At 51.3% G+C, this 60,948-nt stretch overlaps 2 long non-coding RNA genes and 1 other non-coding gene across 4 annotated transcripts; 1 reads left to right on the top strand and 2 right to left on the bottom strand.

The window, feature by feature from the left end:
* Positions 1-1,965: 1,965 nt before the first annotated feature.
* Positions 1,966-10,930, bottom strand: LOC133257624 (uncharacterized). The gene is made up of 3 exons (XR_009739626.1): positions 3,564-10,930; positions 2,876-2,992; positions 1,966-2,247 (listed from the first exon to the last, which is right to left on the bottom strand). It is a non-coding gene; the product is annotated as an uncharacterized LOC133257624 (long non-coding RNA).
* An 8-nt stretch (positions 10,931-10,938) lies between these two features.
* On the bottom strand, positions 10,939-38,384 carry LOC133257622 (uncharacterized). Of its 2 annotated transcripts, none has more exons than XR_009739624.1 (3): positions 37,969-38,363; positions 28,976-29,113; positions 10,939-28,885 (listed from the first exon to the last, which is right to left on the bottom strand). It is a non-coding gene; the product is annotated as an uncharacterized LOC133257622 (long non-coding RNA). The 2 variants fall into 2 exon arrangements; XR_009739623.1 differs by having other exon boundaries at positions 10,940-28,885; positions 28,976-30,777; positions 37,969-38,384.
* TRNAG-UCC (transfer RNA glycine (anticodon UCC)) lies at positions 34,817-34,889 on the top strand. Its single transcript has one exon. It is a non-coding gene; the product is annotated as a tRNA-Gly (tRNA).
* Positions 38,385-60,948: the final 22,564 nt, after the last annotated feature.

Below are 60,948 nucleotides of genomic sequence, written 5' to 3'. Positions count from 1 at the left end.
CGTGGACTTCAGGAGAAGGCAATGGCACCCCACTCCAGTGCTCTTGCTGGAAAATCCCATGGACGGAGGAGCCTGGTGGGCTGCAGTCCATGGGGTCGCTGAGGGTCGGACACGACTGAGCGACTTCACTTTCATGCCTTGGCGAAGGAAATGGCAACCCACTCCAGTGTTCTTGCCTGGAGAATCCCAGGGACGGGGAGCCTGGTGGGCTGCCGTCTGTGGGGTTGCACAGGGTCGGACACGGCTGACTCCAACGCTTTGTTGTTGTTGTTCAGTCGCTAAGTCCTGACTCTTTGTGACCCCATGGACTGCAGCACGCCAGTATCCTCTGTCGTCCACTATCTCCCAGAGTTTGTTCAAATTTATGTCCATTGAGTAGGTGATGCTATCTAACCATCTCATGCTCTGCCGCCCACTTCTCTTCTTGCCTTCAATCTTTCCCAGCATTAGGGTCTTTTCCCATGAGTTGACTCTGCCTCATGAAGAATATTCAAAGGACTTCAACTTTGCTACCATGTTTTCTCTTTTCTTGCAATCCTTCTTAATTCCATCTTAGTTTCCTAGCGCCGCTATACCAAACTGCCACAGCTGGGTGACTTACAACAGAAATGTGTTCTCTCATAGCTCTGGAGGCCGGAAGTCTGAAGTCCAGGTGATGGCAGGGTTGGTTTCTTCTGGAAGCTCCGAGAGTGAATCTGTTCCTTGCCCCTCTCTTGGCTTATGGCATTCCTTGGCTTGTAGCTGCATCACTCCAATCTCTGCCTTCACCTTCACCCAGCCTCCTCCTGTTTCTTTCCTGTCTGTGTCTTCTCTCTCTTTATAAATAATTTTTATTATTTTTTGGCTGTACCGTGCAGCACGAGGGGTCTCTTCTTTCCCCAACCAGAGATCTAACGGGCACCCTTGCAGTAGAAGCCCGCGGTCTTAACCCCTGGACTGCCAGGAAAGTCCCCAGGCTTGCTTTTCACATCTTTCAGGGCTGCCCTGTGCTTTCTGCCTCCTTATTTGCAGAGCAGGTCTTTCCAGTAAAATGGCCACATGGTTTCCTGACGTCTTCCTCTGGTTCCTTTAGGAAACTGCTGTCAATTGCCTGATCTCCAGTGTTTCAGATGCCAGTTCCCTTCCATGCTCAGAAGTGGTTTTTCACAGTCCGTTGTGGTTGATGCTTTTGCCTCTGCATTGTCCCTCAAACACAGAAACATTCATCCATACTCCACAATTAGAAGTAGACAGGATGTGTAAATTGCCTCTGGCCTCGTCCTCTTACTACTTGTTTGATGGTTCCATCCCATTCTCAGTGTTTGGTCCAGGCAACAGTATCAAGTAGGCTTTGCTCAATCCGTGTCCCAGTTTCCAGCAGGCTCTGCCAACTGCAGCTCTGCTGAAAGAAGGCAGCCTTCACTGCAGCTTAGTTAAATGATTCTTGGATTTTCTGAACAGATGAAATAAGCAGAAGTCCCAGCATGCACTGCTACTGGGGAGTTCTCTATTTTTCTCCCTCCACCCAGCTCCCTACAATGATCATGTTTGCTTCCCAGAATACCTTGCACCACGAAAGCCCCCTGCCCTGCCCACTTTTTCTGAATGACCAGGGACATCAGTAGCATGTGGGAGAAGGACAACTGTCCAGTTTTCAGACTGGTGCAGATTCAGGTCTCTGAGTGGGAGCGACTGATGGAAAAGGTTCTGAGCACCTTCCTACCTTTGTCCCCAGTCTCTGTGTCTTCAGCTTTCTCTCCAACACTGCCCCCTGCTATTACCTTCAGCATGGCTCCTCCCAGATTCTGGCATGAGGTTGGCAGCTATTTCCCACAATGAAGGGAGGTTTCATCTTTCTCTCTACCTTCATGGGTATTTAGTGAAAGAATAAGAATGACTATCAGGGTTTCTAGCTATATGTTTTTTTAGATAGACTCCACAGGTTTTTAGTGCTTTTTTTTTTTTTTTTAAGCCTAAACTCACTCATTCATTCACGTTTATTTATTCCAAAAAAAACCCCCACCATACTGCATTCATGTCTTGGCTTCATAGTGGATGTCAGGGTAAATCAGTTAATAATCCAGGAGAGTTCTGTGGTGATGGAGGAACAGGGAAAAGGCCCAGACCCCCGCCCCTTCGTCCCTCTGCTGTGCAAAGCTGGCTTCTCCAGAAATCTCTCCATCTTGAAGGCCTTGTTCTTATGCTCCCAAATTAGCAGTCTGTGAAATCAGACACATTTCCTGAGAACCTACTTTTGCTCCAGGTAGCCTAGAGGAGAGGATGAAGAATCGTTAGAGGCCCTGCCCTCGCGGTGCATGGCTTCCCTCTCCCAGCTTTAGAGCCTGGTGCCTGTGTGTCTTCATGGTTTGTGATGATTATTTGATTAATCACCTGGCTAGATTCCTGTCAGACCGGTAGCTCTGTGAGGGCAGGGACAGGGTCTGCATCCTTGTTTGTTAGCAGAGCTAGGACTGTGTAGGGCTGCCTAAAGGAGAGGCCATCTGAGCTGGGCTCTGAAGGGGCAATAGGAGTTCAGTGTAGATAAGGCGGTCAATCCCTCTAAGCAAGAAAGAGGGCTGAAATCTCTATCTCTGGGATGTCCTCAGCCCAAACCCTCTTTGGCTTCGTTCTCACTGTGGTTTCTGCTGCTCCATGGAGAAAGATCCTCTCTGGATCTCTTTAGAGGCTGAACAGCCCCAGGTCTGGGCAGTGCTCAGAGAAGGATGAGGTCTGCAGGAAAGGCACGCCCAGGTCATCTAGGCCTAAAAGCTCAGGGGTGGGGATGCAAATAGACAGAAATGGGCGTCTGCCTCCTCTGGGCTCCTTCTCTTTAGCCTTTTTAAAAGCAGATATAAGCGATGCCTGTCCCACCGTGGCAGCCTCGGGTTGTCCTCACTTTCCAACAGGCACGTTCATGGCTAGGTCTCCTGGACCGAGCCCAAAAGCCATTTGCTTCGGAGGCAAGATTTGAATCAGGCCCAGCTGGGTCTTCCCATCCTTGATTTGCCCGATCCTATTAATAATTAACGGTACAGTAATGAGAACTGCTTTTAATAGAATCTGCTGCCATCAGTGCATTCTGCTCACTCTTCACCAAGGGTTTCCCCCAAAAGGATTCACAGTCACATGACTTTTCTTCCTGCCACAGCACAGGAAAGCCCCCTGCCATTGTCCTTCCCTCCTTTCTTCTGGGCCTGAGCCCCTCCCCGCTGACCCGGAAGCCCCTCTTGCTTCTCTTACCATTTCCGGTCCCCTCCCTGAAGCCCCGCCCACCATCACTTAAAGGTGCCCAGTGGACTGAGGCCACGCTATCCACCCGGCCAAGCTTCATCTGTCACCGGGGCAAACTGGTCCCACAGGGCAGGGACAGGGACATCTGGAAGCCGCTGTGTGCCCATCTTGGGACATTCATGAGACCCACCTCACACAAACAGGAGCTGACGCTGGACCAAAAACTCAAAGCAAAGGCCAATAGGATGGGTGTGGAAGAAAGGAAACCTGGCCAGGCTGGATTAAGCCCTGGCTTGGCCACTGTTTATGGGACCCTGGAGAGTATTGTCTGCCCCTAGCCTCAGTTTATTCACCTGCAGAATGGGGATGAAGATGGACCCTGCTGCTGCTGCTGCGTCTCTTCAGTCGTGTCTGATGCTGTGCAACCCCATAGACGGCAGCCCACTAGGCTCCTCTGTCCCTGGGACTCTCCCGGCAAGAACACTGGAGCGGTTTGCCATTTTCTTCTCCAATGCATGAAAGTGAAAAGTGAAAGTAAAGTCGCTCAGTCATATCCAACTCTTACCCCACCCCAGAATGTTCTGAGGAAGAAGGGGAGTGAAGCAGAATTAAGGAAATCTCCATAATACCTGCTCCTGGAAAATACCCACAGTGTGCCCAAGGTTTAGCTATCATGATGCTTTTCACTGTGGCCTTGTTTATGATGTCACAACTTGGAAACCACCTCCATGTTCAATAATAGGGGGTTGGCTCAGATAAGTGTAAGCGTATCCACAACTCGGGGCACTCAGCTGCCATTGGAAACCTTTGGGCCTCCTGGGATCCTGGGGAAATGCAGTTTCTGGGGCCCCTGGGCTGAGATCCTGTACTTCTTTTCTTTGCTTTTTTTTGGGGGGAGGGCATGCTGCATGGCTTGCAAGATCTGTTCTCTCACCGGGGATTGAACACGGGCCACAGGAGTGAAAGCCCAGAATCCTAACCACTAGGCCACCCGGGAACTTCCCTGAGACCCTGAACTTTTAACAGCTGCTGCTGGGGGTGGGGTGGGGAACTCTCTAGGTACCAGCAGGCAGAGGCCTTGGGCAGAGAAGTTTTGAGTTCTGCTGGTAAGAGGAAGAACTAGGTTGCCAACCAGAATGTTCTGTGAGCCCCTTTCTGGGCTCCAAGCAGATCCTGTACTACACACCTAATACAAAGAGTCTGGAGGCTGGAGGTTCAGGCACTCAAAGTTCTGTGGATGGGTGATGAATTATAGATCATTTAAAATTTTCTCTTTGGTTTATCTTAATTTCAAAATTATCCACAGTTTACATGTATTCCTTTTGTAAATGGGGGAAAATGTTATTTTCCTTAAAAAGAGAACAAATGTTCTCTTCCTTTCTCTACAACACAATCAGGGTAATATTCAGCCTGGAAAGACGGGGACTCTGAGGAGATGAGGATCAGCGTGGATTCTGGCCTCTTTCCAGAGCCTGCGTGTAGGGCTGTGGGCTGGCCCGAGCTGGCCATGAGGCTCTGGTGCCCGGTACATCCCCCACACTAGGCCAGCTCTTTGCACCCAGGGTCCCTGTCGCCCACACCCCCAGGGAAGGAACCACTAAGAGGCACTGGTATCAGTGCCAGTGTGCAGCTGAGGGATCCAGAAGCTCTGGGAAGTAGAAGACCCACCTAGGGTCACCCAGCTCCCATTGCAGGTGGGGAGGGGCCTGCCAGAAGGTCATCTTTTGGCTACTAGTCAGGACAGCCTCGGGGCTTCCCAGGTGGCACAGTGGTAAAGAATAGTCTGCCTGTCAATCCAGGAGACACAAGAGAGGTGGGTTCAGTCCCTGGGTCAGGAGGATCCCCTGGAGTAGGAAGTAGCAAGCCACTCCAGTATTCTTGCCTGGAAAATTCCATGGACAGAGGAACCTGGAGGTTCCTACAGTCCATGGGGTTGTGAGGAGTTGAACATGACTGAGCGTACACATACACACACACACTCACACACACACAGGGCAGCCTCACCAGAAAAGCACGTGATGAAGAGCTTTGAAAATTAGCTGGAGTTTTTATATCCTGGGGGAAGCAATGGAGAGCCATTGAGTGTTCTAAGTGAAGATGAAATGATCCAAGTTGTGGGCAGCCTGGAGCAGAGAGCTGTAGTGACAGGTGCCCCAGATCCAGGCCAGGAGGAGGTGATTACAACCAGCCTGCCTGGATAATACAGAACGAAGACAACAATATTAGTTAACGTATAGTGAACTCCTATGACGTCCAAGGATACGATTAACGCTGTTCACTTAATCCCTGCATCTACCCTGGGATGGTCGTGCAGTGGCTCTCTCCATCTCTGCGGATGGAGAACTGAGGCTCAGCGCCACGAGGAGGCGCAGGTCACGCGACTTCAATGTGGATGCCCGTAGCACAATGCCACCCCACCCAGAGAAGAGGGAAAGGAAGGAAAGGGAAAGGAAGATGGCTCCCAGGGGAGGGGTGGGGTGTGTGGATGGAGCTGGAGTGGAACGGGGTGGCATCAAGCCATCCTTCCACCAGTACAGGTGACCCCACCTCCCAAGCTGGAGGCAAGCTGGAGGTTTAGAGATAAACAAGATGCACAGCCCCTTCCTGCATGGCCTACTGTGGGTGACAGACACGTAGACAGACCACGGCATGGGCGTCAGGGGCACCTCCCTGGAGAAGAGGAAGCCTGGGCTGAGTCCTAAGGAATGAAAAGTTGGTCCGATGACCCAGGAGAAAATTCCAGTCCTCCGAACAGCGTGTACAAGGGCACAGAGGCTGGAAGAGAGCTGGTCTGTCTGGAGCAGAGGTGGGGGTGGGGAGCCGAAAGGCTGCAGGGGTGAGCAGGAACCAGGTCCCCAGAGTCTTCAAAGCCAAGGAGACGAGCCAATTTCGGGCCATCAGAGTTGCTGGGTCATGGTGAGCTGGCGTGACGCTTCACTAGACCCACAGGGGACTTTGTGGAGAGTGTGGGTCCCTGGGGCCATCCTGGACGGGTTCCTGGAAGAGGCTGGTGCGGCATTCTAGGCGGGAGATGAAGGAGGAGTGGAGGGGGAACGGCAGCTGGGAGGGTGGGCAGATGTCAGTTCCCTGGGGAGGCAAAGCGGCTGCAGACTGTGGGAGGCGAGAGGAAGGGGGGAAGCAGGATGGCTGGGTAAGACCCGTGGACGGTAGTTCCTGGAGACGGGATGAAGTCTGGGGGCTCACTGGCACTCGGCAGCATGGAGGGGCTGGTACAGAGGACCGCTCCCTGGATGTCCCACCCCCTAACTGTGGTCTTCTGATCAGGCTGCTGGGAAATTCTGGCCTCTGTTCCCATGACTCCAGGCCCCTGACTCCACTGGAGGGCTCTGGCTGGAATCTCTGATGGGGTAGAAGGTGCCAACCCAAAGGATGCTGGAGCTGCCCTGAGCTGAGGTGTGGGCAGCAGCGCATCGCATCCTCCCTCCAGCCTCTCTTGGCAGGAACATCGGTAGTAGTCTACAGAGCAAGGAAACTGAGGTCTGGTGTTGTGCACCCAAGGACCCACATGGAGGGTGATGGGGTCCATTGGAGAGGCTGCGAGACTGTGCCCTAAGCCCTTCGCTGGTCCAGGCCAGAGGAGGGGGAGTGCGTTGTGACCCCTGCTTTCTGGGAGCCAGCCCTCCCCTGCCAGCCTCTGCCCAGGGGCACCAGGTACAGGGGTGTGGCACCCTGGAGCCTTGGGGAGCTGGCCTTGGACCAGGAACGAGGGAGGGAGGGAGAAGCAGCCTGTGGAGGGGGCAGGGGAGGCAGCTTGAGCCGCGCCTTCCTTAGCAGCACTCTGGAAAGCAGACGGCCTGCTCTGCGCAGTGTCACACGGGCACTGCACCCAGGACACGCAGCCACAAGCTGCGGCACTGCCCACCGGCCCCGCTCAGCCAGCAGCCAGGACCACAAGCATTGAGGCCTTTGGGCTGGGAGGGCCTGGGTCTCCGTCTCTGCCCTCCATGGCTGTGACCCAGTTAATTCTCACTGAACCCTATAGGGTAGGTACTATTGTTTTTCAGTTGCCAAGTCGTGGCTGACTCTAAGACCCCACGGACTGCAGCACACCAGGCTTCCCTGTCCTCCATTATCTCCCAGAGTTTGCTCAAGCCTACGATGAGTGAAGTTAAAGTCGCTCAGTCGTGTCCGACTCTTTGCAACTCCATGGGCCATACAGTCCATGGAATTCTCCAGGCCAGAATACTGGAGTGGGTGGCCTTTCCCTTCTCCAGGTGATCTTCCCAACCCAGGGATTGAACCCAGGTCTCCCACATTGTGGGTGGATTCTTTACCAACTGAGCTCTCAGGGAAGCCTACGGTAGGTGCTGTATAAATGGTGGCCATTACTGGGGCTTCCATGGTGGTCCAGTAGCTGAGAATCCACCTGGCAGTGCAGGGAACCTGGGTTCCATCCCTGGTCTGGGAAGATTCCACATGCCTTGGGACAATTAAGCCTGTGGGCCATGACTCCTGAGTCCGCGGTCTAGAGCCTGTGTTCCTCCGCAAGAGAAGCCACCGAAGTGAGAAGCCCACGCACCACAACCAAGAATAGCCCCCGCTTCCCGCAACTAGAGAAAGCCCTCGCCGTAGCAAGAAGACCCAGCACCGCCAAAAATAAATATGTAAAATTATTTTTTAACATGGTGGCCATTGCTAGCCACTCAGGTCCTCTGCTGGCACGTGGCCCAGCCCTGGGAGAGGAGTATATGCACTCTGGCTCCCCGAGACCAGGCGCTCCTTCTCCAGACCACCCGGGAGGACCCTCAGAGGTTAGGGAGCCCAGCTCCCTTCATTTTATTGAGGCCCAGAGAGACAGCGGGCCTGACCCGAAGTCACACAGCTGGCTCTAGAACTGGATCCTGGGCCTCAGCTCCCCATCCTGGGCCTTGTCTGACACAGGGGTTCCTGAGTCTCATCCCTCTCGTGTCCTCCATGCCCCCGGAGCCCCCTGAGGTGCACATTACCCCACAGTCTGATCTGTGGCTCCATGGTGAGACCGGCTAGCTGTAGAGGGCACAGCCTGACCAAAGGTCCTCCTTGGTCCCCGTTCTCTGTACAGAAGGGATCAGCCAGGGAATGTGAACTGGGTGCCCATAACATACCAGGTGGGGATGTGAGACGCCCTGCCAGCCACTGTCAGCCACGCGGAAACCCCCAAACCTGCATTTGAGAAAAGATGGCGAGATGCTGTCGACTGCCCTGCCTGCGAGTGCAGAAGTGTGTGAGAGCCTGGGCCCTAGACACGTGGCTTGAATCCCAGCCGATCCTCTCAGTGGCTGGGGATCTTGGGTGTGTTGCTCTCCCAGTCTCACCGTCCCCATCTCTCAGCTGGGGGAGTAAGACCCCTTCCACCAGGGATGAGCTCCAGCGTGGAAAGCCAGGGGCCACGTGGGCCAATCTCCTCCTTCAAGATCTGCCAGCTCCGCCCACCACCTCTCCACCCTTTCTTCCTCTCAGTTCCCACTGGGTCCAGGTTCTAAACCCTCTTGGGGTATTCTGGGGGCTCAAGGAGTATAGAGTCTAGAATCTTCGAGAAGGGCAGAGAAATCCTTCCTGCAGAGGAAAAGTGGCTGGCCTGGGGGCCCATGGGCCACAGACACCAATGCCAGTCCACGCGGCAGTCACGGGATTCTCTCTCCCTGGGTCTGTGAGGATGAGTTTGTGTGTGTGTTTCATAGAGAGGTGTCTATGTGTACGTGTAGCGCCTGCCTTTTGTGCGGACCTGGGGACAGGGAGGGGGTGGCCCTCCAGCCTGGGAGAGCTCCACAAGCCAGGCCCATCCTGCCTCTGGAGCAACCACAGGACCCTGATTTGGGAGCATTGCTGCAGATTTGGGAGCATTGCTGCTGTAGCCGGATTAGAGCTGAGAGCTTCAAACACAGCCCGCCTGGCAACAGGCCTGGAGCCCAAGCTTAAAGGGGCCGCTGAAATTATAAATAGTCACGTTCCCAGTGACTCCTCAGTCCTTCCTGGAGCGGGGAATCATTCCACCAGTCCCTTCCCATCTTCCAGTCCAGCCAGCTTTGGGGAGGGAGGGCTGGGGCAAGAAGGAGCTGGTACTTGTCAGAAGGGCTGTTTCAAACAAACAGGAGTTCGCCTATTAAATGACACACGGGTTTTAGGTTGTAGGGAGCAGGGCGTGTGTACCAAGAGACCCTGCCAGCTAGGACCCTGAGGATACTACCTGAGGAGTCCTCCATGACTGGAGAACTCTTTGGCACTTGAGTGTCAGGCTCAGAAATGGCTTAAGGGGAGGGGTGGGAATCCACCTCTCGCATCTAGGCAACCGTGCCGCCAGCTGACTTCTCTGGAACTCAGCCTCCCCACACAAGGGGGAAAGGAGGGAGTCAGAGGGGAGACAGAAGGGGAGCAGGTAGGGAAAACCCAGGACTGGCTCTGGGTCAGGCCTCGAGCCAGGTGCTGTCAAGGGTAGGATCACCTCTGAGTCCAGTTCCCAGCTCATAAAAAGCATGCCGACGGAGGAAGTCAATTTTGCTGAGTTTGTTAAATGGCTGGTAACCCTGCCCCCAGGTTCCCCTCCCCTCCGAGGGCCTCCCTTTTCCATTTGTGAACTAAAGGATGGACAAAGGCAACGGAGGATCCGCCTGGAGGGTCGACCCTGCAGGTAGGGGCTGCCGCACAGATGGGAGATACCGGCCAGATGTGCACGGACTCAGCTCTGCAGGACCACGCTGCCAGGACAAGGCCCGTGAGGGTTCAGAACTCAGCTCCGTCTCATTCCACCGGGAGCTCTTAAACTCCCCGCGTTGTGCGTGCCTGTAAACTGATTGCCCCACCATTGGTTAACTGATTGATTAAGTGATCCACTTATTACCTGCCCGATCCCAGTGCCTTCCCCAAGCCACCCCTGGGGCGCCCCAACAAGCTTTTGGAAAAGGGCGTGGTCGGGGCGGGGCAGGGGCGGGGTTCTCGCGGCTTCCCGCCCCCGTCCGCCGCAGACTTCTTAATCTACAGCCGGTGAGGCTCTGCCCTACGCCCGCCGGTTGTCAGGGAAACGACCTCTCCCCCTCTGAGCCTTCCAAGGGTTCCCCACCCCCGCGGCCCCGCCCCAACTCATGCGGACCCGAACTGAGGTCCTAGGATGGGAGAGGCTGGGGAGACAGACGAGGTAGAGACACCCAGAGATGGAGACAGGGAGACAGAGACAGGGATGCACCCAGCCAGGGAGAGACTCAGGCCGCAGAGTTGGAGAAAAGAGAGACACGGGCGAGAAAACACATCCCCGCCCCACCCCAGTCACGGAGGCCGAGAAGGGGAGACAGAGACGGTCACGGCGCGCAGAGACAAGGAGAGAGGCCGTGGGAGAGACAGGGTCAGCAAAAAGTTGGGGGGCGGGGGGGGTGGAAATGGAGAAAGAACGAGGGCCAGCCAGGGAAAGAAGAGTCGGGAGGGGGCGAACTTGTGAAAATAAATATTTATAAATTGAGAGTTTCTAAATTCTTCCTGCATTTCCCGTAGTAAATTATTCATCTGTGTATCTCCTTCTCTCCTAACTGCTTAGGGAGCTGCGGGGGTGGGGGTGGGGGTGCCTTTCTGTGTTCCCCCCTCCCCGTCTTCTTCCCCCCACCCTCTTCCCTGCCCCTCCCCCACCTCGTTCCCTCCACCCCCTTCCCCTCCTCCCTAATCTTCTCCTTCCTGCCCCTTCCTTCCCCCCTCCTCCCTCTTCCCTCCTCTCCACTTCCTATTCCCTCTAACCCCTCTCTCGTCCCCCCCACCACCTTCCTCTCCCCCTCCCCACTCCCGCTTCCCATCTCCCCCCTCCCCTTTCCCGCTCAGGTTGGAGCTGAGCACCGGAGGCAGGCGGGGAGGGGCCGCCGCCCGGAGGTGACCGGCTGCCAGGCTCGCGCGTTTCTTCCCTGCCTTAAATAAGAATAATCATCTAAGTCAGCGGGGCTGGGATTAAAAAAACACTCGTCGCTGGCAGTCTGGCACCCCCAACCGGGACCACGGAAATCTTCCTCCAGAGGACTGGGGACACTGGAGATGGGGGGGGAAGGTAGAAACTGGGCCAAGAGGGAGTGCGGCCCCAGGAGCCTCCCCCCGACCCCACTCCCCAGCTGGAGCCTGAGGGCCCACTGTTTCCAGAGGACCTGGCTGAGCCTCAGTTTTTTCCTCTGTGGGATGGGGCCAAAGACTTAACTTCCTGTTCTCTGGGGCAAAAAAGTAAAAGTGTTAGTCACTCAGCGGTGCCCGACTCTTTGTGACCCCATGGACTGTAGCCCACCAGGCTCCTCTGTCCATGGAATTCTCCAGGCAAGAATACTGGAGTGGGTAGCCAGTCCCTTCTCCAGGGGAATCTACCCGACCCAGGGATGGAACCCAGGTCACCTGCATTGCAGGCAGATTTTTTTACCATCTGAGCCACCAGAGAAACCCCTCTCTAGGGCCCACTGGCTCTCAAATCTGAGAGTCTAGAAGTTTTCAAGGCCCCTCCAACCAATCCCCACAGCTGATCAGGCACAGAGGAGGAACAAGTCTTCAAGTTATGCTGTGAGTTCCTAAAATCAGCCCAGGAATGTGGAAGAGCAGCTCAGTCATAACGGACCACACCGCTCTCCGTCTGTGGCCTTAAGAGCCTCAGTTTCCTCATCTGCAGACTGGGCCAGTGATGTTCCCCTCCTCTTGATGGAGGACAAGATGCTCCCCCTGTGAACTGCTGCACTGCTGCACACGTCAGCAGTTCAGTGGCAGTTGCTCCCGGCTCTGGCTCCGCGCCCAGCCCTCCCGGATTCCCACCTCCACCTTCATCCTTCCCTCAGCCTCCAGGTCACCTGCACGGAACAGCAGCAGGAAAGGAAGGCAGGCACCTCTTCTCTCCCAGAAAGAAGCGGTCAGAGGAGCCAGGGTAGGTGACAGAGCAGAGCCTGCCCTGCCACGAAGACCACCAAGAAGCCACAGCAAACTTCTGGGGGTTCTTCAGAGATCTGCATCCTTTTTCTCCCTGCCATGCTGCAGGAAGAAGGTGTCCTTCTCTTTCTGGACCAGGAGGCCTGGGTATCAGGTCCTGAGTTTCATTCCTGACCCTGCTATTTTACCTTAGCCTTTGACCTTTTCCGTCTCTGGGGTAAGAGTTCCAAGTTTCCTTTCAGCCCCCACCTGCTTAGGATTTATTACTGCTCTTGACAGCGGTGAGCGTTACTGGTCTATGACTCCCCAGGTGCCAAGAGGAGTGCTCAGAGCTTCACGGCTCCTTTCATGTCCCCCTCAACCTTGCTCATCTGGGTCCAGTCACTGCTGCACCATTTTACAGATGAGGAAGCTGAGGCTCAGAGTGGGGACTTGCCCCAGGTTGAGTAGCTGGACAGTGACTGATGGAGATTCAGGCTCTGGCGACACAGAGTGGTGTCCTCACCCAGCTCCTTGTGCTACCCACAGGGACATCCTAAGCCAGGTCAGTGCTGCCCAGAGGGAAGGAGGCCCTTAGAGTCAGAGTTGCCCAGCCTGCCCCAGCCTAGTGACCTCAGGCCCGACAGGACCCTTGGAAACACTGGTCTCTGATCTGAAGCCTTCTCTTCCTTCTGTCATTTTCCATGAGCACAGTGAGAGATGCATTGGGAAAATGACCCCCTCTAGATAATTATCTGCCACCTCTACATCCTGTGACTGGTGACACCCTTGCTGGCCTAGAATGGTGGCTTTCAAGCCTTTCATTGACCTTACGGGGCATTGGGAGGAGGGGGCAAGGAGGGTCAGGGTGGGCTCCTCCTTCCAGTGTGGATCACTTGGGTAAGATTTATTTTGAGAGGGTCTAAGGCACAGCTCTAAATATTCACTGGAAGGACTGATGCTGATGCTAAAGCTCCAATACTTTGGCCACCTGATGCGAAGGTCTGACTCTTTGGAAAAGACTCTGATGCTGGGAAAGATTGAGGGCAGGAGGAGAAGGGGACGACAGAGGATGAGATGGCTGGATGGCATCACTGACTCAACGGACATGAGTTTGAACAAACTCTGGGAGATAGTGAAGGGCGGGGAAGCCTGGCGTGCTGCAGTCCATGGGGTCACAAAGAGTCAGACACAACTGAGCGACTGAACAACAAGGCACAAGGTTGAGACCTTGTGTAAGACGCATGTGAAACATCACTTTGAAACCCACTATCGTGAATAATTAGGAGCCATTTCATCTTTTTGAAACCCAGTTTCAAACCAATTTGAAACTAACTGTTGTGAATAATTAGGAGCCATTTGGGACAGAAAATTGCAGCTTCCTGAGGTTCCCCCACGCACACACTTACATATCTTGGCTCTCCCCTGGCTGCCACCCCAAGGGTGAGCAGATAAGCAAAACCACAACTAAGGAGGCCTCTCCCAGGATTCACGGGCCTGCCCAGAATCCTTTATGAGGTCATTGCATTCAGCCATTCAAACAGGCCACCATGTGGGTGGGCAAACTGAGTCTCAGAGACCTTCAGTCATTTGCCAAAGGTCACACAGCCAGCACCAGCCCAGCCAGGACACGTGGGCTTCTGACACCACTCGGCCTCCCCTGAAGAGGCAGCACCGTCACCCAGCACATGTCATTCATTGGCTCTTGGCCCCGTCGTGCTCATGGTCAATGTCAAGCCATCCCCAAGGGTTTCTTTGGGCACCAGAAGGACTCATGGATCCTCAGGAACAGATCTGAGGAGCTGCTGACAGAAAGAGCCGTGGCCCTGGGCAGAGCTGCCCCTGCTGTGGGCACTGCCAGGTCCTTCACATACCCTCCCCTCAGCTGCGCTCCCCGCCCCCTCACTGCTGTGGGTGACAGAGCACCAGAGTCCTTGTGCCTCCAGGAGGCCCCAGAGGAGGGCTGCCAGGCTTCCAGGAGCCCCTCTTCCTTCTAGCCCTCTCTCTGCCTCACATTTCTTCTGGGCTAGGTTCTGGGACTGCCACCACACTGCCCCCCATCGAGCCAGGTCCTAGTTAGTCCTGAGCTGTGGCCCCTTCCTCCCTAGGGATGGTCTGATGGAAGTAACCTGGGGCTGGCCCACCTTCCACCTTGCTGGACAGAGACCCAAACATGTGAGACCATCTGGGTCCAAGCTGGGTCCTGCTGTGAACTTAGGAAGACGCACTGTTTGGAAGGACTGATGCTGAAGCTGAGACGCCAATCCTTTGGCCCCCTGATGCGAAGAACTGAGTCACTGGAAAAGACCCTGGGAAAGATTGAAGGCAGGAGGAGGTGACAACAGAGCATGAGATGCTTGGAGGGCATCATCGACTGGATGGACATGAGTTTGAGTAAACTCTGGGAGTTGGTGATGGACAGGGAAGCCTGGTGTGCTGCAGTCCATGGGATCGCAAAAAGTCAGACACGACTGAGCGACTGAACTGAACTGACTGTTGCTGATGGAGATGGGGGGCAGGAGTGGGGGGCAGAAAACCAGGGCAGAGGGATCAACTGTCCTTCCCACCAGCTGAAGGTGCAGCAGGGCAAACTGGGCCGGATCTTGGCCTCTGGGGGTCTGGGAGGTGAGGGAATGAAATCCCTGCTCTCAGGTGTTGAGCAAGCAGAACTCTTTGGGGATAGGAAGTCATCAGCCCCTGCTTCGCTGGTACCAAACCCTGCAGGCTTTGCTCCCCGGAGCTGGAAAAGCAGCTTCCAAAGTGGAAGCAGAGCTGGGGGAGGGGAGTCCCAGGAGAGGCTGTGGGTGAAGGATGGGGGGCCAGGGAGGGGAGGGGAGACTAAAAGCGACTTTCAGTCCCACTCAGGTGACTCACACACCCCACCTTTAGCGAGAAAGGTAGAGATTTTCATTATCATTAGAAGGGGTGGTTAGAAATGCTTAGAGTCTACGGAAGTGGAAGGTCGTGCACGCGCACATTAACCAGAGTTAGTCATCGCTGGCTGATGCTTTTTACCTCCTTGCTTGTAGTTTTCCGTGTTGCTTGAATTTATTTATTTTACAAGAAGAGTGTTTGGGTTTTTTTCCAGAAACAACAGGGATGGTACTGCCCCCTCCCCGAAAAAAGAAAATTTAAAAATCAACAAGACTAAACTCTACATACCAAGATGCTCTTTCAAAACGATGCATCAGATATGAAAACAGCGAAGGGGGAAAGTGAGAGGCTGATGGTTCTACAACCTGAGCAACCAGAGAACTGGACCCGGTGAGTCCCAAGAAGGCGAAGATGAGTTTTAGCAACTCCCTTGGGGAGGGACTTCCCTGGTGGTCCAGTGGTTAAGAATTCACACGCCAGTGCAGGGGACACAGGTTTGACCCCTGGTCTGGGAAGATTCCACATGCCAAGGGGCAACTAAGCCTGTGCATTGCAGCTACGGAAGCCTGTGTACCTCTGCAACAAGAGAAGCCGCCGCAGTGAGAAGCCTTTGCACCGCAACTTGAGAGTAGCTTCCACTTACTGCAGCTAGAGAAGAGCCCTCACAGCAACAAAGACCCAGCACGGCCAAAAAAAAAAAGTTTTAAAAGAAAGCTCTTGGGGAAACATGAGTGCCTTTGAGAGGAGCCAGTATAGAAAGGATCCATGAGGTCTCCAGCAGGGAGCTGGGGTCTTGGAACCCAGGAGGACTCAGCCCAGTCTGGGACTGTGGCTCAAAGGATGCTCACTGGGCACCACCGGCAAGCGACTCATCCCTCTGGAACTTGGCATTTGCTCTCTGTAAGATGTGCGTGGCAGAGCACCAGCATTAAGACCGGCATGGCAGAGTCAAGATGGGAGGGGTACCACCCCCTCTTCCTGCCCCCTCTCCTGTGTCCCCTTTGGAAACCCCCTGGGATGGGAAACCCACTGGGCTCCATTAGCACCTGTTCTTAAAAGCCCCTCCTGACCCTGGAGGCAGCGCCTGCCGCCAGAGAGTTGTCAGATGGCTCCTTGCACCTGCCCTCTGACCAAGCAATTCCATTTTTAGGAATTTAAACCACAGAAACACTCACACGGGTGACAAGGGAAAATGCACAGGAAATTGATTGCATCACTGTTTATAACAGCAGAACTTTGGAAAACGCCTAGACACCCGTGGGCACGGGGTGGGGGTCGCTATTGCATAATGGGAAGGCGCTGCCCATTGGAAGAGCAAAAAGCTGTGACAAATACCTGCCTGCTCCTTCAAGGAGTGAAAAAGAGCAACACGCTCTCATCTGTATTTTAACAAGGGCACCTGGCACACACCTTGCTTGTCGACATGCAGAGTAGCCCTGGAAACTGCGGTTGCCCCGGGAAGGGAGCTGGGGGCTTGGGTAGGAGAGGAAGTGATTCTAGCCTTAAACCCTTTTCTCTTTGATCCAGTTAACTGTGCACATGGGCTGCCTGGGGAAGCCATCCGCTGGCCTTCCTCCCTCTCGGATACTGAGTAGATACTTCTGGTTATTACCTATCTTCAGTTCTCCTTCTCAGGACCCATCAACCTTGCCATGGAGTGAAGTCATGTGACCACTGCTGGCCAATGAGTTATGGGAAGAAGTGATGTGATGCTCCTTCCTGTCTCAGTGACCTAGACATGGAGGTGCCATGAGACAAAGGCAGCCTGGCCCACTGAGTTTGTATTTGTCTTTTTAATAATCTTGTTTATTTATTTTTGGCTGTGCTGGATCTTCACTGCTGGGAGGGCTTTCTTTAGTTGCGGCAAGTGGGGGCTGGCAGTGCATGGTCTCCTCGTTATAGGGGCTTCTCTCGTTGCAGCTCCTGGGTTCGAGGTACACAGGCTTAGTAGTCGTGGCACACAAGGCTTACTGGCTCTGCAGCATGGGGGATCTTCCTGGGATCAGGGATCAAATCCACGACTCCTACGTGGGCAGGTGGATTCTTTACCACTGAGCCATCAGGGAAGCCCCCACCCTGAGCTTTCACGTGGAGGGTGGTTGCCATGGACAATCCCCTGGACTCATGGCAGGCTTTTGTTGTGCAAAACAAACTTTCGCTGTGTTGAGACACTTCAATGCGGGGCTCATTTGTTACTGCAGCACAACCTAGCCTGGCTAACTGATACAGATTTGGAAAACCGCATTCTGGTTCAAGGGATATCAGAGACCTTGGACAGGTCCCTTGACTCCTCCAGGCCTCAGTTTCCCTATGTGTGTAGTGAGGCAAGTAGGCTTTTCTCCTGTGACTAGGTCCTGTGCTGCTCATTTCCCCAAACCCCAAAGGCCTGAGGAGTATCTGACTAAGTGCCGCTGGTCCAGAGTGCTCACTGGACACTGGCTGGGCCCCCTTGGGGGCATCACGGAATCCTCACGGTAGCCCCAGGAGGGAGGGACTATCTTTATCCCCATTTCCTAGGAAGGAAACTGAGGCTCAAGGAGGTGAGATCACTTGCCCAGAAGCACCAGCATCTATGATTCTTACCTGCTGTGATGACAATTACCATCTGATATTTTAATTTATCTCTTATAAACACAACTTAAAAGAAGCCCAGTATTGACCACTTGGGAGAGCTTAGAATAAGATTTTTTTTTTTAAATCTTAACCATTTGAAACTATACAGTTCAGTGGCATAAGTCCATTCATATACTTGGGCAACCATCACCACCATCCATCTCCCAAACTTATGTTTTTTTGGCCATGCCACATGGCATGCAGGATCTTAGTTGCCCGACCAGAGACGGAACCCATGCCCCCTTCAGTGGAAGTTCGGATTCTTAACCACTGGACTGCCAGGGAATTCCCAGAACTCTTTTTACCTTGCCAAACTCTGTACCTATTAGACATTAATTAACTCCCTATTTCCCTCTCTCCCCAGGCCTTGGCACCCACCACTCCCTGTGAACTTACCCATTCTAGGAACCTAATATAAGTGCAGTCATACAATATTTGTCTTCTGGTGTCTGGCTTATTTCACTTAGCATAATGTCCTCCAGGTTCACCTAAAGTGAAGTGAGTGTCAGAATGGCCTTCCTTTCCAAGGCTGAACGATGTTCCATTATATGTATGCACCACATTTGGTTCATCTGTTCATCTGTTGACGGACACTTGGCTTGTTTCCACCTCTTGGCTGTTGTGACTACTGCTGCAGTGACCACGGAATATATACCTGTTGGAGACCTTGATTCAATTCTTTGGGTTATATACCCAAAAATGGAATTGCTAGATCATATGGTAATTCTATTTTTAATTTTTTGAGGAGCCATCATACTTTTTTCCATAGTGGCTGGACCATTTTACCAACAGTATACAAGCTTCCAATTTCTCCACATCCTCACCCACACCTGTTATTTTCTGAGTTTTGATAGTAGCCATTCCAGTAGGTGTTAGGTGGGGTGGTATCTCATTGTGCTTTTGATTTACATTTCCCTGATGGTCACCGAGGGAATAGGATTTTTTAAATATTTATGTATTTGGCTCTTCTGGGTCTTAGTTACAGCACGTAGGATTTTCATTGCAGCATTTGGCATCTTTAGTTGAGGCTTGCAAACTCTTAGTTGAGGCATGTGGGATCTAGCCCCCCGAACAGGGATCGAACCGGAGCCCCCTGAATCAGGAGCGTGGAGTCTTGGCCACTGGACCAGTAGGGAAGTCCTGGGAATAGGATTTTTTTAAATGCCACAGGTGCAATCCCCTGGACCTGCTTCCAGAGGAGGAAGCAGGGGGCAGAGATGCTGCTCTGGTCCTGGGGATACTTTGTGCTCTGCTGTGCTTAGTCGCTCAGTTGTGTCTGACTCTTTGCAACCCCATGGACTGTAGCCTGCCAGGCTCCTCTGTCCATGGGTATTCTCTAGGCAAAGAATACTGGAGTAGGTTGCCATGCCCCCTTCCAGGGGAATCTTCCCAACCCAGGGATCAAACCCAGGTCTCCCGCATTGCAGGTGGATTCTTTACCATCTGAGCCACCAGGGAAGCCCGGGAATGCTCTAGCCGTATCTCAAAGTCCTTGAATCCCAAACAGATGAGTGGGGCTGTGGTCTCCTGGGACTTGCGCCCCAATGACCTGTCCACCCACGCTGGGGTCCCAACTTCTCCAGAAGCTCAGCCTCTGATGTTGCAACCTCTACTTCCCTACTGGGCCTGAGCAGGGACTGAGCTGGGCCTTTCCAGCCCTGGCTGACCTGGTGACACAGAGTCCCCACCCACGCCTGGGACACAGCAGAGAGGAGGCAGTGGCTGAGAGGTTGGGGGTAGGGGGCGGTCATCTGCATGTCCCTTGTCCTTCTGTGTCCAAACTAGGGCAGCTTTGTGTTGGGGACAAGGGTAGAGACTCTGGAGCCAGCATACTCAGAGTTCCATCTTTGCTATTCGCCAGCCATGTGACCTCAGATAAACCACTTCCCTCCCCAACCTTCACTTTTCTCGTCTGTAGAATGGCTGAAATGGTGCTTGCACGCACGCGTGAGTACTTAAGTCTCTCAGTTGTGTCTGACTCTGCAACTTCATGGACTGTAGCCAGGCTCCTCTGTCCATGGGCTGCTTCCAGGCAAGAACACTGGAAAGGGTAGCCAGTGCTTGGCACATAGTAAGTGCTCACTAAACACTTCCCTTAATAACCAACATTGTCATCATCCTCATTATTATCCACATCCAGAAGGACGATCAGGTCCCGCCTGTGCCAAACAGTCCCTGGCTCCCCACTGCCAGCAGGAGAATATCCACCACCTTCTCATGGACTGGTGGGCACTGCCTGCACCGGCCCCTGCCGACCTCTCCCACCTCCTCTTCCCCTCGCTCAGCACACTGAGTCACCTGGGCTGCCTCCTGTCCCTCAAACACCCGGCCCTCCTTTCTGCCACTGGCTCTTTGCACATACTATTCCTCTTGCCTAAAATGTACTTCCTCGCTCCAGTCCACTCCCATCCCTCCCACAGCAAACGCCCAAAGAGCTCAGTCTCAGGTCAAACTTTCTTTCCTCAAAGATGTCTTCCTGGGACTTCCCTGGTGGTCCAGTGGATAAGAATCTGCCTGCCAAGGCAGAGGACACGGGTTCGATCCCGGGTCTGGGAAGTTTCCACAGGCAGCGGAGCCGTTAAGCCCGGTGCCCTGCAGCTACTGAAGCCTGCCTGCCCTGGAGCTTGTGCTCTGCAATGAGAAGCCCCTGCAATGAGAAGCTCACGCACCAAGACCAACAGCAGCCTGTGCTCACCGCAACTAGAGACAGGCCTCAGCGACAAAGACCCACTGCAGCCAAAAATAAACAAATAATTTAAAAAGATGTCTTCCCGGACATCCCCACCTGCGGTCCACATGGGAACGGTTGGCCTTCATGGCCCCGTACGCTCCCCCACCCCCATACCACTTCTCTTGGTCCTAAAATGTGAAATTATTTAAGGAATGTCAGCCTCCCCACGTGAGCTCTGTGAGGCCAGAATCACCCCTGTTTTGCTCCCCATTATTGCCCAAGCACCAAGGACAGGGTTGACCCAGGGCCCCCCCCCCACCCCAGATATTCGTCAAATTGAAGTATCAGCTTCCAGAATCTCCCTGATTTGGGAACCTCAGAGGCTTTTCAACAAGACAATGCATTATAGGTTTCGTACCTTTGTTAAGACTTTCGCACTCATCGAATGAACAAATCTGAGAAAACCCTCTGCTACATCCTGTGTCCTAATTTTTCAGCTCAGAAAAATATGGTCATTGCACTCAGAGCAGCTGCTCACAATTCCTGCTGTGCCTCCTCGGAGCCCAGCCTCCGGCCACCCCTTCCTCAGAACATGCGGGAGGCCTGCGGCTGCTCCGAGGGTCACCCCTTGCTTGGGGATAAATGCCAACGATGAGTAATGGCGGGTTGCTGAGGGAGGTGCAGACGCGAATTCAGCCCAGTCAGCAAGATCGGCAGGAGCCAAGGTGGCCCCTTGCCTGGGGTTAGGGCCTGATTCAGCCGGTCCACACACAGCAGCTTTCCCCCTCCAACCCCGCCCAACCAGCTGGGGAATAAGAGTGTGGACCCCAAGGGGGCCACGGGGCAAGCCCGTGCATTCATCCTCTCCCTTGTCTATTTCACCAGTCCAGAGACTACTGTGTGCTTGGCCCAGTCTTGGGGAGGCCCTAGTGAGGCCCAGGGCTCACCCTCTCCCCACGCTCACAGGCTCTCTGAGCTTAGTTCCTGTGTGCATGAGAGCTCAGTTGCTCAGTCGTGTCCTACTCTTTGTGACCCCATGGACTGTAGCCCACCAGGCTCCTCTGTCTGTGGGATTCTCCAGGCAAGAATACTGGAGCGGGCTACCATTTCCTACTCCAGGGAATGGAACCCAGAGTCTCTTGTGTCTCCTGCATTGGCAGGCAGATTCTTGATCACAGCGCCACCTGGGAAGCCGGTGGGAGGCCCTAAAGAATGCTTCGAAGAGTCCCAGGGGAAGAGGTATTCAGAGAGGGGCAATGTCCAGGTCCATTCAAAATGGTTCTCAATGAAAGAATTTTCTTGACAGGCTGCAGGAAACAGTCACTTTAGTACCACTGGTATGATGACTGGGGTTGGGGCCAGTTCAGGGGAGGTGACACCTTGAGGCCTGGAAGAAGGGTGGACTGTCCCAAAACACAAACCAGTGGGGGAGGACTTAGGACACGGGGTCATCATCGTCTGGTTGGGCTCCGTGGACATGGAGGGTGAGCCTCAGGGTGAATAAGATCTGTCGAGAGCGAAGGACCTGAGCCTGGAAAAGGAGCCTGGCCTGGGCGGGGGCCCCAAGATGTTCATGAACATCAGGAACGTCCTGGAGAGAACCCTCCACTTTTTAGGTTCCCCCAGGGTTCACGTTCCTGAGGGATAGATGATGGCGACAGAGTGAAACAGACAAGCAACTGGTTGGGATGTAGGAGGTGGAGAAGGCAAGGGGAAGACGCAGCTGGTCAGGGAGGACTCCTGCAGGGAGCAGGGTTGGAGGGGAAGGGATGGGCCCAGGGGGTATCTGGGGGAACTCCAGGAGAGATGGCCCAGGAGACTCCAGGGCAGGGTGAACTTGAGAGACTGGAAAAGAGTGGGGGTGGGGTGGCGGGTTGGGGATGGACCTAGAGGAGGGGTGGGAGGTGAAGGAGGGATGGGAGCTGTGACACTCAGGCGCATATACACAAGGTGAGCTTCTCCAGAGAGCTGTGCATGGCCCTGGTTTCCTTCCCAGAATTCCCAGGCTCACCCATCAGGCAACAGGCTACGCACCATCCCCCGGTAACCACAGTCCTCATCTATGCGGGGCCTTGGGGGGGCTCAGCCTTTTTGGATCCTCACAACTGCCTGTGGGGTGTCCCGCCCTCCATTCTGCTGCTGAAACAGCAGAGATTTTCGCTGGAAAGGGGAGCAGGTTTCTGGGTGGGGATGGAGAAGGCAGGAGGCCTACACTGCAGGGAGATGGAAACCCTCAGGGAAATTCACACTCCAGCTGCTTGCCAGCCTGAGGACAGGCGCTCTCAGCTGCTGTCACATCGACACACACACATGCATGCTGACACGCACGTGTGTACATGGACACACGCACAATCCCACCCTCACACTGAGACGCACACACTGGCAAACAGATAAACACCCACGATGACACACACAGAGACCAACACACTGTCACACTGCACACTCACACACACACACAATTGCCTCTCCAGTTGGTCTGAGCTATCTGCTCCAGAATGGCCATCTCTTTAGGTTGGAGCCTCCTCTGGGAAATCTTTGCATCTTCATATGATCTTCCAGGCTGCCCCCCAGCTGCCACTGTCACCTAAAATCCTGAGAACTAAGGAAAGATTCCTTTAAAACTCACACTTCTGATTTTAGGCTGAAACAATATTTCGGAAATTCGAGTCTTCAGGCTCGTTCTGACGTGGGCTTGTGTTACCAGGCAGGCGGGGACAGGTAGGATGCTGAGGACCCTGCAAGAGGAGCTAGGGTTGGAGAGCAGGGGTTGTTGAGGAGGGGTTAGTCTGGGCAGATTCCATACCCGCCCCACCCTCCTTAGCTGGGAGCAAACTCCACAAAGCAACAGCTGGCCAAGGGCTGACTGGGTCAAGGAATGGCTCCGAGAATCCCATCCACCCCCCCACTACTCACTCTGCAACCCTCCCCAAGGGACTGTGAGCCTCAATTTCCCCATCTGTGCAATGGGTGTGATCCACCTTTTAGGGCTAATGCGAAGAGTTAAATGACACCCATATACCTATAAAGCTAAAAGCCCTGGAAGCCCAAGAAAATTAAGTTGTGGGGGGCGCGGGTAGGATGGTAAAAACTCGCAGCAGTGGCCTCTCATGTGTAACAGGGCTGAAAATAACCGGCATTTTCCTTTTCTCTGCGGCTGAAGCCGCGCTTCCCATAGGACCGAGCCTGCTTATCAGTAGCAAAGCCACTCTCTCTTCCAGAAGGTGACTGTGGGGCTCGGCTCCCCCCTCCAGCCTTCAGCCCTATTCCCAGGGAGGAGAACAGTGAATTCCCTCCTCCTGGTTCAGGTTTCTACACCGCCCCCCCAAACCCCCAAACAATTTTGCATATATTTAAATCTTCTCTGCTGTTTCTAGGCTTGAGCTGCCCCCCACCCACCGCCCCCGAAAAAGGGAGAAAGAAATTACAAAAGCCCGTCATTTGTCTCCATCCCCGCACCCCATCTATCAGGGCCCGTCGCCTCGAATGATGCGCGTGCCCGGACGGCGCTTTAATGGGGCGCCGCGTGTGACTGTGCAGCCGGCCAGCATTTGCATACATATTAAACGGAGCAGTAAAAAATGCAGACATGCAAACCATTTGGACGGGCTCCTCGGCGAGCCTGCCAGGAAATCAATCTTCTAGTTTCTTAAAGGAAACCTGCTCGGGAGGAGGTGGTGAAGCCTCGCAGCCCGCCGGCCCTGGGAGGGGGGCGGCCAGCATCTGTCCATCTGTCTGCGGAGGCCAGTCGGTTGTTCAAGTCCTTCCCAGCCACGGACTTGATGGAGGCCACGGACTTGGTGGAGCTCTGACAGGGAGCCAGGGGGGCCGGGGACCAGAAGGCATCATCAATCGGTTTGACAGTGGGTCCTGACTGGACCGGCTGTGTGCCCTGGAGTAAGAGGCTTGCCCTCTCTGAGCTCTCCTCACCCAGTGATAGTGATAATTTAGTGCAGCGCCTCCCCCACCCACAGGGGATGCTGGAGATTTTCCCCTCAATTCATGGTTCTGGGGCTTAATGGCTAACCCAAGGTGGCCCATCTCCTCTATGAAGAGCCTGGATCCCAAACCAGGTGTGGAAGAGATCCCCTAAGAGCACAGGTTCTGGAGGCCTGAGTTCCAAGTCAGGCTCCACCCCTTACAAGCTGTGTGACCTTGAGCAAATGCATCAACCTCTCTGTTTTCTTTTTTTAGAAAAAGTGTGTGGTGGGGGGGGGACCAATATACTTCCTTCTTAGGTGTATTGTTGGAATAAAGTAGGTCAGCCATTGTCTGGCTCACAGTAGGACTTAGCTGCAGAGCAGAGTGTAGGAAGGTCCTTGGTATACTGGTGTGGTTTTTCAGGTGAAAATTCCTCGCTATGCCTGCATGGCTTGGCGGCCGCTTGTCCTACGAGCCTCCTCACCTCTAAACGCCGTGTTTGATTCTCACAGGAACTCCTAGCTCACACAGACCGCCCACCCTGCCCTCTGTAGAGGTGGGGTCCCAGGGGCTCCACTGCCCATTCCAGACAGATGTGGCCAAGACGGCAGCTCTGAGGGCTCTGAGCCCATCATCTGCTGGCCAATTGGGCAAAGCCCGGGGCCCGGCAGGGACACCCTGAGCTAGCCCCGAGCAGACTGAGTGTCTGTGGGGCCAGAAAAGGCAAGTGGCCCAGAGTCTCCGCAGAACCAGAGCGGTCCTGCTGCTCCACCCACCCTCTCTCTGAATCCCGCTTTACAGATGAGGAAGCTGAGGCTCGGAAAGAGGTGCATGGCCACAAACTTGAAGGCAGTGGAACCCGGGTTGAACTGGGTCTGAATGATGGCAGGGACCACCTCCCCAGAGGTCACTTGTAAATAACTGTCGACGGAAGGAGCTCTTTCTGCATTGTAAGAATGCTGCTGTCCCTAAAGAAGGTGTGTGCTTGTGGAGAAAGCCCAGTTTTGTGGGCTCAACATGCTATTCAGAACTCACGAAGCTTCTTCCTTGAAGGGAATTTGAGGAAGGAGTGGACTGGTTTTTTTGTTTGTTTTGTTTTGGCTGTACTGAGCCTTCACTGCCCTGTGGCGGGTAGGACCTTAGTTCAGTGTAGGATCTTAATTCCCCTACGGGGGTTCAAACCCATGTCCCCTGCATTGGAAGGCAGAGTCACTACCAGGGGACCATGAAGGAAGTCCCAGGAATGGGTGGCTTTTGAGAACCAGCTTGAGTGTGGTGGGTGTTCATCCATTTCCGCCACACTCCTGGAGGGGACCAGTGTCCCCAGGACAGGCTGAGTACTGGACAGTGACAGGGATGGTGGGTGCACCCAGCCCGACAAGAGCCGCCCTCCTCTCTGAGACCCTAGCACTGAGTGAAGAGCCAGGTTCAGGGCAGGAGAGGCCCGGCCTTCAGGTGGGACAGAGCCTCTGGGAATCAAAGCTTCCCGTCCGAGTGGCAAAGTGGCCTTCACATGGTGCTGAGTTGTAGCCTGCTACCATGGGAACAAAAAAGTCTGAATCCAGCGTGTGGCCCAGTTGGATGGTGGCGCCTGCCTGTGTGACCTTGGGCAAAACCTTACCCTCTCTGGGCCAGGGTGGCTGAGCTGACTGCACTCCTCTCTCTCTTTGGAAGATCCTCCTTTTCACCCCTGGCCTCCAGGCTCCAGGGGCCTCTGTCCCTCTACCTCTCGCTGCAGGCCCCAGAGGACAGGCCGCCCCCACTGCCTGGCAGGCAGCGGGTGGAGGAAGCCGGCAGGGCGGGAAAAGGCAGGAGGGGCAGGAGTTACAGGAACCGGCTGGGCCTGGGCGATTGCTCAACTGGGGAGCCTGGCCCGGCCCGGCCTCCACAGGCCCCCACTTCCACCAGCCCTCCCTCCTAGCTCTGCATTGCAAACATTCCTGGCCAACCTCGGCTGCTGCAGCCCCGGAAGGGGGAACTGCCGCAGACACAGCACGAGGCCTCCAGAAACACTTAACCCCTTCCTCACTTCCAGGCAGAGCCCGCAGGCCGGAGGATGGGGCTGGGCCTGGGTTTCCAGACTCCGGCGTGACCCGCTCAGGTGCCCTGCCAGCAGCCCCGGTGGGCCCCAGGTTAGCAACCTGGATCAACAGGCCGTCTGTGGGATCACAGAGTGACCACTCAAGGACTTACTGGGCAAACGTTTCCAGAGTGTTCACTGGGTGCCCAGCACTGCACCTGGTATAAACAGGAAAATCCAATGGGGGGCACCCACAGAGCCCACCTCCTACTGGGGGGTGGAGTGCGGATCAGATAAACAGGCTTTTTTTTTTTTTTTTTTTTAGCTCATGACAGTGATGAGTGTGCTACAAAGGAAAAGTACAGGGTGAGCCTGACTGTGAACTGAAGTCGCTCAATTAGGCAGGGAGGGCTTCCTGGAAGAAGTGACATTTAGCAAGCAACAAGAAAAAGAGGAGAGTGTGTCAGGCAAAAGGGTGTGAGGCTCCCGAGAGGGGAGTTTTCGTGGTTCAGTCTATGTGCCTGGAGGGCATAGGGTGAGGGGTCGAGAGCCCCTAGGTGGGAGAGCTAGGCCTTTGCCAGACCCCAAAAGGTTTGGGGTCACTTTCGAGCTTGGATTGTCTTCTAAGGGCAGTGAGAAGCCATGGAAAACCTTTACCTGGGGAATGACATGGTCAAGTTCAGTCTTAGGCACTAAGAATCCTATAGCTGAGAAATGAAACCAGCATGGGTTTCAGATACAGATCAAATATATGCGAAGACCAGAATACCTGCAACTTACCAAAGTGCCACCAACAGGAGACATTTCAAATGGCAGCCTGGCAGCTGGGCCTGGCACCTGGTTCTCCTGGGGCCCAGGGGCCACTCTGAGCCCTGCCATCCCCAGTCCAGCCGGAGGCAGCCAGCTGAGGGGGCTCCTTCTCCCAGGACAGGATCCATCCCTCGCCCATCCCAGATGCCATTCTGCAGACAGCTGGAGCTTCATAAATGCAGCAATTTGTGTTGAAGTTGGGAGGGGCTGAGAGACCATCCAGGCCCACAGACTCCTCACTTCAGAAGCAGCAAGGGCTGGCCCTGGCTTCTACTGGGGGCCCAAATGCAGCTGGGCCTTGGGCCCGAGCTGGGGATGCTTGGGCACAGAGAGGCCGAGGGGGCACGCGTCCAAGATGCCCACAGCACGTGACCAGAGAGGAGGCCAGCACATTCAGCCTGTCCATGACCTTGGCACCTCAAGATCTCTGTGGACCACCCCCTACCAACTGAAGCCCCTTCCTCTCCCCACCTTTCATGGGACCTCACAGAGGCTGAAAGAAACAGAGGTTCAAATCCAGGAGACTAGGAACTATTCGGAAAGGAGCGGTCACTAAACCTAGCTGATGGACTGCTCCACTCCTGTAGAGCTTGAAGAGTCAGGAGACAAAGTTAAGTTGGTGGGAAACTTCTGTATTGTTTTCGCTGTAGCTGAGTTTCCTTTTCTTTTTTCTTCTTCTTTTTAAAAATGAAGTGCTACTTAGATCATCAATATACCAGAGATGAAAATGGAGCTCTCTTGATTGGAAAGGAAGCGGGTGGCCTGGGACTTCCCCATGCACATCTACATAAGCTCTGTGTCCTCCTGGGAAATCCCAGGTTCCTAGAGTGGGCAGGCAGGCCCAGCCTGAGACTTTAGGGATGGGGAAACTGAGGGCCTGAGAGGCGGAGACACTTGTCTGGAGTCATACAGCCCTGAAGGATGGAGTCAAGGGCTGTCAGGCCGGCCTGAGCCAAAGACCTTCCACCAGGCCAGGCCCAGGCTGCGGGTCAGGAACTTGTATCCCCACTCTGGTTTCTGAGCATCTCTAAGCCTGGCCTGTTGGTTGGGGCAGCAAATTGAGCCAGAGCTCCCCAAATCCCACCTCAGCGGGGTGAGATTTCCGAGGGGGAAACACGCCCAGGACGCTCCCTCTGTTGAAATCATGCTGGGACAGGACAGGAAAGGGCTGGGCCAGCTCCATGCCCACACATGCCCCCAGCAGAAGCAAGGGCTGAGCTCCTTCCAGCCCCTGGGGTCGCCCATACAGGGGTCCCCAGCAGCAGAGACTATCTGCTCTGTGGCTCTCGGTCCATGCTCAGTCACAGGGCAAAGATCTTTCCAGGCAATGGCACTTCTACGAAGGTTCTTTGAACCTAGGGTGCCACCACCTTGGTGATCCACCATCAGCTTTGCCAGGATAAAGCATTCCAGAACCTTCTGAAGCCTTATCATAACCGGAGGAGTTGGCCATTATCACCCCATTTCACAGACGGGAGACAGGGCCGTGAAGTCACTTGCCTGGTCACAGAGTTAATAACAGACATGGTGACTCGAGCAACCAGTGCCTGCTCCTCACCACTAGGCCACCACCAGAGATGGGACCCTTTTTCCCAGCATGAGACTGGGGCAAAACCAAAGACCCCCTCGGCTCACCCTGACTCCTCATGTTCTTTGTATTTTAGAATTTTACCTGTTATTTTATTTATGGCTGCGCTGGGTCTTCATTGCTGCGTGATCTTCACTGCGGCAACAATGCTGCTCTGCCGTGGTGTGGGCTTCTCCCTGCGGTGGCCTCTCTTGTCGCAGAGCACAGCCTCTAAGGGGTGCAGGCTTCATACCTCAGTTGCAGCACGTGGGCTCAGTAGTTGCGGTGCATGGGGCTTAGTTGCTCTGCGGCATGTGAGATCTTCCCAGACCAGGGATCCAATTCGTGCCCCCTGCAGTGGAGGGTCAATTCTTAACCACTGGACCACCAGGGAAGCCCCCCTCATATTGCTAATGCATGCAAAATAAATATTTCACCTCACCTATTTACTGTATCTTTGGCATTTATCCATCCTGAGTTTACACCCACTTCAGTCTTCCCCGACATGGGTTCACACGGGTCGTGGAATTTTTCTCTGTGTCTCCAGGAGGCAAAGCTACTTGTGTCCTTGCAGCCATCACTGCCAAAACAAACAAAAATCTCACTTTATACATTTCATAAAAATGAGTGGCCTAACTTGGAAATATTGTGGAGCCGTCTCCTTGGGGACATGGATTGCACCGTGCCATGATGCTGTTGAGGCAGCAGGCATGGGGTGAGGACTCAACAAATGGGCCCGGATGATTGTTATTGCTGCTGTTCATGGGGGCTGGTGTAGCTGATAATTCCTAGTCTTTTCCTCCTTCACATCACAGGTTAGCAGGGTCACTTCTCAAAGTTACTAACTGGCACTAAATGGTAAGAAGCCAGTTGTGAGAATGAGGCAAGTTATCTGTCCTTGCGCCAGAGAGATGGTTACCATGGTAGTCGGCCTGCAAGATAGTCTCCAGATGATTTCCACCGCCTTCAGCCCTTCCCACAATGAGGAGGGCTGCCCCCGAGGGGCCAAGAGGACAGTGTGGAAAGGACCACACGTGCATTCCAAGGCACTGGGGCTTCAGTCTTTCTCGCTGGCATCCATCTAGGGGAAGCCATATAGTGAGGAAACTCAAGCAGCTCTGTGGAGGACTCCAGGGGGGAAGAAACCAAGGCCTCCTGCCAACAGCCAGCCAGTGAGCACACCATCTTGGAAGCCAATATTGCAGCCCCAGTCAGATGAGAGCAGCCCCAGCTGATGTTTGGACTGAAACTTCAGTGGAGACCACAAACTGGGACCAGCCAGTTACGTTGTTCAGTTGCTGAGTCATGTCTGACTCTTCGCAACCCCATGGACTGCAGCACCGCAGGCTTCCCCTGCCCTTCACTATCTCCCAGAGTTTGCTCAAACTCATGTCCATTGAATTGGCGATGCCATCCAACCATTTCATCCTCTGTCGCCCCCTTCTCCTCCTGCCCAGTTATGGCACTTCTGAATTCCTGAGCCACAGACCCTTTGAGATAATAAATACCTATTGTTTTAAAGCGCTAAGTTAGGAGTGATTTCTTACACAGCAGTAGGTAACTGATACAGAAACAGAGGCCTTTAATTATGAGGGCTCTTCCTAGACTGGGTCCCCAAAGTGTGTTCCTTGGAATATTGACCCCAGGCTATAACCCCGGGAAAACCACAGTCTGTCAAGCAATGGCAGATTGTGGGCTTTCGTCTCTTATTTAAGATTCCCAGTACACCTTGGCATATTCAAGCAGACCCCTCTGGGCAAGGAGGCTGTTCCTCTGGAGTCTTGGTGGGACTCTGACATCACAGCTTCTTTGAGAAATACAGCTGAACTGCCACGGGAATAGGCTCTTACTGCACGTTAGACAATTGCATCCAATATAAAAACAAAAACACTTCCAGCCGGATATTCTGAGTGTGGCCGATGGTGTCCTATACAAAGACAAGATGGCCGGCCTCTCTGAGCTCCTCTTCAGGCTGAGGGGGCTGGTTTGCCCTGGGTGCCCTCTGGTCCCATCAGTGGTGCTGGTCAGGGCTCTGGGCCCATGTTTGGCCGTGAACCTCAGTGTATCTGGGGACCGCTGGGGCTTCAGATTTTGGTTCCTGCCCTCTGCAGCGCCAGCTCTCATCGCTCCGAAGCAACGGCCTTGAGCTCCCCACCCCTCGTGTTTGCCACATCCTCAATGACAATGCCTCAGAGTCAGATCCTTCTCGGCAGGAACACAACCATGGTCTTAAAACACGCACCACTGGAAAATAACGTTTGATATAGAAAAAAAAAAATCATTTCGCAGGCAACTTTTTCAGAGCGAATCCACCCCCTTCAGCGAGGAAAAGCTGTGCTCAGAAAACCACATTCTTTCAAACCCCTGGGGCTGCGTGGGGGTGGGAACAGAGATCTTTCTACACGCTAGGAGGCAGAGGCCTTTTCTTCTGTTGAAAACGTAATTTTACCCTCATGTTGCTTCATCTTTCCCTGCATGGCCTGTCGAGGGGCTCGCGGGCCTTTCTGGAGCCACCGCTTCCAGACACCAAGCAGCCTGCCCTCTTCCCTCAGACCTTAGGCCTTGGTGTGCAGCCCTGGCTGCCCCCCGCCCCAGCCTCACCTGGGAGGCCTGCCTAGGCCTGCTCCGGCAGAATCTGCACTGGGACAAGGTTCCCAGGTGAATCCAGGCACATGAAAGATGGGGAGCGCCCAGCTGCACCCCAGAACTGCCATCTCAAGGTGCCCTCCGCCTGCCCGCTAATGGGCCGCCGAGCCCGCCTTCCTCACCGGGCTTCCAGGCTCCCATCACAGACGGCTTCTCAGAAGCCGCACTTCCGGACCCCCATCTCCACGTGCACGCTGCCCACCCCTGCATCACTCGCTCATCATGTCTGAAATTCAGCAAGAGGGCCACACACAGGGTGGGAAGTCAGGACCCCTGAACAAGCGGTAATGGCAACAAAGACTCCCAGCCTTTACAGAGCACTGCCAACCGAGGAGGGAAGCGGTGAGACCTAGAGGTTCAGAGAGGGACAGCCACCACCCCAAGATCACACAGCTGGCAAGTGGTAGAGTTAGAGCCACCAAGCTCTCCCCCGACACCCTGTGGCACGAAGCATTCCCTATGAGAAAATGGGAGGGGCTGCAGGGAATATCAAGGGTTGCACCCCCCCACCCCAACTTAGCCCAGTGTTTCCCACTCTGGGGCTCCTTGGGGGACCCCCCGAGGCTTTCTGCAGCAGTGGTGGTGGTGGGGGGAGTTCTGTGCTCTTTTGAAATCCCTGATGGTCACTACACCTTGACCAAGGGCCAGGCCACCACGGGGTCCATACAGCATTGCCTTTGTTTGCTTTGGATGGGATTTTATCAACCCACCATGCTGGTTCAGACTCTCCGGACCAATGGGAGTTGCAAGGCATTGGCATGGATGCCCTTGATTATCCTGAACTGAGGAAGCTTCTAGTACTTTACAAAGGCAGCTTTCTTGTTGGGCCAATGTGGGCCTGGAGACAGATAAGAACAGGAGGAGCTTTTCTGGTGGGAATGGAGAGAGGAATTAGCTTAGAAATTTGAGTTACTGAAGGGAGGGGATTTGTCACCAGGATTTTCGGCAGCGGCAGGCGCTTTCTTCTATTTTCTCTAAATCAAAGTTGGTGCTGCCCCACTCCCACCCAGCCCGGCTGGCGTTGGTGGAGGCGGAGGCAGCCCCGATGGGCAGGGCTGAGCCGTCCAGGCTCACTGCCCAGGTCTTCACGAGATGCCCTCCTGCCACGCTCTCCATGGAAGCAGACCTTGAAGACGAGGGTCCTGTTCACGGGAAGCCAGCCACAGACAAACCTTGAGTTTCTTGCAGAAACCTGCAGCAAGATGGGCGTGGGCTTCTGTGTGCGGTTTGCACGCCGCCCTGCACCTCTCTCCCCATCTCGGCTTGTCCGAGCGCACGTGTGGAGCTGGAGTGGTGCCTCCTTTGCTCCTCCCGGGCAGACCCTTCCCCTCTGCCCCCCACCTCCACCCCACACCCACGGGAGGTGTCAGGCCCTGGGGGTTCTGGTCAGGAGTGCTCAGAGGTTAACGGCGGCCAGCAGCTCTAAAGTCCGAAGGATACAGGTGGGTTGTGATCAGTCTTAGCAACTGACAACTTCGCTTCACAGCCCCAGCCACGCACTTCCTCTGTCTGGAGAAACCCTGTTGGAGTGGGGACCCCAGATTCTTGACCACTGGAAGCTGACCTTCCAGGAGAGACTTGAAGTCACCTTTGGATGGAGCAGGGAAGGGCACAGTCACTTCTTTAAAAATGATTCCCGTGGGTCTGAGTAGCAGGAACTGGAGCCCCCTGTCCAGAGACCCGGTGATCATGGACTAGAAAATCCCAGTGAAGGACAAGCCAGCTGGGCTTCAAATATGACTCAGTTCAGTTCATTCACTCAGTTGTGTCCAACTCTTTGCGACCCCATGAACTGCAGCACGCCAGGCCTCCCTGTCCATCACCAACTCCCTGATTTCACTCAGACTCAAGTCCATCGAGTCAGTGATGCCATCCAGCCATCTCATCCTCTGTCGTCCCCTTCTCCTCCTGCCCCCAATCCCTCCCAGCATCAGAGTCTTTTCCAATGAGTCAACTCTTTGCATGAGGTGGCCAAAGTACTGGAGTTTCAGCTTTAGCATCATTCCTTCCAAAGAAATCCCAGGGCTGATCTCCTTCAGAAAGGACTGGTTGGATCTCCTTGCAGTCCAAGGGACTTAAGAGTCTTCTCCAACACCACAGTTCAAAACCATCAATTCTTCGGCGCTCAGCCTTCTTCACAGTCCAACTCTCACATCCATACATGACCACAGGAAAAACCATAGCCTTGACTAGACGGACCTTTGTTGGCAAAGTAATGTCTCTGCTTTTGAATATGCTGTCTAGGTTGGTCATAACTTTCCTTCCAAGGAGTAAGCGTCTTTTAATTTCATGGCTGCCATCACCATCTGCAGTGATTTTGGAGCCCAGAAAAATAAAGTCTGACACTGTTTCCACTGTTTCCCCATCTATTTCCCATGAAGTGATGGGACCGGATGTCATGATCTTCGTTTTCTGAATGTTGAGCTTTAAGCTAACTTTTCACTCTCCTCTTTCACCTTCATCAAGAGGCTTTTTAGTTCCTCTTCACTTTCTGCCATAAGGGTGGTGTCATCTGCATATCTGAGGTTATTGGTATTTCTCCCGGCAAGGAGGAACTCGTTTTGAGGTATAAGCATAACGCACCATCCGTCGGCCACGGAGAAGGGCTGGAACCGATGTCAGTGCACCAACCAGGGGACTTCCCCTTTGTTTGGCTGCTCCAGGTGATATCTTAGGTCCACAACCAGTGATGGAAACCATGCTCCATGCAGTGGAAGCGTGGAGTCAACTGCGGGACCCCCAGGGATGTCTCCCAGGGCACTTTTTTAAAGCAAGTTCCTTCTGGGGTCTTTTCTGGTGCTCCTTTATGAGATGGATCAGCTATGTAGCCTTGGGTGGCCCCTCTTACACCACATGCTTCACTGGTCTGTCCACGTGTCCCCCTATCCTAGGAGATGTAGCTCCCCTCAGGCAGGGGCACCCCAGGTTGGTCTTTGTGCCCTGAGAGCGCCCTTCGGGCCCTGCTGTCAGGACTCACATTTCTGTTCATCGGTAGAACAGAGCGCCCAGCTCCAAAGCCAGGCTCTTCAGTTTCTCAGTGTGGAACCTTAAGCATGTCAGGTCCCCTCTCTGTGCCTGCCTCTTCTCTCCGGAAATGGCAATCCTGGTCCCTGGCATTTCATGGTTGCTGTGAGGACGGCCTGAGCAAGGACATGCCCACAGAGGGGGTTACCACTCTCCAGATCAACTCTGATGCAAGACTGGGCACACAGCAGTGACTCAGGGACTGTTTGGTGTTCAGATTTTTTTTTAAAACTAACATTTCTTTTTCCCCCCCTAAATTTTATTTCTCTTATTTTTGGCTGCGCTGGGTCTTGGTTGCTGCACAAGGGCTTTCTCTAGTTGCGGCGAAACTCACTAGTTTTGGTGCTCAGGCGTCTCCTTGCGTTGGCTTCTCTTGTTTCAGAGCACGGGGCTCCAGAGTGCACACGCTTCAGTAGTTCTGCCTCACAGCTTAGTTACCCTGAGGTATGTGGCATCTTCCTGGACCAGGGATGGAACCCTTGTCCGGTGCATTGGCAGCAGATTCTTAACCACCTGGGAAGCCCTAAACTAACATTTCTTAAAGTACAAGGATAAACATAGTCTATGACTTGCGGAGAATGTGATTTTTTTGCAAAAGAGAAAACTTGGGACTTCCCTGGTGGTCCAGTGGTTAAGACTCTGTGCTTCCAATGCAGGGGGTGCAGGTTTGATCCCTGGCCAGGGAAGTAGGATCCCATATGCAGTGCAGTGCAGCCCCAAAATAAATAAAAGAAAACTTGACCTCTTTTTCCCCCACTGACAGCCAGCATTCAAGATAGATATTCCCCACGCATATCTCCCTTTTACAAAAGAGTCAGTCAAGGCTCAGAGAGGCCAAATGAGGTTCCCAGGATCACTCAGTGACAGAATCAAGCTCTTAACCAAGAGCGTCTTGGATTTATAACCCCTGGCCTCCCCGTGGGACTTAAACCCCTCAGAACCAGGGGCCCCGTCCCAGAGAGGAGCAGCAAAGATCAAGTGCACCTACGAATTAAGCAGGCCGAGAATCACACAGTAAAGTCATTCCCACTTCAAAGATCTCTCGAGTGGGAACCAATGTGACCAGGAAGGAAAATCTGAATCACGTCCCACCCAGAACACTGGGCAATTCCAGCAGAATACAGCTTCCCCAAGCCTGAGCTAACTCGGGCCACCTTCCATCCAATTCCCTGGGAACCAAGCAATAGGTGCGGAGGGGGCAGATTCAAGTCAGAAGCCTCTTGGGGTTTAGTACAAGAGCAGAGACCAGGGGGCAGGGGGTGAGGGGGGGGGACTCGTGCTCTGTGGCTTTCTTGAGGCAGGGGGTTTTCAAGAGGGTCTTTCAAGCTGCCATGTGAGTTGGTGATTCTGGGCTCTCAAGCCACAGAAACCTAGGCTTCCCTCCTGGCAAGCTATGTGACCTCTCTGACCCTCAGTCTCTTCATCTGAAATGTGTCCAGCCAAGCTTTAATGTCCAGCTTCTCCTTGAGGAGCTGGTGCTGGGTACTGGGGACTCAGCAATGAATGGGAGAGACCAGACTGGGGCCTTCACCAAGCTCACTGCCTCACAGGGGTGTGGAGACAAACAAGTTGAGGTATCAGCTATAAGGGAATACCCCGAGGATGAGAGTCAACTCTCTCTCAAGCTGGTGGTGAGAGGGCAGAGCGCGCATCCAATCAAGGCTGAGCCCGGCACTGAGCCCATGGTGAGCGCTCAGTCCGTGAAAATGGCTTTAGTTGCTGCTGTGGCGACTATTATTACCGTAACCTGAATAAAACTGGGCTGCCTTGGGGCCCAGTCTCGTCACAATGTTATGTTCAAAAGCAGTATCAGCCTGACATCCCCAAATCATTGCAAAGCAGTTTAAATCTTCCTGACGATCTCTCAGAGACACCAAAGGCGAATTCCTTTGCACGCCACACAAAAAAGCGTTCTCAAGACTCTCCATGACAATGTGTCTGCCTAGAAGGTCTCATGGCAGTTGCTCCAGAAACATCTCCGTTGCCCGCACCTCCCTGTCATCCTTCTCAGAGAGGCGGGGGCCGTTGGGTTTGGCCGCAGGAGAAGTGGGACGGGGTGCGTCCAGGCTCTGCCCTCACTGGCCATGGGGCCGCAGTTTGCTCATGCGCAACATGCGGGTAACAACAGCGCTGCTTCCAACGAGGTATGGTGGGGACTCAGTGAGATGGTCGGACGGCATCATCAACTCAACGGACATGAGTTTGAGCAAACTCCGGGAGATGGTAAAGGACAGGGAAGTCTGGAGCGCTGTAATCCATGGGGTCGCGAAGAGTTGGACTTGACTGAGCGACTGAACAACAGATACAATGGCTTCAGGGATGGGGGAGCCTGGTGGGCTGCCGTCTATAGGGTCGCACAGAGTCGGACACGACTGAAGTGACTTAGCATAGCATAAGGTGTTGAGGATGGGCAGGTATAGCTGGGTGACCCCTTCTCCTGCCTTCCCGACCTGCCCTTTGCATCTCATCATTGATAGGAGCTCCAGCAGGGTCTCCTGTAGTCAGTCTGTGCTTTCTAGGGCCTAGCATCCAGTGGCAGCCGCTCCGCCCACCACAGGGAAAGGGTCAGTGCCCAGCAGGTACAGAGGCTCCCACCATCTGAGGCCATTGCTTGCCGGAAGCCTGGGCAGTGTGGCCCAAGCTGGCTTCTCCTCTTCCTCCTATATCAGGGATCTGGTATCTGTCTTCTCAAGGGACTCTGGGCCAGGCCCTTGCCAGGCATGTGGTTCCTGCCCCCATAGGGCTCACAGACCCAGACAATCAGGGCCTGACTTCAAGGGAGACACCCAGAGCTGCAGGAGAGGACCAGCTGGAACATCAGGGAGGGCTTCCTGGAGGAGGCAGCATGGAAAGGAAGGCCACACCCAGGCAAAGGCCTGGAAGGAAGAAAGTGGTGGGTTCTAGAAGCTACAAAAAATTCTCACCCACATGTCCCGACAGGTACAGTTTGCTGAGCTCTGTCACCTACACCATGTCACTTGGCGCTCTCCTCCCTCAGATCCCAGAGGACAGAGGGCAAGAACTCTCACTCCCAATTCACAGAGTGGGAGACAAGTACGAGAAAGAGACAATTCCTAGCCGGGACCAGAGCCCACATGGCCTGTCTTCTGGCTCAGGTCAGAAAGTTAAGGTGCAAGACTGGGCACTGAGCATCCCTAGCATCTCCCTGTGGTCATCACCGCCATTTTACAGATGAAGAAACGGAGGCTCGGTGAGACCACAACGTCCCTCCAGTCCTGCTCTTTCTGTGCATCTCTGGGGACCTAGGACAAGCCTGGGGTGCCCAGATGCCCTCACCAGATGGGGCATAAGCAGCCAGGAACACGGGTAATAGGGGGTGATGGAAGGAAGGGAGCCAGGATGGGCTTGCAAATCAACACCAGGCTGGGGAAGGCGGAGGAATGTGGGTCGGGATGGGGTGAACCCTACATGGGAGGCCAGTCTGGAAAGGGCCCAGAGCCCTAGGCAGACCACCCCGCAAGCACCGGAGGGTGAGACCCTGACTTCCCGGAAGACACCACCCCCCAGCTGGGCGGGGTGAAGGACCACTGCCTCCTGGCTTGCCCAATCAAACGCACTCCCAGTCCGATGGGGGAGGCGGCCAGGGTGGAGGGCTCCCACGGCCTTCCTGGGGGAGCCCCCCGGGACCTGCCCAGGACTCGGCCGCCCACCGCCCACTGCCCACCCCCAGCCTCAATAGCCCCGACGCCCGGCGTCCTCCCCTCGGCTTTCGGTGGCTCCAGAATTTAAAGGTTAAATCCTAACCTCGTCTCAGCAGTTTCTCCCGGCTTTGCCTACCCAGCGCCAGTTGCTGGTAATTATATGCATCTCCGAGCAGCCAATCAGCTGTCAGACTGACAGATACTGATCTTTTCGTTTTATTTTTAGCTCTGTGCTTCCCCCTCTAGTTGCAAAAAAAAATTCTGTTTGTTCTGTGTGTGGCTGCTTGACTCCCAGCTCTGCACCCGGCTCTCATCTCCGCCAGCTAGGCGGGAGCAGGAAGCCGGAGGGGCTGGAGCCCCCTGCCCCTCCAGAGACAGCGGTGCGGTGGGGTGTGGGGTGTGGGGCGCGGGGTGGGGGCAGGCGGCGAGAAATGCACCCGCTGTCCCCCCGCCCCTCTCCAGCTGCAGACCCTGGGCTGAAATGGGGAGGGAAGGCTGGTGCTGCCCAGAGGCGCCTTTGGAGGCCGAGGGAGCGAGAGAGGAGCTGGACTTGGCGTGGGAGGGGAGCAGGTCCTCACCTACAGGCTGGAGGTTGGGGGAGAGACAGAGACGGAGAGATGTCTCTGCAGAGGCAGAGACGACTCTAGACTGAGAACAAGGCAGAAACGGGAGTGGAAGGGGAAAGACCAGCCCTTGCGCCCTGAAAATATCCGCCCCCCACCCCCGAAATGAACAGAAGGGGACAGGGATGTCAGCCCAAGGAGCCCTGGAAGGGAGTCAGGTGGGGGTCTTCCCAGCCGGGCCTGCAGGACCCAGGCGCGGCCCCTTCCAGGCCTGTGTGCCTCCCCTGCTCTGTGAAGGGCAAGCGAAGTACTCTTCAGAGTCGCTTTTGGGGGAACATTCTGGAAGGTTCTGGAACCTCCTGGAGACACCAGGAGGCAGGCAGGTGCGGGGCACGGCTGGCAGGAGGCCCCTGTTCACCCAGGGTCTTTGGAAGGAAAGGCCAGGCAAGTTTTTAGGTCCCAAAGGGTCTCCCAGTCAAGGGCTCTGGTCCAGGAGTCATTGTTGTTTAGTCGCTAAATCATGTCCACCTCTTTGCGACTCCATGGGCTGTAGCCCGCCAGGCTCCTCTGTCCTTGGGATTCTCCAGGCAAGAGTACTGGAGGCGGTTGCCATTCCCTTCTCCAGGGGAATCTTCCCATCCCAGGGATCAAACCTGCATCTCCCTGGTCCAGGAGCGGGGTCAGCAGATGATGGTCATGCTTCTTTCCATCATCAAGGCACTCTACAGTTTGCAGTGTCTCCCCTCGCCCCAGGGGCCTCCACTTCTCCCCACAGTTAACCTCAGGAGGAAGTGACACGGGCGGGGGTGCAGGGGTGCAGGAGGACTGGCGGGGATCACCCCCATTCTGATTGGCCCTGAAGGAGGGGCAGCAGTGTCGCCTGACGGTTTGGGCTTTGGGGCACAATGGACTGGGGTTCAAGCCCCAGGGCTGCTCTTCAAGCACCATGAGGCTGAGTGAACGCCCCGAACTCTCTGGGTCCTAGTGTCCCCATCTGGAAGGTGGGCCCCAGGCCACCCCGCCTCTCACAAAACTGTCTGGGGAGAGCAGTCACCCTGCACAGGTGTTCCTGACAGCCCCAGCATCCCCAGCCCCCTGGGGAGCCGGTATTATCAGCATCTCCGTTTTGCAGATGGGAAAACTGAGGTTCATGTGACTTGTGTTTGGCGGAACTGGGACCAGAACACTCTACACCCCCCGCCCCTTCTTGGCTTCCTTTTCTCTGACACCACAGATGGCGCGCTGAGAAAAAAGAGAGAGGAGAGCGGAGAGAAGGGAATTAGGAGATGAAGCGAGGTGGAGGGAGGCAGCGGCACCGTGATCAATTACTTGGGCTGTAAATTTCTGCTGTTTTGCAAAGTGAGCACACAACCTCGGAGAGGCATCACTCTCTGGTCTGCTTGGAAGAAATCAAACGGCCAAGCCCACAGCAGACGCTCCAATGGTGGGAGCCCGAGAGGGAGAGGGGAGATCCCCTGGGTGGGGTCAGAGCTGCTCCTAGCATGAATGGAGGGCAAGGGCCCCTGGAAAGAACCAGGGGAGGGCAAGCTTGGGAGCTGCCTAGAGCCCCCTTGGAAGGGGACTCGCCTTCCTCTTCTCTTTCCAGAAGATTCCTCTCCTGCTGTTGGGAGTGGGGAAGCCAGTCCTGGGCAGCCCTGTCTGCCACAACACCTCTGCCTGGCCAGACCCTTATCGCTGCCTCCACAGCTGCTCCTGGGGTAGGGGGGAGGAGGACTCAACTTTCTCACCTGTGAAATGGGAGTAATAACAGCATTCATCCCCAGGAGCTGATCCAAAGGATCAGAAAAGTCTAGGATATAAATGGTCTAGCGTGGGGCCTGCCACACACACACCAAGGAAAGTTAATGTTGTTATTATTACTGTTAATATTATAAAGATAAGCAAGGGCTAAAGGGTTCCCTGGTGGCTCAGATGGTAAAGAATCTGCCTGCAATGCAGGAGACTCAGGTTCAATCCCTGGATTGGGAAGATCCTCTGGAGAAGGAAACAGCAACCCCCTCCAGTATTCTTGCTTGGAAAATTCCACAGACGGAGGAGCCTGGCGGGCTACAGTCCATGGGGTTGCAAAGAGTCAGACACGACTGAGAGACCAACATTTTCACTTTCATTTTCAAAGGTAGTTTGGAAACTGATTGCATTATTTAAAAAGGGGGGACCGGTCCTTCCTCGGAGGTTCAGTGATGGAAAGGGTGGTCCACATATCATGGCCTTGACCTGTCTCCATCTCCCAGCGTGTAGGGTTTGGGGATGGGGTCAGGGTGCAATTTGTGCTTGGGCAATGTGGTCAGAGCGAGGCAGCCCAGGCCCGGAGTGCTGGCCTTGACCTTCCGGGAGCCTTGTTACAGCGCATCTGGGGAATGAACAGCGGTGGAGTCCAACTTCTTCCTCTGGAACCTGGGTGCTTCAGGGAGGTGGAATCTAGCCATGGTGCTCTCAGAGCTTTCCACATGGTGGAATGCAAAGACCACAGCATTTCCAAAGCACCTGCTGTGTGCTCATCTTCTGCTAGGCACAAGGAAATAGAGCAGTGAGCACTCCCCAAGCCCTGCCCTCAAGGAGCTATTCGGGAGAAAAGCTAATAGATTCAGCTGACTCTGAACCTTGGTCTTTGGACCCCAGACAATAGCCAAAGCAGTGGAAAGCCATGAGAAGGAACACGATCCCAGACTACCAACGTGGTGAAATGAGGGAAGCCAGGTGGAGGGCCTGGGGGCAAGGGGTGAGGCCAAGACTGGTGGTAAATCCAAGTCCTGGAAAAGATGCCCTGAGTTCAGGTGGGCGCCAGGCACAAGGCCCATCATGCACCCTCGGCAGCCTCGAGGGTCCGGTCTGAAGGCAGTGGCGGAGATTTCTGCCTTAAAGGCAACCTAGAGTGAATTCCTTTACAACAAAGAGCAGCTCCCCTGAATGCAGATAATAAAAATATTGTATTAGTCAGGATGGGCTAACGGATACAACAAACCATCCCCAAATAAAAGTTTATTTCTTATTCACATCACTGTCTACTCTGGGCTGGTAGAGAGGAAGTGGGGGCCCCGCTCCAGGCAGTAACTCAGGGGCCCAGGCTCCCTCATCCTGTGGTTCATCATCTTCTAGGGCCTTTTCCTCCTCTGCAATAATCTTGTGAAAGGGTAAAGAGAGTGTGGAGGAAGGCATAGAAGGAATTTATGGAGCAGGCTAAAAGCGGTGGTGGGGCAGATCACTTCAGCTCACATGCCATTGGCCAGAACTCAGTCATGTGGCCACACCTAACCACAAGGGAGGCTGGGAAATGTAGTCCTGCTGGGTGCCCAAGAGGAAAATAATGATCTAGGATTTGGTGAAAACATAGCAATCTCTACCACAAATGTGGTTCTCCTTACGTGGATGAGCTAATGCTCACAAAGCATCTGATGTAGGGCCAGGCCACTGGCTTGTGCGCTGAAGTTGGTTATTTGTCTTATAAAAGCAGAAGCTGCTTGCCTGAGGGTTAGAACTGGCATCGGAAGCCTGTGCCTAGTTCTCCTCCTGAAATGCTGTGTTAAAGTGTGTGTGAGTGAGAGAGAGAGAAAGGAAGGGAGGGAAGAAGGGAGAGAGAGATGGATGGAGGGATATTTTTTGGTCTAAGGGGAGCATCTAGGGGTTTTACCAGATTTTCAAAAATATGAGCATAATGGCTAAAAGCAACAGCTTAGTAGGGACTTTCCTGGTGGTCCAATGGCCAAGACTCTGTGCTCCATTTGGACCCAAGTTCGATCCCTGCTCTGGGAACTAGATCCCACATGCCTCAACTAGAAGATTCCACATGCTGTGACGAAGATGGAAGATTCAGAGTGGCGCAACACGGACCTGGCGCAGCCAAATAAATAAAAGTAAATGTTTTTTAAAAAATAAAAATAAAGCAACAGCTTAGCTGTGCAACGCTGATGTTTTGGGGGCTTAGCAAGCTCTTGGTGCCGAGTACATCAATCCTTATGTACTCAGATGAACATATGGCCCCTTATGTACTTATGGTTCCACATAAGGAGGAGGTAAAACCAATGATTCCACCACTACCGTCTTCCCTCCCTCCCTAAACACAGCCCCAGAGACCCCAGGGTCGAGCAGAGAAGGCCTCAGGTGATCTATGACAGCAGACACTGCACTGCTGGTCAGCTGCAGTGGCCATAGCAGCCATGGGGTCATCGATGTCAGCATGGGAGGCCAGCTGAGAGGTGCAGGTGGAGAAACTGAGGCCAGAAAGGGGCCACCTTGCCCAGGGTCACACAGTGAGTTAGGGCAGAGCCGGGACTGACATTCAGAGGCAGTCAGGTTTCTGTGGTTGTAAGCAACAGAAATTGGGCTCTGTTTGCCTTGCTTGAGCAGTAAAAGGTTTCATCCCAAGACTGAGGGCAAGTTCAAAATGGAATGAAACACAGGAGAGACGGACAGGCCCCAGCAAGGATGCAACCAGGGTGGGGCATGTTGGAAAGGAGCGACGCCCCCGCAACCAGGCTGGCCATCAGGACGAGGAGTGAGAGTCCCGTCCACAGGGAAGGGGGACTGCTGACCCAGCTGGGGCTACAGGCCCACCCCTTGGCAAGGAAGGACGGGCATCTGGACTGGCAGCCCACTCCCCAGGCTGCACACATGGGGGGAATTCCCGGTGACGCAAATGGGGGACTTTTGCCAGAAAGAGGGGGGCCAGGGGTGTTGGGCGGCCAAAACAGCAGATGTCCACTCTGGCCTCTTGCTCCAGGGTTGTGCAATCGAAACAAAACAACCACGGGGTTGGTTTCCTGCAACCCAGAGCTGCAGGCTAACCAGAGAGCCCAGCCCAGAGCCAGGCCTGAAGGCCCAGAACACAGAGGTGCTCAGCAGACTGGTGTTCTGGACTCTTGACGGCTCCTCTAAATGACCGGCAGCTCCCTGAGGGTGGCTCCACACCAAACGGGGCTCCTGGAGGGCTTGCCCAGGCTGGTTAAGGGAGATTTCACAAGCAAGGGACATACAGCTGGCGGAAGAGCTGGGCTGAGCGCTGAGGGTCCGGGCAAATTCATGGCAGGAGAGAGCTGGGAGCCCAGCCGATCTCACCCTGCCTCTGGTGGGGGCTGTCTGAGAGTTGATGCTTGAGCAGGAAGAAGCTAGAAACCACCGACAGAGGAAGAATGAAGGGATGCTTGGTGCCTGCCTGGTAAAGCTGCAGTCCCCAACTCTTCCATCAAACACTAATCTTAGTGTCACTCCTAAGGTGCCCCATGGATGTGATTACAGTCCATAATCGGTTGACTTAAAGTGAGACAGATTGTGCTAGATAGTCTAGGTGAGCCTGATTCCATCCTTTGGAAGACCTTAAGAGCAAAGCTGAGGCTTCCCTGATGGGGAAGAAATTCCGCCCACAGACAGCACCTTCAGCCCTGGCCCTGCGGTCCAGCCTGCTCTTCAGATTCCAGGCTTGTCTAGCCAGCTCCACAGTTGCATAACCAATTCCTTGCAATAAATCTCTTCACGTAGATCTCCTGCTGGTTCTGTTTCTCTGGTTGGACCCTGAGTGAGGCAGATGGGGAAGGGAGGCTGCAGGGGTGCGCTTGCTGGGAGGCTCCCAGTTCTCTCGGAAAGAGCACCCACATCCTTACAGAGGAGTGCTAACTGGGTTGGGCCCCTTCACGCGGCTGGGGAGCAAGGACAGGGGTGCCTGGAGGGGCTCACAGCCCCTGGGCATCAGTGTTCGGAAAGGTGGCTAGGAGCTCTTGGGCTGGGGCCTGATACCTGCCCCCGCTGTTTGCGCCCTGCCCCACCTGCCACCCACTGTGTAGCAGACACATCACTGAGCTATGTTTTCCTGGACTTTCAGAAACATGGGGGCACGGATGGACTCTTGGACAAACCGGGAGACTGAGGCCTGGACTCGCTCACCCGTCTGGGGAGTTCAGATGGCCTTGCACCCTCCCCTCTCTCAATGCAGCCCCTCCCAGTCCACACCATGGGTGCCACGGGCATGGACAGAGGCTGAGGTGCCCAGGGGATGGACAGCCCCCCTTGCAGTGATGCCAGGGTGTCTGAGCTGTTCTGGCATTGTATAGGGGCTTCCAGATCCCCATGGGCAGAAACCAGCCCTGGCTGGCTGATGGTGTGGGAAGAGGCTGCCAAACCAGGGATCACTGGAGACCTCAGACCCCTTAAGGTGTTCCCCAGCCTGTTAGTAGGAGACCACATACAGAGGCTTGCAAAGCCCCTACCCTGCCTTCTAGGGACCTCAGCCATCACCAGAGTGGGGCGATAGGGGTAACTCTCTGCTTAGCATCCCTTCTTCCCCTGCAACAAGCAGACTGGTGGTAGGGGAGAGGATGAAGAAAAGGGGCGACTGCGCGACACAGGCTGCAGGCTGCACCAACAAGCCAGGGCCAGCAGGCGTCCCCGGCACATGTGTGGTGGGGGGGCTTCCACTCTTATCTATCCGTAAAACTTGAACGTAGAGCCCACCCTGCCAGGCTCAGCTCCAAGCACTGTTGGTTGTTCCCTCCTTTCATCCCGACGACCACCCTGAGAGGCGGAGGGGCTGGTGGTAGCTTCATCATCCCCATTTTACAGAGGGGGAGACTGAGGCGTCTCTTACCCAAGCCCCCACAGCCGGCAAGTGGCAGACAAGCTCTGTTGCCCCGAAGTTCAGCTCTGTCTCTTTGATCCCAGGGTCTGGCCCATCTCTCCTTCTTCGCAGGCCTCCAAGGGACCTCCCAGAGGAGGCCTCCCTGGGGCATCACCTAACCACCGCCCCCGACCTTCTATTGTAACACACACCACAGCCCTGGCCCTTTTCTCAATTTCTGCTTCTCTCTCATCATGCTGTTTGTTTGGTCTTTGGGTCTCCCACCCCCCATTATCACAGCAATAAACACTCATGATGGAAAGTTTGGAAAACACAGAGACCTCACACTGTGATGTAATTGATCTGTTCCCACACCCACCGGTTCCCCCCCAGACTTGCGGCTTCTGGAGGGGCGAGTGGGGGCCCACCCGGAGCAGGGGCGGGAAGGGTCCCTGCTGCCCGCCGCAGCCTTGCAAATCTTGGATTGGTTTGTTAACGCAGCACCCGGTGACACCCATCAGAGCCGTCGTTTGGGGCGCCAGGCCAGGCGCTCACCCCACCTTGTCCTCCCAGCCCTCCGAGATGAGCTGCTGTCGGCACCCCCGCTTCTCAGATGAAGACACTGAGGCTCAGGAGCACAGTTTGTCCAAGATCTTACATCATCTGGTCTCAGCGCTGGTGGCTGTCAGCAGCCTCGCCTCCCCTGGAGAGGCATTTCCAGGGCTTTGTTAAGTGACTTATTGCCTGCTTGGTGCAGACACGTTCTGCCGAAGATATCATGATGCTAAGATGGAAACAAGAGGCTGCATGGAACAGCATCCACAAACTCTATAAAACAATGACTGGGACTTCCCTGGCAGTCCAGTGGTTAAAATTCTGTACTTCCACTGCAGGGGATGTGGGTTCGATCCCTGATCGGGAAACTATGATTCCATGTGCGGTGCACAGCCACACACAAAAATTTTTTTTTAAGATGATGGGCGAATGTCACCCTAAGACTATGCACCCAGCAGACCCTGAGGCTAACTAGTATTTTTACCTTAACTAGGATCCCAGAGATTCCCATAAACCCAGTTTGCTGGAAGCAAAGGAAATGGGGATTAACTGAGTCTGGGTGGTTTCCATGGAGCCGGGATTGTGCAAAACAACACTGAGCTTCTGCCGGGGTACAGTGACCACAGGTTGGGCAGGAAGATCTCCTAAGAAGGAGGCTGAGAGATTGTTCCACCACCAACCGCCAGCAGCAGCAAAATGTCTGGGTCCCTGGACCATCCTAGCAGATAACACAGGGGCCTTTGGGCACTGGCCATACTTCCTGAGCACTTTCCTGGCCAGGAAAACATGGTTTTTCATGGACATACTGGCTCTGGCTCTCCCTAGGCCAGGCTGCAGCAGCTCTGCCCAGTACTCTGTTCCCCAAGACCTGTCTAGGGCCAGGGGATGCCAAGGAGATAGAATTTCACTCTCAGGCAAGGAATTCCTCAGGGTCTCCAGTGCAATCATTTGTTCATTCAGTTCATGTATTCATCACAAAGTCTTTAATTTTTAGATCCTTTCTCAACAGTAGCTGAGGGGTTGGGAGCAGTCCTTAAATCCCCCAAGCCATCACTGACCCTCCATACCCTGCAATTCATTGAGGCTGAGCTGATGGGTGTGATGAATTGCATGCCTACACAACACCTTCTCTGGGCATCAGATTCAATTAGACTGTATCTTTAGAGATAACAGCAAGAGTTGGCACAGAGCTCTTACCATGGGCTCAGTCTATTGTATATTAGCGCATTTACAATGGCTCAAGATGTCAGTGCTAACTTTCATAAAATAGTGTGTTCGTTTATTAATGCTCTCAACAAATTCTTATTTGGGCTTGGACTCCACCCTCCACCCCAGCCTGTGCAGGGCCCTGGGGAAACCCAAAGTGAGTAAAGCAGAACTTGCTCTTGAGGAGCTAAGGGTTCGCGGCCAACTTCCAAGATGGCACCTCCAGGTATTCACATCCTTAAGTCATAACCAACAGAGCGGACATGACGGTGTGTGATGATATGGAACTTCCCAGGCTGAGTCACAGGGGGCGCTGTGGCTTCCGCCTTGCTCCCATGAATCTAAAGGAAGCTAGCTGCCATGCTGTGAGGACATTCAAGCAGCCTTGAATGGAGAGGCCAGGAGCTGAGCAGGCTTGTACGTGAGCCGTGCGGGACGCAGTTTCTTTAGCCTCAAGCAGTCCCTGTGGACACCTGACTTCAGTCTCCTAGGTGACTCTGAGCCAGAAACACCCAGCTCAGCCTTCAGCCAAACTTCTGACCCATGGAAATAATGAGATAATAAGTGTATATTGTTGTTTTAAGCTATTGTGTGTTTGGGAGGGGTGTGTTTTTTATACACTAACAGACTACTAAGTGTGTGTTTATGTGTGTGTGTCTGACACACACAAGTGACAAACTTGTAAACAGACGAATCGAGTGCAAACAGGGATGTAAGGGACTGTCTGGGGAAGGAAGGGTCCCCCGGAGCTAAGTGAACTATTCCTAAAGCTGACAGCCTCAGAGTATAGCAGAGGAGATGCACAGGAAATAATGGTTCGCAAACTGTTTCATTCATTCAGAAGACACAACTATGAGGGACTTCCCTGGTGGTCCAGTGGCTAAGACTCTGCGTTCTCAGTGCAAGGGGCCCAGGTTCAATCCCTGGTCAGGGAACATTTCACATGCCGCGACTAAGTGTTCACATACCACAACCGAAAGATCCCACATGCCGCCACTAGAGATCAAAGTTTCCATATGCCACAACTAAGACACAGAGCAGCTACATAAATAAAAAGAAACACAACTGTGAGTGGATATATGCATGTATGTGACTGATTCACTTAGCTGTACACCTGAAACCAACATAACACTGTAAATCAATTATACTCCAATAGACATTCTTTAAAAAGATACAACTGCACACTTGCTGTGGGCTCCACAGTAGTAGGTACAGGGGCTAGGTGTGAAAAAAGCAGACCCAGTGCCATCTGTGATAAAGCTTTCACTCCAGTGGGGGAGACAGATGCTAGATAAAGTCATAAATAAACACACAATTCCAGATGAGAAGAGATGGGGAAGGTCTCACTTAAGGCCATATAAACTGAGGCCAAAAGGATCTGAGAATTTAACCAAGTGTTCCAGGGAGACACAGGAAGAAAGCGTTCCAGCCAGAGGGTGCAGCGTGTGCAAAGGCCTGGAGGTGGCGAGAAGCCTGGTGAGTGGGAAGAAAAAACTGAAGGTCAGTGTTGTGAGAAGAAAGTGAGCTCAGGGGAGAGGGATGTGAGGTGTGGCTGCAAAGGTTAGGCACAGGCTTTGTGGGTCAGGCTAAGGCTTTCCATTCTATGCTGGGCAGAATGGAGAACTACTGATGGTTGGAGTAGAAGAATAGGAGTGTGTCTCTGCTACCAGTAATAGAACACCAAGCTAGCTCTGAGTGGATTGAACCATAAAGTGTATTCAAGAAGAATTACTGAGATAAGAAGTTCTAAGGTCAGTCCAGTAGCTTGAGTCAAGATCAAAATTCATAATCACATCTGCAAAATTCCTTTTGCCACATAAGGTAATATGGGAAAGAGTGCCTTTCACCTTTTGACTCCGTTGTCCTTGGGGTTTTTTTTAAAATCTCAAATTTGTCACCTCATAGTTGCAAAATGATTGCCATAGCTCCAGGCATCACACTCTCACACACCAGCATCCAGAAATCTCTCTCTATACTTGTGAAGTGGAGGGAGAAACTCTTTCCAGAAGCTCCCAGCAGACTTCCCTTTCTATCTCATTGACCAGAATTGGGTCACATGCTCACCTCTGTCTAATCATTAGAAAGGGGGAACAAGATTGCCATGAATAATGAACTAATCATGATTGATCCCCTGGGGTTGGCCTCGGTGTTCTCCAAACAAGAGTGGGATTTGGTGAACAAGGAGAATTGATATGATAATGTAATCTTGATGTAATTTTCAAAAGAGAAGTACCCCACCTCTTCTTAAATTTTACATGTGTTTGTCTAGCACAGGCTGTGTCCAGTGCTGAGGGAGAGCAAGCCCCAGCAAGAAGGAGCCTACATGAGGTCAGAGATCATAAGCAGCCTGAGGAAGCAAATGATTCCAGATCCACATCCGAGCAGATTCAGACCCTTCATCATCCATCTGGCCTCTCCAAACATTGGCTCCAATCTCCGGTTCCTATTGTTCAAGCCGGGAGCTCAGGGGTGCAGCCAGCCCTGCTTAGCAGGGTGGGAGTCAGGTCGATGCTTTTACTCTCAGTATGAGAAGAGAGAGGCTTCTCAGGTGCTGTCAGTGGTAAAGAACCCACGTACATATGCAAGAAACTTAAGAGATCCAGGTTCAATCCCTGGATCAGGAAGATCCCCTGGAGGAGGGCATGGCAACTCACTCTAGTATTCTTGCCTGGGGAATCCCATGGACAGAGGAGCCTTGGCGGGCTACAGTCCATAGGGTTGCAAAGAGTCGGACACAACTGAAGCGACTTAGCACGCATGCAGGAGAAGACACCCAGGCCTCTGCCAGGTCACATCTTTTGTCAATAAAGGTCACATGCTAACAGGGTCATTATTCTGCCTTCTACTCTGTGTCCTTCCACCAGAATGTAAGTCCCTGAGGCCAAAGGGACGTCCCTGATTTGCCCACTTGCAGGTTCCAAGAATCCTCAGGACCTGGCACACAGCAGGAGCTGAATGAGTATTTGGTGATTTATGAACATGGGAATGAAAATGCTCCAGATCTCACAGGGAAATCTTTACAGAACTGTGTCTGGAATGAAGGCACCCCGTTCCCAGGTGAGTTCTGATTGCAAGGAGCAGGGCAGTGGTCCCCAGGGGGAGGTCGACTGAGGCACAACATTGGTCCATGGCACAGTGGAGGGTGGCCCGTCGGAGGATGTGTGAATCAAGCAGGTTGTGCCAGTGACGGAGAGAGAGCAGACGTGAGCTGCCTTCCAGATACAGAGAGGCAAAGTGATGCTGTGGCAGCAGTGCCAAGGGGCACCCCCATCTCTAGAATGTGGGAGAACTTTGCCTGTGACTGTGAGCAAGTACAGCCAAAGCAGCAAAGAGTTCTGCCCTCACCACGCTTGGGGGTGGCCAAGCGAAGATGCAACGAACTGTGGGTCTTTCATAGATCCGAGAGTCATGAACAGTGGCCGTCATGCCACTGTAACACCTGCTGTTTGCTCAGTATTATTCTGAATCCATGTTTACAGTTCAGAATTTTTTAAGGTAAAATGTGCATAGAGTGAAATGCCCAAATCTCACGTGTACAATTTTATGAGCTTGGACAAATGCATGCACCATGTAACTCACACACTTATCAAGATATAGAACTTTTTCACCCACCCCCAAAATATCTTTGTGCCTTACAAGATGATCCTGCACCCGGTAAAAAAACCCAATATTCTGACTTTTGTCATCATTGAATAGTTTTGCCTGTTCTAGAACTTCATATAAGTGGCATCATACATTTTGTGCTCTTTTGCATCTGGTTTTTTCACTCACTGCAGTGTCTGTGCAGTTCATCTATGTTGTGTAGACTGATAGATCATTCCCATCTTATTAATAACTGGGATGCCACAGTAGTAGATACACCACAGTTTGTATATCCACTCTCCTGGTAATGCACATTTGGGTTGTTCCCTGTTAGAGGTGTATACTAAATAAAAGCTGCTATAAACAGTCACATACAGTCCTTTTTGTGAACATGTGCACTTATTTCTATCAGGAAAGTACCTAGTACCGGAGAATTCCTGGGTTAGAGGGCAAGCATGTCTTTAACTTTATAAGCATTTTCCAAAATACTTGTAACATTTTGTGTTCCCATCAGCAATTTAGGAGCGTTCTGGTTGTTCCACATTCATACCAACATTTGGTGTTGTCAATCCTCTAAAGTTTCAATCATAAAAATATCTTAATCATGAGACACTGTCGTGGTATCTCATGGACTGTAATTAGCATTTCCCAGATAACTAATGATGTTGAGCACTCATTGCCCATTCATATGCATTCTTCATTTTTGTGGTTTTTTTTTTTTTTTTTTTTTGACCATGCATGTTACCCTACCAGGGACTGAGCTCTGCACCCCCTGCAGTGGAAGTGCAGAGCCCTGACTGCTGGACCACCAGGGGATTCCCATATACATTTGTTTCTAAAGAGTCTGTTCAGATTTTTTGACCATTTTGAATTGAGCACGTGCCCCTTGATCATTCAGTTGTAGGATTTTCTCTCTAATCTGGACACCAGTTCTTTACCAGTTATTTGTTTTGCTGTATTTTCTCCACTTTTGTGGTTTCCCTTTTCATTTTCTTCACAGTAAGCAGGAGTTTTCTACTTTGATGAAGTCAGTCTGTTGATCTTCCTTCTGGTCATTGCTTCCTGTGTCACATCTGAGGAATTTCGTCCAGTTCATAGGTCATGAAGATTTTTCTTAATGTTTTCTTTGAGAAGCTTTATGGTTTGGGCTTTTACATTTAGATCTATGATCCATGTTGAATGTCACATATGATGTGAAGTAAAGATAAAGTTTCATTCATCTCAATATGGACTCCCAGCTGTTCCAGTACCATTTGTTCAAAAGACTTCTTTTCCCCGTTGAAATGCGTTTGCCCCTTTGTGAAAAATCAACATGCTGATTAAGTGTGGATCTGCCTCTGATGCTCCTGTCAGCTACATTAATCTGTCTGTTATGCCTTGATTCCTTAGTCCTGAAATCAGTTTGGGTAAGTTCTCCAATTTCCAGCAATACAACAATTATTTCGGCTGCGATAGGGCATTTGCATTTTCATATAAGTATTAGAATCAGCTTGACAATTTACATATTTCCACAAGGCTGCTGAGAATATAATTGAGATTGTGCTGAACCTATTGGTCATTGGGGGGAACTGGCCACTTTGACAACACCGAGTCTTCCAATTCATGAACATACTATTTTTTTCCATTTATCTTAAGACTTAAAAAAAATTTTTTTTTGTTAAATTCATCACTAAGTATTTTATGTCTTTGTGTCATTACAAATGGAATTTAAAACTTTTTCATTTCTACCACCGTACACCTACTAAAATAGCCAAAATGCAGAACGCTGACAGCACCAAATGCTGCCAAGGATGTGGAGCAACAAGAATCCTCATCCGTGGCTGGCAAGAATGTAAAATGGAACAACCACACTGGAAGACAGTTTGGCAGTTTTTACAAAATTAAACATAGTGTTATCATACGATCCACCCATCAAGCTCCTTGGTATTTATTCAAAGGAGTTAAAACTTAGGTCCACACAGAAACCTACACACAGGTGTTTACAGCAGCTTTATTCATAATTGCCAAACCTCGGAAGCAACCAAGGTGTCTTTCATCATGTGAATGGATAGATAAACAGTGCTAATCCAGACAACGGAATATTATTCAATGATCAACCGAAATGAGCTATCAAGCCAGGAAAAGACATGGAGGAAACTTAAACACATATTACTAAGTGAAAGAAGTCAATCTGAAAAGGTTGCATCCTGTATGATGCAAAATTTTGAAAAAGGGAAAACTATGGAGATAGTAAAAAGACTAGTGGTTGCCAGGGATTAGGGGGAGGGAGAGTATAGACAAAACACTTTTTGGGCAGTGAAAATACTCAATACGGTGTATACTGTCTATGTGGCTAATGGGAGGTATGTGTCATTTTACATATTAGCCAAACCCATAGAATATACAACACCAAGAGTCAGCCCTAGTGTAGCCACGAACTTTGGGTTATAACGAGTCAATTTTGGTTCGTAATAAATGTACCACTGTGGTAAAGAATGCTGATAATGGGGGAGGCTATGCAAATATATCATATCTGTTTTCTCACTGATGCCGAAGCTAAAGCTCCAATACTTTGGCCACCTGATGGGAAGAACAGACTCATTGGAAAAGACCCTGATACTTGGAAAGATTGAAGGCAGGAGGAGAAGGAGACGACAGAGGATAAGATGGTTGGATGGAATCACTGAGTCGATGGAATCACTGAGTCGATGGATATGAGTTTGAGCAAGCCCCGGGAGTTGGTGATGGACAGGGAAGCCTAGCATGCTGCAGTCCATGGGGTCGAAAAAAGTCAGACGTGACTGAGTGACTGAACTGAACTGATGCAAGTGTGAAGGTAGGGGTTATGTGAGAAATCTCAACACATTTATTTATTTTTATTTTATTTATTTACTTTTTGGCTGTGTCTCAGGGCTTGTGGAATCTTAGTTTCCCAATCAGGGATTGAACCCTGGGCTACGGCAGGGAAAGCATCAAGTCCTGACCAGTGGACCACCAGAGGATTCTCAAATCTCAACAAATTGAAAAGAAGTGAAATCAGAGTGTGTTCTCTGATCGTGAGGGAATCAAAGCAGAAAATATCAGAAATACAACAGGAAAATCTCCAGACATTGGAAACAAACAACACACTTCTAAAAATTACCCATAGGTCAAAGAAGAAGTCTCAAAGGAAATTTTTAAGACACATAGAACCGAATGAAAACAAAAACACAGAATATCAAAATTTGTGGAATGCAGCTAAAGTGGTGTGGTGAGGGAATTTATAGCACTAAATACTTACATTCAGTTCAGTTCAGTTCAGTTGCTCAGTCGTGTCCGACTCTTTGCGACCGCATGGACTGCAGCACTCCAGGCCTCCCCGTCCATCGCCAACTCCCAGAGTTTACTCAAACTCGTGTCCATCGAGTCAGTGATGTCATCCAGCCATCTCATCCTCTGTCGTCCCCTTCTCCTCCTGCCTTCAATCTTTCCCAGCATCAGGGTCTTTTCCAACCGGTCGGCTCCTCCCATCAGGTGGCCAAAGTATTGGAGCTTCAGCTTCAGCATCAGTCTTTCCAATGACTATTCAGTGTTGATTTCCTTTAGGATTGACTGGTTTGATTTTCTTGCTGTCCAAGGGACCCTCAAGAGTTTTCTCCAATGCCACAGTTCAAAAGCATTAATTCTTCGGTGCTCAGCCTTCTTTATGGTCCGACTCAGATTTGTACAAAACTACTGGAAAAACCATAGCTTTGACTATATGGACATTTGTTGGCAAAGTGATGTCACTGCTTTTTAATACACTGTCTAGATTTGGCATAGCTTTTCTTCCAAGGAGCAAGCTTCTTTTGATTTTGCGACAATAGTCACCACCTGCAGTGATTTTGGAGCCCAAAAAAAATAAAGTCTGTCACTGTTTCCATTGTTTCCCCATCTATTCACCATGAAGTGATGGGACCAGATGCCATGATCTTAGTTTTCTGAATGTTGAGCTTTAAGCCAACTTTTTCACTCCCCTCTTTCACTTTCAGCAAGAGGCTCTTTAGTTCTTCTTTGCTTTCTGCCATAAGGTTAGTGTCATCTGCATATCTGAGGTTATTGATATTTCTCCTGGCAATCTTGATTCCAGCTTGTGCTTCCTCCAGCCCAGCATTTCACATGATGTCCTCTGCATATAAGTTAAATAAGCAGGGTGACAATATAGAGCCTTGACGTACTCCTTTCCCAATTTGGAACCAGTCTGTAGTTCCATGTCCAGTTCTAACTGTTGCTTCTTGACCTGCATACAGATTTCTCAGGAGGCAGGTAAGGTGGTATGGTATTCCCATCTCTTGAAGAATTTTCCAGTTTGTTGTGATCCATACAGTCAAAGGCTTTGGCATAGTCAATAAAGCAGAAGTAGATGTTTTTCTGGAACTCTCTTGCTTTTTCAATGATCCAGTGGATGTTGGCAATTTGATCTCTGGTTCCTCTGCCTTTTCTAAATCCAGCTTGAACATCTGGAAATCCATGGTTCATGTACTGTTGAAGCCTGGCTTGGAGAATTTTGAGCATTACTTTGCTAGCATGTGAGATGAGTGCAATTGTGCGGTAGTTTGAGCATTCTTTGGCATTGCCTTTCTTTGGGATTGGAATGAAACCTGACCTTTTCCAGTCCTGTGGCCACTGCTGAGTTTTCCAAATTTGCTGGCATATTGAGTGCAGCACTTTCACAGCATCATCTTTTAGCATTTGAAATAGCTCAACTAGAATTCCATCACCTCCACTAGCTTTGTTCATAGTAATGCTTCCTAAGGCCCACTTGACTTTGCATTTCAGGATGTCTGGCTCTAGTTCAGTGATCACACCATCATGGTTATCTGGGTCATGAAAATCTTTTGTATAGTTCGTCTGTGTATTCCTGTCACCTCGTCTTCATATCTTCTGCTTCTGTTAGGTCCATACCATCTCTGTCCTTTATTGTGCCCATCTTTCCATGAAATGTGCCCTTGGTATCTCTAACTTTCTTGAAGGGATCTCTAGTATTTCCTAGTCTATTGTTTTCCTCTATTTCTTTGCATTGATCACTTGAGGAAGGTTTTCTTATCTCTCCTTGCTATTCTTTGGAACTCTACATTCAAATGGGTATATCTTTCCTTTTCTCCTTTGCCTTTAGCGTCTCTTCTTTTCTCAGCTATTTGTAAGGCCTCCTCAGACAACCATTTTGCCTTTTTGCATTTCTTTTTCTTGGGGATGGTCTTGATCACTGCCTCCTGTACAATGTCACAAACCTCCATCCATAGTTCTTCAGGCAGTCTGTCTATCAGTTCTAATCCCTTGAATCTGTGACTTCCACCATATAATCATAAGATATTTGATTTAGGTCATACCTGAATGGTCTAGTGGTTATCCCTACTTTCTTAAATTTGTCCGAATTTTACAATAAGAAGTTCATGATCTGAGCCACAGTCAGCTCCCAGTCTTGTTTTTGCTGACTGTATAGAGCTTCTCCGTCTTTGGCTGCAAAGAATATAATCAATCTGATTTCTGTTTTGACCATCTGGTGATGTCCATGTGTAGAGTCTTCTCTTGTGTTTGTTGAAAAAGAGTGTTTGCTATGACCAGTGTGTTCTCTTGGCGAAACTCTGTTAACCTTTGCCCTGCTTCATTTTGCACTCCAAGGCCAAATTTGCCTGTTACTCCAACAAAACAGTAAGTACTGTTACTCTGATAAAATGTGGTCCAGTGGAGAAGGAAATGGCAAACCACTTCAGTATTCTTGCCCTGAGAACCCCATGAACAGGATGAAAAGGCAAAAAGATAGGACACTGAAAGATGAACTCCCCAGGTCAATAGGTGCCCAATATGCTACTGGAGATCAGTGGAGAAATAGCTCCAAAAAGAATGAAGAGACGGAGCCAAAGCATAAACAACGCCCAGTTGTGGATATGAAGTCTGATGCTGTAATAAACAATATTGCATAGGAACCTGAAATGTTAGATCCACGAATCAAGATAAACTGGAAGTGGTCAAACAGGAGATGGCAAAGGTGAACGTCAACATCTGAGGAACAGTGAACTGAAGTGGAATGGGTGAATTTAACTCAGATGACCATTTATCTACTACTGTGGGAAGAATCCCTTAGAAGAAATGGAGTAGCCCTCATAGTCAACAATAAACTCCGAAATGCAGTACTTGGATGCCATCTCAAAAATGACAGAATGATCTCTGTTCGTTTCTAAAGCAAACCATTCAATATCACGGTAATCCAAGTCTATGCCCCGACTAGTAATGCTGAAGAAGCTGAAGTTGAATGGTTCTATTAAGACCTACAAGACCTTCTAGAACTAACACCAGAAAAAGATGTCTTTTTATTTATAGGGGACTGGAATGCAAAAGCAGGAAGTCAAGAGATACCTGAAGTAACAGGCAAATTTGACCTTGAAAATGCTTACATTAGAAAGAGAGAAAGTCTCAGGTCATTCATCTAATCTCTCACCTTAAGAAAGTAGACTTTAGAATGTTTCATGTGAATGAAATATCCCACTTACAAAGTATAAACTTTAAATACAATATTGTATTGGGGGAAAAAATTAAAGATGAAACTAGGGGGAAAAGAGCAAAATAAACCCAAAGCAAACAGAAGGAAGGAAATAATAATTACAAACACAAAAACTCAATAAATTAAAATCATAAAAATAGAGAAAATCATAGAAACAAAAAGCTGATTCTAATGATGAATAAAATTAAGAAATCTCTGGCAAGAATAACAAAGGGAAAAAAGAAGACAAATCACCAATATCAGAAATGGAACAAGGGGTGCTGTACAGACTATAAAGACATTGAAAGGATAGGAAGGGAATGTTGAGAATGGCTCTACAAACGTAAATCTGACAGCATAGATGAAATGGAGCAGTTCCTTGGAAAGCACAAAGTATTACAACTTACCCAATATGAAATAAATCATTTGAATAACACTATAAGAATTAAAGAAATTGAAATAAGAAAAGAAGGGAACATTTCCAATTCCTTTTATGAGGGCAGTATTACCCTGATACTGAAACCATACAGGACAAAAAAAGAAAAGTACAGATTATCATACATACAGATCAACATCCCTAATTAATGTAGATATAAACATCCTTAATAAAATACTAGAATTTGGCAATATATTTAAAAGATTTATACATTGTGACCAAGTGGGACTTATTTTAGGAGTGTAAGACTGGATCAATATTTGAAATAGATCAATGCAATCCACTGTAAACAGGCTTAAGAAGAAAAATCACCTGATAATATTAAAGAATGGGCTTCCCTTGTGGCTCAGCTGATAAAGAGTCTGCCTGCAATGTGGGAGACCTGGGTTTGATCCCTGGGTTGGGAAGATCCCCTGGAGAAGGGAAAGGCTACCCACCCCAGTATTCTGGCCTGGAGAATTCCATGGACTGTATAGTCCATGGGGTTGTAAAGAGTCAGACACAACTGAGCAGCTTTCACTTTCATACTTATGAATACAGAAAAAAATGGACAAAATTCAACTCCCAGTGAAAAAATTCTCTAAGGAAACTAGGAGTAGAGGGGAATTTCCTCCACTTGGTAGAGAACATCTACAAAAAAAAAAAAAAAGCCTACAAATAACATTGTATAATAGTGAAAAATTGAGTTTTCACCTCCTAATAATGCGAAAAAGGATGTCTACTTTCAACAATCTATGTTTAGTGCTATAAGTTCTATCCAAAGCAATAAGGTAAGAAAAGGAAATTAAAGGCATACAGATCAGATATAAATTAAAATGTCATATTTGCAGATAAGAATGTTTATGTAGAAAATAAAAAAAACTATAAAAGATCTCCCAGAACTAATAACAGAGTTCATTCTGATCGCAGGATACAAGATCAGCACGCAAAAATCAATTGTGTATCTATAAATTTGCAATGAATACATGGAAACTAAAATTAAAGGCATAATACCATTATCAGTTCAGTTCAGTTCAGTTGCTCAGTCATGTCCGACTCTTTTCGACCCCATGAATCGCAGCACACCAGGCCTCCCTGTCCATCACCAACTCCCGGAGTTCACTCAGACTCACGTCCATCGAGTCAGTGATGCCATCCAGCCATTTCATCCTCTGTCGTTCCCTTCTCCTCCTGCCCCCAATCCCTCCCAGCATCAGAGTCTTTTCCAATGAGTCAACTCTTCACATGAGGTGGCCAAAGTACTGGAGTTTCAGCTTTAGCATCAGTCCTTCCAAAGAAATCCCAGGGCTGATCTCCTTCAGAAAGGACTGGTTGGATCTCCTTGCAGTCCAAGGGACTCTCAAGAGTCTTCTCCAACACCACAGTTCAAAAGCATCAATTCTTCGGCGCTCAGCCTTCTTCACAGTCCAACTCTCACATCCATACATGACCACAGGAAAAACCATAGCCTTGACTAGATGGACCTTTGTTGGCAAAGGAATGTCTCTGCTTTTGAATATGCTATCTAGGTTGGTCATAACTTTCCTTCCAAGGAGTAAGCGTCTTTTAATTTCATGGCTGCAGTCACCATCTGCAGTGATTTTGGAGCCCAAAAAAATAAAGTCTGACACTGTTTCCACTGTTTCCCCATCTATTTCCCATGAAGTGATGGGACCAGATGCCATGATCTTCGTTTTCTAATGTTGAGCTTTAAGCCAACTTTTTCACTCTCCACTTTCACTTTCATCAAGAGGCTTTTTAGTTCCTCTTCACTTTCTGCCATAAGGGTGGTGTCATCTGCATAGCTGAGGTTATTATTATTTCTCCCGGCAATCTTGATTCCAGCTTGTGTTTCTTCCAGTCCAGCATTTCTCATGATGTACTCTGCATATAAGTTAAATAAGCAAGGTGACAATATACAGCCTTGACATACTCCTTTTCCTATTTGGAACCAGTCTGTTGTTCCAAGTCCAGTTCTAACTGTTGCTTCCTGACCTGCATACAGATTTCTCAAGAGGCAGGTCAGGTGGTCTGGTATTCCCATCTCTTTCAGAATTTTCCACAGTTTATTGTGATCCACACAGTCAAAGGCTTTGGCATAGTCAATAAAGCAGAAATAGATGTTCTTCTGGAACCCCCTTGCTTTTTCCATGATCCAGCATAACAACTCCAAAAAAAGAAATACTTAGGTATAAATAATAAACATATACGGGGCTTACATGTTGAAAACTATAAAACATTGATGAATAAAATTTTATAGATCTAAATAAATGGAGAGAGGATTCATGTTCATGGATTGGAAGAATCAACATATTAAAAATATCAATTCTCCCAGAATTGACATGTTAAGTTTAATGTAATTTCTGTCAAAATTCAATAAAGATTTTTAAAGATATGGATGATGTTATACAATTTACATTGAAAAATCAAAGGAATTAGAAAACCTAAAACAATTTTGAAAAAGAGTAATAAAATGAGAGGAATCACTCTACGCCATTAAAAACTATTACATAGCTACAATAATCAAGACTGTGTGATGCTGCTGGAGGGACAGACACATAGATCAATGGATAGGGACAGAGAACCAGAGAAAGATACACACAAATACATACATGTGATTTTTTTTTTATTAAGGTACAAAATGATTCAATGGAGAAAGGAGAGCCTTTTCAACAAATGGTGCTGGAACAACTGGACATCTGTAGACCCCTCAAAAAAAATTAAACCACAAACTAAACCTTACTTGTATAAAAACAACTCAGGATGGATCACAGACTTAAATGTGAAACTATAAAATGTTTATTAAAACCTCTTCTGGGGCTAGTATCTGGGTCTAGGAAAAGAGTTCTTAGACATAACACAAAAAGCACAGAAAAAAATTTATAAATTAGACTTCATCAAACTTTAAAAGTTTTGCTTTGCCAAAGACTCTATTAAGAGGATGAAAAGACAAACGACAAACTAGGAGAAAAGATTTGCAAATCACCTAACATTTAACATCACAAATAATCCAACAAAAAGCGTATATCTAGATTATAAAGAATTTTCAAAATTCAATAGCGACAAACGTCACAGACAATCCAATTAGAAAATGGACAGAATGTATGAAGAGATGTTTCACAGACAGTACGGATGGCAAATTGGTACATAAAAAAGATGCAACACCATTCGCCATTAGGGAGATGCAGATACAGTCCACAGTGAGATAGTACTACAGACCTATTAAAACACCTAAAATAATAAACCAGAAACCAAAAAAATCGAATGCTGGTGAAGATGCAGAGAAACTGGGTCATCCATGCATTCTTGTGGAAAACAGTCAGGCCACCCCGCAATATGGTTTGATAGCTTTTCAAAACACTACATGTAGAGTTACCTTATGGCCCAGCAATCAAGCTTCTGGCCATTTACCCCAGAGAAATGAAAGCTTGTATCCACACTAAAACCTGCACATGAGTGTCCATAGCACCTTTATTTGTAGTCGCCAAAAACCGGAAACAACCCACATGCCCTTCAGCAGGTGAGCAGTCTTAAACAAACCATGGAATAGTACTCAGCAACAAACAAGAAACGAACTATTTTATACACACAGCAGCAGGGATGGATCTCAAGGGCATCACACTGAGTGAAAAAGTCATTCTGAAAAGATGACATCGTGTATAATCTCATGCACAATATTCGCTAAGTGAGAAAATGGCAGAGCTGCAGAAGAAAGGAGT

Source organism: Bos javanicus, chromosome 11, assembly GCF_032452875.1.
Source record: "Bos javanicus breed banteng chromosome 11, ARS-OSU_banteng_1.0, whole genome shotgun sequence".
Taxonomy (NCBI): Eukaryota; Metazoa; Chordata; class Mammalia; order Artiodactyla; family Bovidae; genus Bos; species Bos javanicus.
Note: the sequence above shows the minus strand (reverse complement) of the source record. Positions and strands in the feature narration are given on the sequence as shown.